The sequence below is a fragment of the Aulonocara stuartgranti genome (assembly GCF_965226115.1).
Source record: "Aulonocara stuartgranti genome assembly, chromosome: 20".
Classification (NCBI taxonomy): domain Eukaryota; kingdom Metazoa; phylum Chordata; class Actinopteri; order Cichliformes; family Cichlidae; genus Aulonocara; species Aulonocara stuartgranti.
The window spans coordinates 38,109,309-38,180,482 of NC_138956.1; the positions used below are offsets into that span (position 1 = coordinate 38,109,309).

General features: G+C 46.0%; 4 protein-coding genes across 8 annotated transcripts in view; 2 read left to right on the forward strand and 2 right to left on the reverse strand.

Moving 5' to 3' along the window:
• The window catches only part of LOC309697837 (cryptochrome-1-like), a 23,667-nt gene extending 4,378 nt beyond the window's left edge, over positions 1–19,289 (reverse strand). The window contains exons 1-9 of the mRNA XM_082520019.1: positions 19,117–19,289; positions 17,056–17,219; positions 9,497–9,605; positions 9,247–9,389; positions 8,911–9,095; positions 5,385–5,473; positions 3,503–3,643; positions 2,373–2,684; positions 1,926–2,077 (exon numbers count right to left, since the gene is read on the reverse strand). Of these exons, the coding sequence (XP_082376145.1) occupies positions 1,926–2,077; positions 2,373–2,684; positions 3,503–3,643; positions 5,385–5,473; positions 8,911–9,095; positions 9,247–9,389; positions 9,497–9,605; positions 17,056–17,219; positions 19,117–19,143 (1,322 nt within the window). The 5' untranslated portion in view covers positions 19,144–19,289. The remainder of the gene's footprint in view (positions 1–1,925; positions 2,078–2,372; positions 2,685–3,502; positions 3,644–5,384; positions 5,474–8,910; positions 9,096–9,246; positions 9,390–9,496; positions 9,606–17,055; positions 17,220–19,116) is intronic.
• Positions 19,290–20,535: 1,246 nt separating this feature from the next.
• On the forward strand, positions 20,536–33,115 carry LOC309697868 (uncharacterized protein). 4 transcript variants are annotated; one of them, XR_014273937.1, is made up of 3 exons: positions 20,536–20,793; positions 31,285–31,516; positions 33,019–33,115. XR_014273937.1 is itself a non-coding variant. In XM_082520085.1 (2 exons), exons 1-2 carry the CDS (start codon positions 20,554–20,556, stop codon positions 31,390–31,392), a joined length of 348 nt encoding a protein of 115 aa, XP_082376211.1. In that variant the 5' UTR covers positions 20,536–20,553; the 3' UTR covers positions 31,393–33,115. The 4 variants fall into 4 exon arrangements, 1 of the variants encoding a protein (XP_082376211.1); XR_014273938.1 differs by lacking the exon at positions 20,536–20,793 and adding an exon at positions 22,656–23,257; XR_014273939.1 differs by lacking the exon at positions 20,536–20,793 and adding an exon at positions 23,754–24,219.
• A 6,774-nt stretch (positions 33,116–39,889) lies between these two features.
• Positions 39,890–44,280, reverse strand: LOC309697861 (ras-related protein Rab-7L1-like). Of its 2 annotated transcripts, XM_082520073.1 has the most exons (6): positions 44,201–44,255; positions 43,946–44,128; positions 42,456–42,527; positions 41,802–41,983; positions 41,548–41,669; positions 39,890–40,152 (listed from the first exon to the last, which is right to left on the reverse strand). In XM_082520073.1, exons 2-6 carry the CDS (start codon positions 44,061–44,063, stop codon positions 40,023–40,025), a joined length of 624 nt encoding a protein of 207 aa, XP_082376199.1. In that variant the 5' UTR covers positions 44,064–44,128; positions 44,201–44,255; the 3' UTR covers positions 39,890–40,022. The 2 variants fall into 2 exon arrangements, with proteins under 2 accessions (XP_082376199.1, XP_082376198.1); XM_082520072.1 differs by having other exon boundaries at positions 43,946–44,280.
• A 4,313-nt stretch (positions 44,281–48,593) lies between these two features.
• On the forward strand, positions 48,594–50,191 carry tmem81 (transmembrane protein 81; the record flags this gene model as incomplete). Its single annotated transcript, XM_082517542.1, has 6 exons — positions 48,594–48,643; positions 48,853–49,124; positions 49,192–49,337; positions 49,524–49,639; positions 49,830–50,023; positions 50,096–50,191. Exons 2-6 carry the CDS (start codon positions 48,873–48,875, stop codon positions 50,189–50,191), a joined length of 804 nt encoding a protein of 267 aa, XP_082373668.1. The 5' UTR covers positions 48,594–48,643; positions 48,853–48,872.
• Between the last annotated feature and the right edge of the window lie 20,983 nt (positions 50,192–71,174).

Genomic DNA, 71,174 nt, shown 5'->3' on the forward strand with positions numbered 1-71,174 from the left:
ACCTGGACCAGAGCCGGCGTACGGTGGAAAAGATCTGCCATCGAGCTTCCTGTCCGTCCATCGCTCAAAGCTCTTCTTCGGTTTCATTCCTCACAGCTGAACAGAAGAGGAAGCTGAAGTTCTCCTGAGAGTTCGCCGTTGATGACAGAAGTCCTCCACCGTACCTCCCAGCTCTGGCCCCACCCTCCCCCAACCTTACCCCACCTCCATCCCCTTCAAACAGCAGTGGACTGAGAAAAGAGCTCAAATCTGCCCCCCCTGCCCCTCTGACTGTGGTGGTTGTCTTTTAAGTGGTCAGTGGGCCCAAAGCCTCTGCTGACTGTCCTCTCCCATCGCCACAGCGCCATACTCTGGGCCGGCACACTAGGGAGCCCCCTCATTTCACCAAAAGGGACCACAACCCTTTTGCCAGGAAGATCCGCGACCTGCCGGCAGCACGCGAGCCGATGGAGGGCGGCGGGTGGCGTGGGCAATAAGGGCTTCCTCTTCCTGTCATGTAATCTTTGATGATGTAATCTTCAATCTGCTGTCCACATTTAGTGTCACGGCTTTGGATTTTCACCTCACGCCTACACTGGCAGATATGCAGACATCTTTAAACATAAAGGGTGGGGCTGACTCTCCCTGCTGCATGTGGTTGGATGTTGGATGGATGTGACTGGGTGGATGATGGTCGGGGAAAAGCCTAAGCCTAGCCATGCGAGGGCTGCTTATCCTCTGCAGTCAGATCTGTATCTCTGATCTCGGCCTGTTTTTTACCCTACGTGATGCACATGTGCACTAGTGATCCACGCCATGTGTCTGAGTGAGCCAGCCGCCGCTCCAGCTCCGCCTGAGCCGCAGGGCTGCATTCACAAAAGCAGAGCGCCACTGAACATTTCACAAAGGGCCTGATGAGGGGCTTTGCCCAGTGCCTGGACAGTGGACCGGCTCGCGTGGCACGGCGCAGGTAACGAGTACCGGCGCCAATCGTGCTTCACTGCGATGGCAGAGCTACAGCTGGTCCAACGCCTCTCCTCACTACCCTCCGTGGAATGCTTCATAACGCTCTACCTAACGAATGCAGGCGAGGCGTTTGCATTTCCCTACCAAGCGGTCAGAATCCCTTTTGACGAAATGAGACGCCACCGAGTCATAAACCTGCTCAGAGGGTGCCGCTGGGGCGCGAGTGCCTCAGGGCTGCACAGGTACATGAAACAAACCGCCATCAACAACGTCCATCCACGGCAGCCCTGGCTGGAAGCGCAGGCTGCACCTGGGTGGAGGGGCGAGAGACCGGCCAATCACCTTAAAAGCAATCAGCTACAATCTACGAAGGGGAGAGGGACCGCTGAACTTTCCCCCCAACCCCCAAAAATCACAAACAGAGTGGAAGGAGGGGGGAGAGAGCAGCAGTAATGAACACGCTGCTGCAGGTACACGTCTACTGATGCATACATGTTCAGAGTCACACACACACACACACACACACACACACACACACACACACACTGTGAGGTCGTTAGCATCCTGGATCCCAGACTAAGTGCTGAGGTGTGAACAGACAGCTACAAACAGCTGATGACACACAGACAAAGACGAGGAGGGAAGGACGCTGGTTTGTTGACTTACCCTAAGATCTGGATGTCCCCTTTATCCCCCCATCTCTCTCTCCCCCTCTGCTGTCTTCAGCTGACCTGTCCCTGAGCTGACTGTGTGTGAGACACTGACGTCATCAGTAACTGGCAGGTTCCATCAGGTGTAACAGGTGTTACTTTTAAAACAGGTAAATCTGTCTGTGCTTCCCCTGTGACTCACTGCTCTCCTCTGATGACCCTCAACGCTCTAATATCTGTGCAGTCCTGAGAGACAGAGGGAGGAAGGGCGCCAACCAGGTGCGGGCTCAGCTGTTGGCACCAAGGGGCGATAGGAGGAAAGGTACCCACCTGATGAAGTCCCCGTTGGGGTCGGTGCGCCGGCCGAAGCCCACGGGGCAGTAGCAGTGGAAGAACTGCTGGAAGAATGAACTGCAGGACAGCCACATCCAGCTGCCCGCATTCACGCTCCAGTCTGCATCCAGCAGCAGCTCCTCAAACACCTGCAGCAGGTAACCACAGCCCATTAAAACAGGAAGTGCAAAAATAAGCCGACACCTGAGTGAGTAACATCACTTTGTTTTAACTCGGTTGTTTTTATTCCTTAAGCATGAACGGAAGTTACTGGCAAACGTGCCAAAATAATAAGGCCGACACGAAGAAGGAAAAACACCTACGACATTAAACCCTGACGCACAAAAATAAAGGCAGTAATGCGGTCAGCTGTTCCCGTCTGATTCATCGGCATGTTTCAGTATCGGCACGTCACCGCACCATGACCGCTTCCCATGTGCTCACCTTCATTCCTTCCTCCCAGCTTATCCACAGGTCTCCTCTGGTGAGGAAGCAGGCCACGGCATGCCGGGCCAAGTGATGAATCCACCCCTCCTGCCTCAGCTGAGTCATGATGGCATCGATCCAGGGAAAGCCCGTCTTCGCCTCAGCCCACTTGGCGAGCGCCTCAGGATTTTTGTCCCAGGGAATGCGGACGCAGATGGGGTTTCCCTCCATCTTGTCGAAGCGTGGGTTGTTGGTGGCGGCGGTGTAGAAGAACTCGCGCCACAGTAGCTGTCCGTAGAGCGAGAGTGGAGGAGAGCTGTTCTTCTTCACCTGCATCAGTAGAAACATCACAAAAGCATCGGGTTAAAAGCGTTCGGGGGGGTTAACTCTTTCAACCTCGGCCATCGGTTTTATAAAAGTGTTTCACTTCAACGACGTTCTGTTGATCACAGCAGTCAGTCACCGTTCGACCGTCTCAGTGGGTTCAGCAGCACCGACCTGAGCCCAGCGGTGATGTCACCGCCCTTTCGGTGGGGCCTTCATGCCAATATTTCATCTCTGATGGTTCAGATCTGACCAATCAGATCACTGCATCTGGCAAGTGCACTCATAGCTCACACCTGCACTGATATGCAATGATCTGGAAATAATAAAATGATATTATTCCTCTTTGGGAATCGCCTTGTTGGGCCAAAAATCCCATTTCATGTCAAACTGCGTTATATTTGGCGTGTCTCATAGATTCACAGATAACGTGTTTGTGTGACAGCCTGCCTTCTTTAGTTTTAGCTTCTGATTCAAATGTGTTGTAGTGTTAGGTTGTGTCTGCACACAACAGGCACAACCTAACACTACAACACTGGTTCAGAATGATTCAGAGGTCAGAGTTTAACATTACAAAGACCTCTGGACAACTGTTGCTCAAGAGCACTTCAAAGATTACAGGAACGTTTGTGAAGAAATGAGGGGTGGCTCAAGACTTTTGCACAGCATTGTCTCGTCTATGGAGTTCATTCGTACAGAAACAGAGTAGCAGATGGGCTCTGCTTCATACACGTCCATAAATGAGATCATCGCTGCGGTGCAGTCGCACCGATGCTTCGGGGCAGCACAAATATGCAACAGCAACGTGTGGGTCTGACGCAGACCTTGCGGTACAGGTCGGTGAGCTTGAAGTAGAAGAGGCGGCAGGAGAGGCAGCCGAAGCGCAGGTATGGGCTGAGGCCTGTTGGGCTGGCCAGCAGTGAGTTGGCGTTCATCCTCGGACGCTCGAAATTCGCCACCCACGCCTGGAGAGAGAGAGAGGGAGAGAGAAAGGAGGGGAAGTAAGACGGCCACGTTAAAGTATTCACCAAATCACAGGCGGCTGGTTTGGAAAGAAGCAGGGAGTGTTTCACATGTCTGTGAACCTGAACAAAAGACGTTTTCGGACAGACAAGAACATGACAAGAAAAGAAAGCGAACAGTGTTTGTTAGAGCAGGGCGATATGGCCAAAAATATTTATCACGATATATATTTGAAAATTTGCGATAACACGCAAGAGACAAAATACAACTCCACAACTTTACTAGCGCAAAAACCCATCCATTTATTTTCACTTAAACAAGCAGCTGTTTTTTATGTGCATTAAAGCTATATAAAAATTGAACAGTGCAAATGCAAATTCCTTGCTGAAGGTTTAACCAAAAGCCATTTCCAGTAGAAATGGGCTGACATATCCTGAGCATAACCATGTATAATATCCACCAAAGTTAAAAAGAGGTGCTTTGCAATATTAAACTGCAGTGTGCCAAATAAAAACGTCAAATACGTATTTTTTTGGACCATAAACTGCACGGGATTATAAGGCACATTAAGCGAAACAAAGCAGTCAGATAAATCAAATTTTATTAAACTCATTCTTCTTGCTTCCTCCACTTCTGTACCATTGATTCATTAATGTTGAATTCTCTGGCAGCTGCTCTATTCCCATGTTGCTGCAGTATATTAATGGCTAACCTCGTATTGTGGATGGATTATCTCAGTTGTTCTCCTGACTGAAGTTTGGTCTGTTTACAGCATCCTGCCATAGGATTGCATTTGTCTCTAACCATGATGAACCCTGAAGTTAACTTTTATCGAGTGGAAAAGTGTTAGTGTTCGTCCTCCAGCTTCACTGTTTATGTTATGCTAACATAGCTGTGTCGTTAGCGATCAGGTAGCACATCATTATATACCAGCTAGTCCAACTTCAGTAACCCTACAAACGTCACTGCTGTTTAGTTTCCTGTCTTATTATATGTTGGAAGTGACAGCAGAGCTGTACGTTTGAATTTGTTCAGAAATCTCTCAGTCAGAACATGCTATATCATGTTTAGGTAACTAGCAAAACTAGCGAGCTAACTTCCGCTAACTTCCTGCTAGCTTCTAACTCCGTTAAGTGTAATAAATCCTGTTTTCATGGATGCCTGGATGTTAAACTTAACTGTTACACCTGGTAAAGCAGCAACGCTGATCATTTTATTAAAGATGAAAGAATTTAGACAGTTTTTTAACTCTGATGCCGCAGTGTTCATTTGACTTTAGGACCTGAAGAGACGGAGTTTAGGACCCAGATTACTCCCAGATTTACGAGCACCTTAGTCCGACAAATACGGCAATAACGACGACCGCTTGCATGTTCCTTTCTCCCTTCTCATTCTCTGTCGCCGCCATGCTTTTTCGGCCATGTGCATATGAAAACAAAGGCCCTGCGCATGTGCATTTTACCCACATTCTATCGCCATATTTCATTTTCTTATCGTTGCCTAACATTGTACCGGTATTACCGTGAACGGTATAATATGGCCCAGCCCTACTAATGTGTTTACTGAAACAGATGAGTGCGCGTTTCTTCTGTTGTGATGCTGAAGATCTTTAATCTGCCCCATCAAAGATAACAGCCAATGAAAATAGGAGCTGCGTCACTCAGAAGTCCTCAGCGCTTCTGCTGAACGTCATCCCCTCAGAGCTTTCTATGACCACAGCCCACCATCAGCTGCAGTACCCACCTTTCTCTCCAGGTGGCGCTCTATCCTGGTAAGAGCCTCGGTCTCTCCTCCTGGCCACACGGCTGACGGCAGCCCCTCCGTGTCAAAGCCTGAAAGAGACGGTTCACCTTCATCATTGTCCTTAGCAGGTCAACCTTCCATAAACACACACAGCCAATCAGAACTCGGCACCCCACCCACCTGTCTCCCATCCCAGACCTGCTGGATTACCTGAACCTGCTCGCTGTGCCTTTAAGTCACACCTGCACAGGTGAAATTTAAACCCAAGGTACTCAGAGACACAAAGAAATAAGCTTCGACTGGTTGTTGGTAATGGTGTTGTGGTTCTTTTTTGTTTCTTTTGTTTTGGTTTGTTTGTTTTTCCATAACTTGTGTATCTGCAAATATACACATTCTGTATTTTTCATATGAAAGAAACTATACTGTGGTGGGGCTTGCTAATTTCTTGTTTTTGATTTATGTATGTTTTGTTTTGTTTTGCTTTACTTCATATGTTTCATATGTTGTTTGTTTAATTTAAGACAAAAAAAATAAATGAATGAGAGGTAAAACTTGAGGGGGTAGGGACAAATAAGTGAATACTTCAGCCTACTCCTTTTCAAACAAATAATGGAATGATATTTTGTAATGATTGTGAAGCCACATGTTTGAAATGCTTGAAATAAAAATGAACTGAACTGAACTGACTAGTTCAGGAACAAAAGAGCGATGCTCCGTCATTCCACGACCGCGTGGGTAAACGACCCGTCACAACCCTGTGGGTAAATGACCTCGCCATGACCCCGTGGTTAAACGACCCTGTGGGTAAACGACACCGTGGTTAAACGACCCCTTGATTAAACTAACCCGTCACGACCCCATGGGTAAACGACCCCGTCATTTCACTTCTGTAACCTCTTGAGAACGAGCTCAGAGTAAACGTCTGATTGGTTTGAAAATAAAGACTGAAGATGATTTATTTTCATGTTTTATCACCAGAATAAAAAGTTCAATATTTCATTTCTGGACTTTATTGACGTTATTGATCAGATCTGCTCAGATGCGGCCCGTCAGTGAACCTGCTGTAGGATGAAGCAGAAACCGAACCCACCGTGTCCCCACCTGCCAAACCCGAGGACGACTCGGACTGAGAGAGCGGCGTGGGCCTGACGCTACGACTCGTGACAGATTCAACTCTGAGTGAGGAGAAGTCATCAACGAGCACCAGAAGTTACTTAATTGGGATCAGATTAGAGTTATATTGGGCAGGTGTGCATCACTCTACACGTGACCTGAGCGGCAGCTGTGAGTGGCAGATGGAGGCGGAGCTTTGTGGAGCAGCAGGTTTCTTTGAATGGGGAGCAGACTGAGGATCAGCACGTTCATTCAGGAGCACAGAGCTCCTTAAATGTCTCAGGGTCAGGTGCTCCACAGCAGGTGCTCCACAGCAGGTGCTCCACAGCAGGTGCTTGCATGAATGGACAGAGACAGATGGCTTCACCCGACTCAGAGCTTTAAATTAGAGAGCAGGTGACAGGTTTGGGGTTTAATTATGGGAGGAGTTCTTCTTTCGGCATCAATCAGCTGACTGCAGTTTCTCCTTAAAGCTGAATGAGTCCAGAATCAGATCCACCAGGCTGGAAGCTCTTTTCCTGCGTTTAAAACAGCTCCAGCAGAGGGCGCTGCAACAAGTGTTTCATGTCTGTTTGTGGAGCTGCAGAGGCCTTCGCTCAGGCTCGGTGCCCGGGTCACACACAGGAACAAATAAAATATGACAATGAAGTCGAGGGACTCAGCAGAGAGGACAACTAAGCCAAAGCCCTGTTTGGGGTGGGCTGGTCCCTGTCGTCTGAGAAACAAATCAGTGTTTCAAAGTGAAAAAAGTTTCAGCCAAATATCTTTTATATTATTTCACTCCAGACACTCATCCAAAGCTGATGACACACATCAGCTTTGGATGAACGTGCAACACTCAAGAGCTTCAAGCGTCACAGCTTCACTCAGGAGCCACGTTTAAGGTCTCCTGGCCCTTACTTTGATTTTAAAACTCTCTGGGACAAAACCTGCAGGTGTGAAAGCAGCAGCTGACTGACGGACGCTGTGCAGGAACGCCATCAAACTGCACCGAAGCTGTGATGCACACAGCTGCCACAGGGGGCGCTGCAGGCCTGCTCAGCTACACTCAGTGTGAGAGAGAGTGCGTGTGTCTGTGAGAGTGTGTCTCTGTCTGTGAGAGTGTGTGAGTCTGTGTGTGTGTGTGATTTGATCATTGGTCGATTTTTATGGGCTCAAATTGTAGTCATAAATATTTTGTACTTGTAAATCAGGTTTGTATGCGTAAAAAGAATTTGTGTGTGTGTAAGCAATACGCGTGAAACTCTATTTTTCTTCCTTTCATCTGATTGGTCAATGTCATGTCAATCACAAATTTAACAGTCCAATCAGAGAACAGATGGGTTTGGCTGTTGGAGGGGTTCTTTTTTTGAACTGCAGGTCCTTGAAGGGTGATACAGTTTGAAGCTGGAGGATCTCTGTATAAATATCCGATAGCAGTCAGGTCCCCTAACTTTCCGCAGCTGTTAAAAGATAAAGTTGTGCTATATCAGTGGTTAGAAACACCATCATTACTTTAGGATTAGTTTAACACAAAGTCAGGGCTGACCCGGGACCATGGCTGTGAGTCACAATGCGCAGCATGAAGGTCCTTTCACATCGGACGTAACATGTGCTGCTAATGCTAACTGCTAACTAAAAGCAAAGGATCCAGAATTTGTTGCGCTGGCTGCTGAGCTCTGTGGGGTTTTACCTGTACTAGATGCACCTGCTCCTTGTCGTTTCTATCTCTGACTTTACGTCCTCTACAAGTGTTTCAGTTTTTTTATCTTCAAATGTTCAATAAAAACATGTATGCTAATTCAAAACAAAGAAAGCTTTGTAACTATCCCCACTAGTGAAGACTGTCATTTCCACAGCACTGCCTGCCCCCCAGAGCTCTGCAGCACTGTTGAAAAGGCTCTGGAGGTCCTTTTATTAAGCACGTAAACCTGTGACACAAAAATCACCAAACTCGGACCGCCACAGACAGAAAAAGCTGGGCTGGCATGTAAAAGGGCATTTACTCCCTTCAAGGACCTGAAGCTCCATAAAGCACCCCTCCAATAGCCAAACCCATCTGTTCTCTGATTGGATTGTTAAATTTGTGATTGACATGACATTGACCAACCGGATGAAAGGAAGAAAAGTAGGGTCAAAATTCATACTTGTAACCTGAAACTTCAGTGCAGAATTTCACACGTATTTTTTGGCCACACACAGATCTTTTTTACGCACACACAAATTCTTTTTACACATATAAATCCTGATTTACAAGTACAAAATATTTATGACCACAATTTGAGCCCATAGATCTTCGCCTGTTTGTTGTTGGATTTTGGTTTTAGGGCGTGGATGAATAAGTACACGGAGATTCTGATTGGTGCTTCAACTACGAGAAACGCTGTCGGCCATCTTTGTGGTTGTTTTCTCGTGAGTGTGTTTGATTTCTCACCAAGCTCCTCCAGCGAGGGGACGCCGTACTTGTCCCCGTGGTCCTCAAGGACGGGCGTGACGCAGTGCCCCATCAGTGTGTCCGTCAGCATCTCCACAGGCATCTCCGGAGGATCCAGCCGGCTGATCAGAGTCTGGAAACGCTTGTAAGTGAGCGGAGGCTGCCCGCCGTTCAGCTCGATGATCCTGCGGAGAAGCAAAGAGGAATCTCATGACACATGACCGTGATCATGTGACCTCAGGCTCCATGACGGTTTGAAACAACCCTCCCTGAATGTCCTTACAGCGTCGCTGTGTTCTCAAGGATCCGCGCTGTTGTTAAATAAAGCTCACTCACTTGTCAAGGTCATACAGGGTGTGCGATATTTTGACGATGACCTCCACGCCCGCCTCCATGGCCAGCTTCTTGATGGCGGCGTCTCTCTCCTTCCCAAAAGGCTCTGAGTCGTATTCAAAGGTCAGCCGGGAGATCTTCCACTCCTGAGAAACACAGAGAGAGGATTCCCAACAGGCTGCAGGAGCAGCAGAGCAGAGCGCCCTGGTCACATGTCTGCCCTAACCCCGGAGTAGGATTTCCTGCATCTCACCTTAAAGAGCCGCGGGAACACGTTGGCTGGTTGGCCCCTGATGACGAAAAGGCGAGAGTTGAGCTTGCGAAGGCTGGCGTCCAGATCCTCCAAACACTGGAGAAGAAACCTGAGGAGAGACAGGAGGACAGAAACGAGATGCATGACAAAGCGAAAATCATTGACCCTCATCTAGGACGGGAACCCAGGGATTCCCAACACCTGCGCCCCTGCCCCGCTGGGCCGCGAAGCTGGAAATGCCCTCTCAGAGTTATCCACTACAAAAACACTTTAGTAATAATTACAGCTCACAGGAAGATGCTGGATCCTACAGGTGAAACTCGCGCTTTTAAAACCCGACCCAGATAAAAATCATTTCGCTGTAATGAGACAGGCTATGATCCACAAATCCTCTCAGCTGCCCCCTCTAGGGGGCGCCACAGCGAAACCCTGAGAAGTTTCTTGGTTTTTGGAAAAGAAAGCATGCATTCATGTGTGTAGTGTCTGAAGCTGATGAGCTCTGAGGGCGTGCTGGGGTTCTGATCAGGTGTGACTGCAGGTCCAACAGACCAGACAGAGTCTGATCGTTACAGCTCCGTCCCCCCGTCTGACCCCATCGTTAAACCGCCAAAGCTCTGCCTGCTCCCAATCTGTGTGCGGCGGCACGTGAGCGCCTGCACACACTCAGCCAGGAGGTTTTATAATCACCGTCTGCTCTTTTTATAGCTCGGTTCAGTCTGCAGCCACTCGGGCCTCCGAGCAACATGATGCCTGATTTCAGGAGAATAAACCTGCCCGACGTTGACTTTACAACGAGCGCAGAAACGGCTCGACCAAGGCCGCAAAACCAGCGCAGTCATCAGATTCAGTCAGTCAAACGCAAAAGTCCCCCGGACCTGATGTCCAAGAACGACTGTGAGCGAGCTAAAGACGACGGTGCTCACACAGCACAGCGCTGTGGTTTCTCTGCAGTCGGCGCTCATGTGTGCAGGGACTCAGAGGCTCAGTGCAGCCCTCAGTGTGGCCTCCGTTATTCTGTGCCTGAATCCATGGAAGTGAAACACGTTCTGATCACTGAGGTTTCTGCGTTTTCAGATGGTGAGAATAAAGAGGACAATGACCAAAACAGTGAAGAGGCTACGAGCCCGAGTCCTGACCCTGAGCCACGCGTCTGCAGTCACAAAGACAAATGGCAGAACGGCGCCCCCTGGAGGAGGAACACTGACAGTAAAAGACTGTTCTGAGGAAATCCTCATTTCCATCTGACTGGATGAAAACCAGCCAGACGCTCGGCTCCTTCGTGCCATCAGCTGTTATGTGTGCACACGTGAGCACCCTCATGAGCGTACACGTGCAGAGAGTGAACCTGTATGACCACGTGCACTCAAGCAGGCTGGTATCTTTGATGGGGAAGCTCGCACTGCTGCTCACGTACATGCTGGTGAAAACACAGGGAGGCGCTGTGTGTGTGTCACTGTATGTATGTGTGTGTGTGTGTACAGCCATCCTTATATAACTGTTCTGGCCTACATCTGTCAGAGCAGACACACTCAGCTTCGACCGCTCCACAACACAATCCCTTAGCCCAGTAACCTCATTCCTGTCGCACACACACACACACACACGCGTGCACACAGAGACACACACACCTGTAATGAGTCACAGGCTGAATCGAGAGCAAATAGAAACACTGTCCTGACTGGATGAATTTGGTGCTTTGACACTTTCACGCAAAACCTTCAGGATAATTATCATGAAATAAATCCAGACGTTGTGTTTTCCCCGATTCCTTCAGCACGAGTCACTCTGCAGGCTCACACTTTAACACTTCAGAAGATCTGATCAGCTGGAGGCCTGAACGGCTCACAAACTGTAGAAACCTCATCAGGTGTTGGAGCTTTGTGCGTAACATCATTGTTGTCCAGGAGGTGTGAGTTTTAGAGCATTTGTTTCTCTGTCAGCAGTAACAGCAACACAGACACTACAGGAAGTCAGGTGACAGAGTGAACTCTGACATGATCACTCTCATCCTCCATAGTCCGCTCAACGCCACAAACACGTTTAAGAGCACAAAGACCCTCCCACTGTGTTTGGGTGGGCTCATGTGCTGTAGTGCGTTGGCTGTATCTCTCCAGCTCTGGTTGGAGTTCCCAGGCTTGGTTCAGTAAGGATGAATTGTTTCAGAAATCTCTCAGTCAGAACATGCTATATCATGTTTAGGTGGAAGCTAGCGAGCTAACTTCCTGCTAACTTCTAACTCTGTTAAAAGTAATAAATTCTGTTTTCATGGATGTTAAACTTAATTGTTACACCTGGTAAATGGCCTGTATTTGTATAGCGCTTTTACCCCAAAGCGCTTTACACACCCAGTCACCCTCACATTCACTCTCACATTCACACACTGGTGGAGGCAGCTACGGTTGTAGCCACAGCTGCCCTGGGGCAGACTGACAGAAGCGAGGCTGCCATACAGTTTGTGACGCCGCAGTGTTGGTTTGACTTTGGGACCTGAAACAGACGGAGTTTAGGACCCAGATTACTCCGCGAGGCTCCAGACTACGGCAGCTGTAATGCTCCGACAAGCAATCAAGCGGTGCAGCTTCGTAGCTTAGCAACGTCATACTAAAACATTTTTGACAGCTCTGCGTGTCGTGTGCTACAAAATCGGTTCGTGGTCAGTAAGCACAACCAGAATTCACACATAAGGCTCACTGTTGATTTGTGAGAAAATTAAAGGATTTTAAGTGCGCCTTATAGTGTGTAAAGTACGTTCTACAGAAGATATGATATGGATTTTAGGCCATATCGCCCAGCTCTACGAGCACCATCACAGACCTGAAACAGATCAGGACTCATTCTGGAAAGCTTCGCAGCCCATAAGCAGCAAGTCCAGTTTGACAGTATGGCAGCTGTGTTTGACGAGTAGAGCTCGCTGGCTCTTCATCAGGGAGAGGGAGACTCAGGCCTGATGGAGTAGCCGCCAGCCTCACTCAGAGGGAATGCTCGGCATGCCCGACGCTTACGTAGTTTAACAGACTGTTATTTAGTTTGATGCTCCTTTATCTTTTCCTGCTCCTCCAGCATCGATCAGCTGTGTGTACGATTGAATAAGAGCCACGTGGGAAAGCCTCCCCTCATGTAGGTCACCATCACATAACCGCTCATAAGTTTACCGCACTGGCACACTAACCTACATGTCTGCACAGACTCTCACATTTCCCTGAAAATGGCAAAATATCTGGTCCCACATTAACAGGCCACTGCTCAGCCTCTGCACTCACACGGCGCTGGTGCACGCTGACTGCTCCGCCTCTTCGGTCCTTCGCCAACCAAGCAGAACCAGAACCGAGCGGGAAACTTGAGCACGTTCGAGGACTTTGAAAACAAGTGTCTGAGCCTCTTACTGTGAGGATGATGGTAATGTCAGAAAAATCTCCATGATCATCAGAAAAATAAAAGCCTGTAACAGAAGCGTATCGATAAAAATGAGTCCATATACAAAATGTGACACTTTCTTTACTGTTTATAGATTTAATCTTAGGAAGACCCCCCCCCAAAACGTCGACTTACATCCTGGACTTTTAGGGATGGCGTGACTTTTTACACACATTGAGATATAAAGGGAGCTTTAACATGAGCCAGTTGTGACTGATTAATAAATACAAAGAGGACTGTAGTTAAATGAAAGCTGCAGAACGGGTCGTGGATGTGCCGGTGGGTTTCTGGCTGAGCACAGCAGGGGAGGCAAAGCTGAACACAGTCCAGAGAACCAATGCCAACAAATAAAGAGTGAAATGTGGAGCAGAGCAGCAGCAGAGCAGCAGCAGAGCAGAAGTGAGCTGAAGAGGAGGAGAGGAGCCACGGAGGAGCAGTGTGAATGAGACGCTGCAGGCTGGTGAGTGTGAAATCTCTCAGCAGCTCAAGTGCATAATTCAAGCTATGGTGGCTGCTACAGGACAAACATGTTTTAGTCTGACACGTTAAACTTGGCCCTTTAATGACCACCGGCGTGCTTCTGAATCTGGATCCACCCCCAAGTGTTTTTCCCGGCTGTGTGGGCTGGCAGTCTGCTGTTTACCTCAGCTGTCAATGCACGTGAGCAGCGTCCATCTTTCTTTACACAGTCAGAAGCTCACTTCTGACCAATGACAGCGATACTGAGGTGTGCTTTTGAGGACTCGCTGAATCAGTAAGCACTATTGTTAGCCCGCGCTAGCCTCTGTTCGCCCGCGCTAGCCTCTGTTAACCAGCATTAGCCTCTGTTTGCCCGCGCTTGTCTCTGTTAACCAGCATTAGCCTCTGTTTGCCCGCGCTTGCCTCTGTTCGCCCGCGAACAATCAAACTGTTTATTGGGGGAAAGAGTGACTTCTATGATACTACAGCCGAATATTAGCTGTTATAATGTTAAATCGTAACCAGCAGTGGTTGTTCAGCTGGCTCTCTGGAGACGTTTTATCCAGATGTCTGTGCAGGCTCGTCATCCAGGTCATGGGGGTCTAAGGAGCTGCAAGAGAAAGTGACTGGACTTAGAGTTTCTTGAAGACGTTTAATCCAACAATAAAATATATGATCCTTTAGTCTGAAGATGGCACACAAAGCCTACAACCTCTTCTCCATCACCTCTGCTGGATGGTCAACGTTATTAGTGAGAAGGGAGATGTCCTTCAAATATGGTGGGGGAACATGGCGGCTTCCACACACTGCCAAGTATTTTGCCTATATTAAGTATACGTTGAATGAATGAGTTTGTTGGGAGAATAATTACACACTAATCTATGTATAATTATGAGCACAGGATCCTTCTTCTCTTAAATATGTGATTGACACATGTTTGTTATAATCTGTGTTTATTGGTGGAAAATATAAAAACCTTTATGATCTGTAAAGAAGTCGTTTGTAAAACTGATTTAAGTGTTTATTCTGTCAAATCTTAGGACGTTTCAGCTTAGTCTGGTTTGTTTAAGTGAAGCTTGCAGCACAGATTAGATCTGGGTTAACAGTAACCTACATCTCAGGCAGCTCTCTGGTTTCAGCGTATGTTATCCAACGTGATCGTCTCTGACCTCTATACGAAGTCCTGCAGCACACAGAGGATGTGGGTCGGGAACACAGAAAGCTTCAGAGGGTTCTGTTCCATCAAGTTTACTTTCAAACATGCTCATTCAGGAGACGGAGCCATTTAATCCCGGTGTGACTCGAGGTTTCAGGTAAAGATAACGAAGCTAATGGGATGATGGGCTGCCATCACAGAGCTGCAGGTGTCACAGCAGCTGAACAGACATCTGCTGGCTCTCATTCATCTTCTCCCAAAGCAGGACATTAAAGCTCAGAGCAGCTCATAATAGAAGGCTTCAGCGACGGCGCACTTCTAAGCCACGGTCTGCAGATTTAGTTTAAGACGCGAAAACAAAACCTCAACAAAATAAGCTTCTCCCTTCAGAGTCCACATCCCCTCAGCTGCAGCACAACCCTGCGAGTCCTTCTGCTTCTCCTCCCCTTACGACTGACTCAGAAAAACCTTAAATGTGTTTGTTGGTCACATGAACAGAAATGGCAGGAAAACGCAGATTTTAGCTGTAGCAACACAAACTCACTGCTATTCCCTCTGCTGCCCCACCGGGAATCCTTTGGAAATTCTCCAGGTTTTCATCCCAGGTCCCTGCATCATGTCTCAGATTCAAGGCAGACTTTGATGCCACGCGATCATAAAGTGAATATTCAACACAGGAAAGTACGACAGCTTTAAGAACTGGTGTCTGAAAATAAGAATAAAACCTGTCTCACTGGCATCAAACACACTATCAGGGCAACCGTGGCTCAGGGCGTTGGGAAGCTCAGCTGTAACCGGAAGGTTGCCGGTTCGATCCCCCTGCAACACACTTCACCTACTGGTGTTGGCCAGAGGGGCTGATGGCGCGATATGGCAGCCTCGCTTCTGTCAGTCTGCCCCAGGGCAGCTGTGGCTACAACTGTAGCTGCCTCCACCAGTGTGTGAGAGTGAATGAACAGTGGAATTGTAAAGCGCTTTGGGTGCCTTGAAAAGTGCTATATAAATGCAATCCATTACTACAGGGAGTGCAGAACTATTAGGCAAATGAGTATTTTGTCCACATCATCCTCTTCATGCATGTTGTCTTACTCCAAGCTGTATAGGCTCGAAAGCCTACTACCAATTAAGCATATTAGGTGATGTGCATCTCTGTAATGAGAAGGGGTGTGGTCTAATGACATCAACACCCTATATCAGGTGTGCATAATTATTAGGCAACGTCAGAATGTCAGAAATGTATATTTGTGAATGTGGAGATGTTATATTGGTTTCACTGGTAAAAATAAATAATTGAAATGGGTATATATTTGTTTTTTGTTAAGTTGCCTAATAATTATGCACAGTAATAGTCACCTGCACACACAGATATCCCCCTAAAATAGCTAAAACTAAAAACAAACTAAAAACTACTTCCAAAAACATTCAGCTTTGATATTAATGAGTTTTTTGGGTTCATTGAGAACATGGTTGTTGTTCAATAATAACATTATTCCTCAGAAATACAACTTGCCTAATAATTCTGCACTCCCTGTATTAGCAGTTTCTGCGTGGACTCTAAACTCCATCTTTTATTAATATTTATTCATTTTCATTAGTTTGAATGAAAAATGTCCGTCTGGGAATTTCTGGAAAGTTTCTGGAAATCCATGAGAAACAGTCACAGAGCGTCACCCATGTGCACTTCCTGTCTCGATGCCGAAACTGCTGACCAGTTTACACTTTTAGCATTGCAGTCAGCTGGATACGAGCGGGTCACTGCCTTCAGGGTGGATCGTGCTGCGCGGCGACCAAGAATAGCAGTTCAACCCCGCCGGTCTGCACGTGAAGCCAAGCGGCGAGCAGCTTGGTCTGACCACACGCAGCCTGGACAGCGATCCTCTAACCTACTTCTGCTGTAACCTGCTCATCGCGCCGGCTGACCTCCTTTCCTGGGATTATGCAGAAGTGAGCGACTGTGAAAGCAGCTGAGCGGGCGTCTCCGGGTGAAACCCGGCGCAGAGAGACCACCGACCCATGGAAAAAAACGTCTGCCGTTAAATAAAACTCATGTGACTGACATCAGAGAAACGCTGACATCATGCTGCGCCTTAAGGAACTGCAGCTTCGCCCAGCACCGATCTGCTCATTTCCTCCTGCTGGACTCATAACGACAGGACCACCAGATCGTCATGGAAACATGTCAAGTTTGTCAAACGCACGCGGAACAACGAGCAGCATGATTCCAACACCTCTGCTGTTATCAGGAAGGATAAAGAGGTGATTTCTGTCCTTACTGAAGAAACAGCGAGATGATGCTCCGCAGAGAAGCATGAAGTGCTCCTAAACAACACGCCGCTCTCTCGCCGCGTGTTTCTCAGTAAAGACATGAATGATGGAAAAACAGAAACTATTTAAAAACATCCATTTTAAACTCAGTTTCAGCATCAGATCATTTGAAGTCCAGTTAACTTTAATGGTTAAAATCGCGTCCTGATAGGACTCAATAACAGATTAATAACTGATAATCTGATTGTAACTTAAATCCTCTTACCTCCACCTGTTGACCCCGACGTTGGACGAGCCCGCGAACCACGGGTCCAGGAAGTAAACGCACCGCACCGTGGACGCCCCTTGGACCGCCTCCCGCAGAGCTGGGTTGTCGTGGAGACGGAGGCCCTTCCGGAACCAGTGGATGGAATTTAGGGCCATTTTATTCTGAAAGGAAAGAGGAAACAGGAAGAAGCTTCGGTGAGTCTACTGAACCGAGCGGTGGGAGGCGCGTCTCGGCGAGCAGTGGCGTGGGATGGGCCCACAATAGAAGCAGGCTTTTACTTTCTGCTGTGGGTAGAAACAGTCACAACAAGCTCAAAGCACAAGGTTAAAAAATCTTCAAACCTTTTCCTGTTTCCTCACTTCCTGTCGTACCTCATAATCTGATATTGAGCTCGGTGAGTGCAGCTCACTCATCACAGAGTTCTACAACCAATCAGACTAAAGAGCTGAAGGGCGGGCAGCACCGACCCCCTCCATCGCACCTGTCCCACAGGTGCTCGCAGGATCTGTCAGCTGCGAGAGAAACGGTGAGCAGAGTGTTTACCTGCTGAGAACTTAACCCGATTACTGACACTGAAACATCAAAGCAGCAGGTGAGCTTTACCTGCAGCGCGGACAACTTTTACTGCCTTTTGTTTCGTCTGAGCTCGTCTTCAAAGGTGAACTCGCCGTGCTCAACAAAAACTCAGCGCCTCGAAGATTCACGACAGACTCAGAGCGCACACAGAGCTGTGAGACATGGACGCACGGTTAGCGTGTGGTGTTTGTCTCCACACCTGGACGTTTGCTGCACACCTAACACTGCACACCTGTTTATCACACACACGCCATTATTTAGAATGTGATGTAAACAGTGTCATCAGCGTGGAGGAGATATTTCAACCAATCACCAGCTGGAGGCTCGCTTCAGAGGTTGAGTCGTAGTGTGGTGGGCTCATTTTCACTGAGGACACAGTTTTACAAAGATGCGTTTCTTTGTTTTTTAAATATTTTGAGTGTTTTTTTGTTTTTTTTTTACTGTTCTGCATGAAAAACATACAGACGACACCAAACACCAGAAAACAAGAGCAGCCAATCATCGCTCAGTGAGTCCAGACTGCTTCCACGCAGGCTGATTTGAAATAAACGTACAAAGACAAAACTTATTGAGGTCAGATGACAAGCCAAGCTGTCCCCTCCCCCAGCTTTAAGCAGCATCATCACACTTTCAATATCAAGAATATTAACAATGATGACGACACTCCCAGGGTGCACCTGGGTGAGGGAGTGCCGCTGGGCTGCAGGTCGGAGCTCCTGCTGCTCCTCCTCCAGATGTCCCAAACACACTAGATTATAATCTGAGCCTGGTCTGTAAACTTTCCAGCTGTGCTGCGGGTCTGCACTATGTGCGGCTTCAAGGATCATCTCTGGGGCGAACCTCCTCCTGTGCAACCCGCAGCGCCGCTCCGACTTCTTCCTAACAACAACACAAACTTCCCACTGACCCACTTTCCCCCCGACTCAATCAAACCATCAGCACACCGACCCCCGATCAGCACACCGACCCCCGATCAGCCAGCACAGGAAGCTGCTGGTTCAGAGATCAGCTGTGGGATCAATCCTGGGATCCAGGTTGTGACGACTGCGGTCAAAGCTCCGCTCTTGTGATTAGTCGGCGGATCTCAGACGTTTCTGACCTTCAGGATGTCCAGCGGCTCCAGCCTGAACTTCTCATCCTCACACTCAGCCCACGCGATGAAGATGAAAACATAAACGCTGAAGCTTTCGGCACGCCAACAGGCTGAGATGCGTTCACGGACCCTCCAAATGGAAATTAGGTCACGGAGTTTTTTTGTGAATGGGCTCTCCGCCTCAGCGCAGCTCCGGCTGAATAAAACCGGTGCGAATCCAAACCACATCCACCTGTCCCTCACACACCGGGGAGACCCCCCACACACCTGCCCGGGACGGCACACCCGATACGGCCCCAGAAACGGGGTCACTGGAGCGGAGCTTATGTAACCGGTGGCGCTGTATACGCCGACCTCCGTCTCCCCCCAACCCGCACCCACCCGCTCACCTTGTGCTGGCTCCCCGGAGGTGACATCTATGTGAGGCCCAGGGACGGGAGCATGTCTTCGGGCAGAGCGGGGAGCTGTGCCGGGGTATAAGTGTTTGCGCGCTGGGTCCCTCTGACTGTCTGCACCTCGAGCCGCTGCTGCGCTACTTTGTTTCATAACACTTTGGCTCAGTGCGCATGCTCCGCCCTCTTACCCACAGCTCAGGCTGCGTTCATGGAACGATGGAAAAAAAGTGCACCGAGAAAATAAATGATTAAAGTCATAAAATAAATGAGGGGTGGTCATCAGGAGGAGCTGAAGAGACGCTGCAGAAGCTGCCCAGACTCAAAGACTCCAAGTCAGGAGGGTGGATTTCTACAAAGGAGTGTCTTGTTGTCTTGTGATGGACAGGTGCGAGGTTATCGACGGTTCCAGCCTCGTACAATAACGATGCTGTATTACACACCACATCAGTTAGTTTCACACGAGGCGTTTATGGAGGACACAGCAGCTCGTCCTGAAACCACAGCTGTCATCTCCACATTTCCACTAATAAGCCGTCGTCCTATTCTTTCCTACGGCACTGGAATGCAACACAAGCACTGTTGAACGCGCATGCTGACGTGCTCCAAATCCGGGCTTCCTCAGTGGCTGGTTAGCAGTGACGTGCTCCACGCCGAGTCACGTTTATTAGGCGTGGAGATCCGGAAGTCCATTTAAGCTGGGCAGACGCTTGCTGTGTCCCAATTCAGGGTCTGCACGCTTGAAGTACGCGCACTACGCGTACTACGTACGGTGCGTACTATAAGTACGCGAAGTGCGGAAATGAGAGGCTTGTGAAATGGGACGGTATACGCTTCGTCGCGCTGTTCAGGTTGCCTAGCAACCATGATACTAACCGCGAGACACGTTACATACAGCTTTGTGTGACAGAAATGAAGGAGAAAAATGTTTTGTTGGTCATTAATTTTTGTCATGACATCACTTTGATTAGTTGAGTATCTGAGGCTGAGACCACAGGACTGTAAACATGATTGTTGGGCTTCATTTCTGTGCTGAACACTCATTTTAAGATTAGCTAGTAAATAACAATCAGCTAATGTTGTTCATGAGACTAAAGTCATCTCACTGTGGTGATGTAAATATAATATGGCCAATATTATAGTATTGTCAGATTATTATGATGTATGTATATACATACACATACATATATACACATATATACATACATATATATATGCATACACACACATACATATATATATATACATATATATATATATATATATATATATATATATATATATATATATATATATATATATATATATATATATATAGGGTGCAAGATGCTAGCAGGCAAGGCATACATGGAACGCCATAACCAAGTGGCCGGCATAGTGTACAGGAACATCTGTGCCGAGTATAACCTAGAAGTCCCGAGGTCAAAATGGGAGATGCCCCCAAGGGTGGTGGAGAATGACCGAGCTAAGATCCTGTGGGACTTCCAGATACAGACGGACAAGATGGTGGTGGCTAACCAACCGGACATAGTGGTGGTAGACAAACAGAAGAAGACGGCCGTAGTGATCGATGTAGCGGTTCCCAATGACAGCAATATCAGGAAGAAGGAACACGAGAAGCTGGAGAAATACCAAGGGCTCAGAGAAGAGCTCGAGAGGATGTGGAGGGTGAAGGTAACGGTGGTCCCCGTGGTAATCGGAGCACTAGGTGCGGTGACTCCCAAGCTAGGCGAGTGGCTCCAGCAGATCCCGGGAACAACATCGGAGATCTCTGTCCAGAAGAGCGCAGGACCCTCAAGCTCCCAGGCCTCTGGTAGAGGACCCGAACTTGAAGGATAAACCGCCCGCAGGGGCGTGCTGGGTGTTAATTATATATATATATATATATATATATATATATATATATATATATATATATATATATATATATATATATATATATATCTGCTGGAGCCACTCGCCTAGCTTGGGAGTCACCGCACCTAGTGCTCCGATTCAATTCATTAACTACCATATATATATATATATATATATATATATATATATATATATATATATATATATATATATATATATATATATATATGTACATATATATATATATATATATATATAAAATCACTGACTTTCAGCTTGTTGTGTTTGTGGATATATGACTGACTTTAATTATTAAACATTCGCACATAAATAAGTGACGTCATATTCAGTACTTTTGACAGTTCACTCTTCGGCCGCTCCATCTTATTAGGGAACTTCCACATACATAAATGTCAATTTCAAAACTCAACCCCATCATTTAATTTGTCTTTGATTGAAATTGAATATTACTTAAACTCTATTAAATTAACTTCCAATAAAAAAGGTTTATCATTGATTGAAATTCATTCAGAAATGTTTAATGAATGAGCTGTCACAATTTTCAAGTACAAAGTTGTTATGAAGTCTGTCACATCCCCCCCCCCCCCCTTTTTTTTCTTTTCTATCCTTTATTTATTTATCCTTCTTATTTCATTGTGCTGTATATTGTTACTCTTATTTGCCTTGTATGTCTACTGTACAAACTGAACTGGAATGACTGACTGTTTGCTTTATAATTTCAATAAAGTTTTGAAAAAACAAAAAAACCCTCTTCGGCCGCTCCCTTCTGCCGTATTTTGCGGCAAAATTATCCGCACCCACCGCCGCGCTATGAATTGTGGGATATATGGGACCACGAAGCGTGCACCGGACCATGATTGATATTTGGGGAAATCGACGGCGCATTTGGAGTACACTTCAAATTGGGACAGCCGTCGTCGCGTGGCGGTGACGTAACCGCACTCAAAATGCATACTTCAAGCGTGCAGACCCTGAATTGGGACACAGCCACTGTGCGATTTTTTCAGTCGCGTTAATCAGCTCCTCCTCAAACTGTACGATGACTCGCAGGGGTTAGACCAGGGGTCGGCAACCTGCGGTTCTTTAGTCCTTATGCTGCGGTTCCGGGTGGTTTGGGAAAATAAATTAGAAGTATTTAGCTGAAGTGTCTTTTATTTGTGTTTAGTTCTTTTTTAACTTGTAGTTCTAAATTGGAAGATTATTGTGATTTTGAAATATAAAAATAAAATTATATCTTATTATTTTTTCATCGCTCAAAATAAGCGTCACGCTTGCGGTAGCCGGTGTTGTGCCAAAAACTGATTTCCAATGTTTCTGTGTGTTTTTTATGTGTAATATCTTTACGTATGTTCGTAAATAGACTTCGGTGAACAGGGTTTACAAAGAGGTTATATATAGAATTAAAAAATTATCCGTTTTTCAAGTATCTTTACAACTCTGTGTTGTTGTACTTACATTATAACCAATCCGGTCCTTTATCCCCACTTCAAATATTTTTACTGAACTATTGTAATATTTGCTGCCATTTCTTCTGTCCTCTTGGCCAACTTACTCTTACAAAAGACATTTTTAATGTTAATGAGATTTTTTAACTGCATAAATAAAGGTTATATAAAAGTCACTGCCAAAAACTGATTGCGACTACCTTGTTACACAAATGTTGTTTGTGGCTCAAGATGACTTTATGTCATCCGTGAGGGATGCATTTGACATATGTTTCACATATTATAGCCCAACAAGTTACTTATAGCAGTTTAAATACGAGCAATCAGTTTTTGGCAAATACCGGAAATCAGTTTTTGGCAGACAATCACTTTTTGGCACAACACCGGTATACCCGCAGAAACGCCGCGCATTTATCGAGACTTTCAACCCCAGGTAGGCCAGTTATGGATCTTCGGATCCACATTATGTCGGCAGCTGTTCTCCACCGTGAACTATGTTAAAAACAAACACCGCTCACGCCTCACAGATGACAGCTTACAGTCCTGCATAAAGATGAAAGCCCCGACCTGCAGACGCTGTGCGCAGAGGTTCGGGACCATAAGTCTTATTGTAAACATATCACAGCAGACCCGACGATGTTTCCATGAACGCGCTTTTCAGCATCTCTTTGATGACCACTTTTCACACACGGTTGCTGTAAGCACACAGCCGGCTGTAGCTTTGCAGCTCACAGCCCGACAACACAACAGCAGAGAGAGCACAGACTTTAAGGCCGCAAGGCGTGATTGCGCTCCACCTCCTTCAACCTGGACAGGTAGGCAGCCCTTCACAGGAATAAGCCACTGGTTAGGTTAACTGGCATGTTTTGAGCCAAATGAGTTGATATCCCTGGTGTAATTTGAAAACGTACACCTGTTTGCAGGTAAGGCTAACGAGAGAGCACAGCAGGATTCAGATATTCAGAATAAAAGCTCGACAGCTGAGGGAGTTTTTGAGTCTTGTGTTTTCTCAGTCCTCTCAGAGGCCGCCTGAAGAACTTTGCTCAGCCAGCACTTTGGAACCTGCAGGGGCCCTCGCACTCGCAGAGCTTCGTACGAACTGGAAAACCAACCTCACTGGGCTGGTCAGGAGTTCTTCCTTCCTGCTGTTTCCTGTGCTGCGTGTAGGAGATCGTCTGATATTTCAGCATCTTTACCTTAAAATGCAAAGCTTCCTGAGAAGACCTCCAGTCTCCTGGTGCTGTATAAATAAAACTGGGCCAATGTCTGTGGGATGGGCGCCCTCACTGAGAAGCAGCAAAGCGGGGACTCCAGTATGTTCAGATCTGAGGCCAGGTCGTGACGACAGACCGGAGGAAAAGCGTGCTGAAAATAAGACGAGGAACAGACGCTGCTTTGGGAGTTCCTGTGGCCTGAAGCCAGGCCCTGATCGTGACTCAGGCTCGCCATTCCTCCCTCTCTGGGATGTAACTATGACAAGAGCGAGGGGGCTCAGCGAGCCCGCCCACACGGGCCGATGTGAACCTCCCACGCTGCTGCCTCCGAGCATCACAGCGAGCCAGGCCGCACGTCATCGTCTGATCTGTTGGGGGGGGAAACAAAGCTCCAAATAGAGGTGGAAATCAGCGAGTGCTCGCCATCTTTGATAAAAGCATGATGAAAGCAAAATCAGCATCTATTAACTGACTGAGACTTTCCATGTCCTCAGCTCGTCTCTCAGAGGCACTCAAAGATTCCCTGTGGCATCCGTGTCGCATGGAAATGACAGAGGGCAGACGTGAGTTTACTGACCCCAAAAAAGCCCAGGACTACATTCTGTCTTTACCTTGAGTTATTTACAGTCAGGGCTTGGATTTAAACACTACCCTTTTTTTTTCTCTTTCTTTTCGCCCTAGCGTTAATTAACACGCTATACTTTGCACCTCTTAACTGTTTAGTTTCAATATTATAGGGCTTCACAGCTTTATTTGATTTATTCAGTTGTGCTACTTTTGAGAATACAACACAATCTGCTTGGTAGAGAAGCTCACTAAGACTGTTAAATTCCTCTTTTAGTAATTCAGTTGTCATGAAGCCCTTTTCAGTTTGTCAGGGGACAGTGCTAACCAACCTGCATAGAGGTCTGTTCAGTTAGCTAAGTCCCAGAATGACTGTTTTCCTCATATTACGACGACTTAATATGCTGCTGCTGCTGGCGACGGGTCCTGTTTATGACTGTTCGACTGGTTAGAGTCACGGACCATCAAGTTTATGTTTTGCTTTCTGGGGCTCAGGCCCGGCCCTAACCAATCTGGCGCCCTAGGCAAGATTTTAGGTGGCGCCCCCCTACATCGGCAGTGTAGTGTATGTACTCACAAGAAACCGAATAGCTTTGTCTTTGACCTTCTTTTTTTTTTACTTAAAGAAAGCAAATTCACAATCAGAATAATTAACAAGATAAAAAAAGATATGAATAAATAAATGAATACAAAAAATAAAAAATGAATATATGAAATACAATAAATTTTACATACATAAACACAATAAAACGTGTCAACAAGTTGGATAAAATAAATTAAAAATACAATATAAATAAGGCAACAGGAAGACCGCTTGATGCTGCTGCATCATGGCTGGGTTGTGCTGCTGAAGTGGAGGCAGCAGCGGTAGATGTGGTAGATGGCCCAGGGGTGGGATTTAGAAACTTCAACAGTGCATCTGAAGAGAGGAGTATGTGACACCACTGAGTATTAAAGTCTAATAATAAAAACATGATTCCAGGAATAAAATGAAATGATATAATATAAATGAAAAACCAAAGAGATATATATATGATGTTAACTGATATGCAAATTAGATTAGATTCAATTTATTGTCATCATTACAGTGAAATGCTGAATAGCAGAATGCAAAGTAACAGTATAATATCATATGAGAATGTTATGTTATGATTATCTTTGACCGAATCACAGCAGTGCTCATATTAAAAAACAGCATTCCCTCTCATGTGATATTGCTTAATTAACATTAATGATGTGCACTTTAACAACTAGGCTTACAACTATAATATATACAGGGGTGGAAAAGTGACTATTACCTGCAGGGTAAACGTTAGCTAACCAGAAGGCAATAACAATGTAAACAAAAAACACCTGCTTAAAAGATGAATACAAATGAGGAATGGTGGGAAAGGTGGGAGTACTGTAATTACCTAACGTTACATTATTATTTTCCATAACAATTTAGCCCCCTCCACAATATTAACTGACGTTAAAACAGTTAACTAGCTATTTATTGATTAGCAATTAGCGAATCATGTAACATTAGCTTAATGCTAAAAATTTAGGTTACTATCACATTCAGACAAATAATTTCATGTAGGCTAACGTTACCTACCTCTGTCTTTTTCTCGTTTCTCCTCCTCTTCTTTTCTCTTTTTTCTTCCCTGGGCACCTGACAGTTTTGGCCGTTTTGACATCTTGTGTTGATTTTTTGATGTGGTGACGTCCAAAAGGAACCATGATACGGGAAGGGAGGGGGCGCACCGTGCGGGGAGGGGGGGGGGGGCGTAATGTTGTAACAAATAATGTTTCTATTAAATAAACTTTACTTTGCATTTTAATTAACGTGGGATTATTTTTTGTATTTAGAATTAATAGTACCAACTTTTTTTTTTTTTTCAACATTTATGGCACTGGCGTGGCGCCCCCTGATGGACGGCGCCCTTAGCATTTGCCTATACGGCCTATGCCACGGGCCGGCCCTGCTGGGGCTCATAGCCCACCTGAGGGTGACTAGTGTTCTCGGTTGCCCCAGACGTATCTGTTTAAATGTTTATCAGTTGTTATTTTTATTTACTTCCAAACCCCCCCATTTTTCTTACAGCCAGCCTTCCAAATATTGTCCACTCGGTACTGAACTCCTGGTTCTAATAATAAGTTACCCCACTGCTATGCGTCTGATACGTATTGCATGATGGCGAATAAGCAACAAAGGGCCCTTACTTTGATGACCTGGAATGTAAAGGGCCTTAACCATCCAATCAAAAAAAAGAAGATCATGACATTTATCAAATCAAAAAAAGTTGACGTTGTCTTTCTTCAAGAGACTCACTTGTCTCCCCAAGAGTCAGATAAACTTTGCCGTGATTGGGTGGGTCAGGTATTCTTTTCGTGTGGCAGCAGTCAGAGTAGGGGTGTCACAATTTTAATTCATAAGCAGTTACAGTTTAAATGCTCCCGGATGGTTAAGGATGAAGATGGGCGGACATTGATACTCTTGGCTGAGATTCAAGGCCATAGGATGAATTTAAGCAATGTCTATGCACCAAACATCGACGACCCCACCTTCTTTGGAAACTTGGAATGCAAAATTAGTGATATGGGCGACTACCCAATCCTGATAGCAGGGGACTTCAATTTGGTCATGGATGATATACTGGATCGAAGCACTCCCTCACAGCGACACTCTAGATCAGCTTCGGTCGCTATAAAAATGTGTAGGACCTTGGGTTTGGTGGACGTATGGAGAGTATTCAACCCATCCACCAGAGATTACACCTTTTATTCTGCCCCCCACAACACTCTGTCAAGAATAGATTATTTTCTTGTGTCAAATTCTATCATGCCCTCAGCAATGTCCTGCTCTATTGGTAGTATACGCGTTTCTGACCACGCCTCGGTGCTCCTGCATCTGAGCTCATTTGGTACCCCCCCAAGTCTCCCAGATGGAGGCTAAACTCAACCCTTTTACATGATCCCAACTTTTTCCACTCCTTAAGAGAGCAGATCAATTCTTATATAGAAATTAACCTCTCTACAGCTCCCAGTGCGGGTGTAGCATGGGAAGCTTTGAAAGCCTTTATTAGAGGGTTCATCATCCAGCATGCCTCATATAAGAAAAGAACTGCTCTGTCCAAGCAGATAGACCTGGAGAGGAAGATTGCCATAGCTGAAGCCGCTTTTAAGGCAGACATGAGCTCGGCAAATCTGACCCACCTAACTAGACTTAAATATGAGTTTAACTCAATTTTGACTCAGAAAATGGAGTTTTCTCTATTTCGGGCAGAAATGCTTCGAAGATGGAGATAAACCTGGCAAACTGCTTGCAAGATATATTAAACAAAAAGAAGCTCAGACTATCATAGCAGCAATTAGAGCACAGGATGGCACTATGGTGTCAAAACCCTCTGAAGTGAATGAAGCCTTCAGAGATTTCTATATGCAACTCTACTCCTCAGAAATACAAGCAGACTCTCAAGAAATTAACAGTTTTCTCTCCCCCCTCAACCTCCCAACTCTCTCTAGGACACAGGTGGACTCCCTGGACGCCCCAATTTCAAAGGAAGAGATCTTAAGGGTAATCAAAGATCTCCCAATTGACAAGGCCCCTGGGTTGGATGGGTTTACAGCAGAGTTTTACAGGAACTTTGCAGAGGAGCTTTCCCCTTTACTCCTGCAAATGTTTGAGGAGGCCCTGGATAAGGGCAGCCTGCCACCAACACTGTCAGAGGCACTTATTTCCCTTGTCTTAAAGAAAAACAAAGACCCGCTTGACTGTAAGAGTTACAGGCCAATAAGCTTGATCAATTGCGATTGCAAAATTTTAGCCAAGTTACTAGCAACCAGATTAGATAAGGTCATGACTTACTTAATACACCCCGACCAAGTTGGTTTTATTCGGACTCGCTGCTCTGCCGATAATATTAGACGCCTAATTGATATTATGTGGGCAACCCAGAATAAATCCCCTACGGGGGACTTTTCTCCAGCTATAGCCCTCTCCCTGGATGCAGAGAAAGCATTCGACAGGGTAGAGTGGCGTTTTCTATTTTGTGTAATGGAAGCATTTGGCTTTGGCCCAAAATTCATAAGGTGGGTCAAACTTCTCTACAACAATCCAAGAGCATCAATACTAACGAACCGTATTATATCACAGTCCTTCGACCGCCACAGAGGTAGAAGACAGGACTGCCCACTGAGTCCTCTGCTTTTTGCTTTAGCTTTAGAGCCTCTGGCAGCGACAATACGTAGAGACCCTGATTTTCCAGGTATCCAGGTCCACAATAATAATCACAAGTTGATGCTCTATGCTGATGACGGCCTGGTCCTAATATCACAGCCTGAACGATCTCTACCTGCTCTCTTAAGAATTATTAACCGGTTCTCTAATATATCAGGATATAGAGTAAATTGGTCAAAGTCTGAAGCGCTCCCTCTGACAGCCTTCTGCCCCAAAACCCTGTTCCAGCCAGGGGATTTCAGCTGGCCTCAGACTGGTATTAAATACTTGGGCATTACATTCCTCCGTTTGTTATACAACATAGTTCAGGCTAATTTTGAACCTCTATTGGACAAGTTCAGAACCGACATAATTAGATGGTCCCCTTTGTTTCTCACCCTTTGGGGTAAAGTTAACATCATCAAAATGAATTGTGCTCCAAAATTTAATTACCTACTACAAACACTCCCGCTAAAAATCCCATCAAAATATTTCCATCAATTTGACAGATTATGCAACCAATTCATATGGAACAACAGACGCCCTAGAATAAAGCTTAAAAAGCTACAGCAGCCAGTGGAGTCGGGTGGCCTGGGGGTCCCAAATCTACTATTTTACCATTATGCTTTCAGTCTGAGACACATGGTTCACTGGCCCTCCCTCCAGAACGAGCCCCCCCATGGCTTAGTCTGGAGAGTACTTTGTGCTCACCACTCCCTCCGATGCACATTTTAACCACCAAGCTCCCACCAGATATACAAACCCACCCCATTCTTTCTTTCCTGCAGACGGTCTGGAAGAAGGTGGCCTTGCTACTAAATTTTAACTCCCACCTTCATACTGAGGCTTTCATATGGCTCAATCCCAAACTCTGCATTAATAAGTTTCCGTTTTTCTGGAGACTGTGGGTCCAGAGAGGGATACTTGTTCTCGGAGACCTGTATCAGGGGAGGATTCTCAAGTCCTTCAACGACCTTAAAGCACAGTTTCAGTTGCCATAAAGTCAGTTTTGGAGGTACTTGCAGCTCCGGCACTTATTGCTCAAAACCTTTGGTTCCTCCTCCACACCACCTCCAAATATTGAATATCTCAGCTACATCAAAAAAATCTTTGGGGGGGGGGGGGGGGGGGTCGTGAAGTCTCTAAATATTACTCAATGCTTGTTACGGGCACGAGTAAAGGACTACCTGCCCTCCGGTTAGCTTGGGAATCTGACCTTGGTGTGGCTTTTACAGATCAGGAATGGACTGCAATGTTGCAGAATAGTAAAAAGGTGTCCAGGGAACTTAGAAGGACACTAATCCAATTTAAATTACTACACCGAATTTACTGGTCGCCACACAGACTGTATAGGGCGAACCTCATTCAGTCCCCTGAATGCTGGAGATGTCAGACTGGGGTAGGCACATTGACCCATATGATTTGGAGCTGTCCTAAAACCCAAATCTTTTGGACTGAGATACATGACTTTATCAAATCAACCATACGATGGGATATTCCTTTTTCACCAAGACTATTTGTTTTGGGAGACCCATCACTCCTTAACTATGCTCCACCTAAGGCTGCATTGATGCTGGGGCGTAAACTCATTATCTCCCAGTGGAAGGCCCCTTCCACCCCACCTGTCTCTGTATGGCATATTCAACTAGGGAGACTTGCTGCACTAGAACAACTCTCATACAGGCTCCTGAATAAAGTGGAGAGTTTCCATCTGAAGTGGGATCCATATCTGTCCAGAATAAAACGAACAGACTAGACCTTAGAGTGGGACAGACATTGGAATTCTGACGAAGCACTCTCAGGGATGTCAGAGTGTGGCATGCAGTAAGACCCACATAGTCAAAGGCTGGCTGTTTTTGTTTTGTTCCTTTCGTGGTTTTTTTTTTTTTTTTTTTTTTTTTCATGCTTTTGTTTATCTCTTGCTTTGTTTGCCCCCCTCATTTTGGTTTGGTATTCTCTACTGTTCTGCTGCTATGCTGATGTTTTTTTATGTGATGTAATCTGTCTCCGCAGTGGACTGTAGTGTTCTAAAAGTACAATAAAATATTAATCACAAAAAAAAAATGTAATCTACATGATACAGTGCCCGTGCAATAAAATATACACAGGAGAAACATCGCGCCCGCTGAAAGATCGAATTAATGAACACAAAAGTTCGATCAAGAGGAGTGATCGAACCAGCCCTGTTGCAAGACGCTCCAATGATAAACATCCATATTCCCCATTATTTTTTCTAGGCATTGAAGCCATTAAACTAAACCAAAGAGGTGGTCATATTAATTTTATCCAGACAAAAAGAGAAGCATTTTGCATGCTCCACTTTAAGAGTCTGCACCCCAGAGGTATGAATGAGGACTTTTCTATCAATGAGTTTTTGTGAACTGAACCTTTTTTATTTTTTATGTTTTTATTCTAATTTTATCAGTTAAATTGTTCTCACACGGGTAATGTTTATTTAATTAATTGTATTTATTTTTTCAGCCAAAGAAGGAGTAGCATCTACATCTCATCTTAAGTCTACATTTTAGAGACATAAATTAGGACCTTTTAACAAATATGTTCCCATGTGATGATGTCCTCTTGTTTTTAATTCAACTGCTGGCCCAACCTCCTTTTATTATTAAATACTGCCCTTTGTCCCCCCCCTTTTCTTTTGTACAGTCATAGTATTATTATGTATTTTGCGCATGTGTTTTTTTGAGATAGGTGGGGGTCATGTCTCCTCCCCTTGCCCTCATCATTAATGATCTAGTCCAGTATTTACTATTAACCAATTAACCAATACCTACCTGTTATATGTCAGCTGATCTATCTATGAAGTTTTGATTGGTTAATTTGAATTTTTTTCTGTTTCCTGTAACAGGTGACAGAAGACAAGTCAAGAAAAGGACAAGCCCTCAGGGACCATTTAGGCTTGCAACTTATTGCCTTGTTTGGAAGGTGTGATAGAAAAAGGAACTTCTTTGTCTAATTTTAGGGGTTTAAGATTGACCATTTACTGTAACTGACAGAGGTGGGACCAAGTCATTGTTTTGCAAGTCTCAAGTAAGTCTCAAGTAATGTCAGGCAAGTCAGAGTCGAGTCTCAAGTCACTGGTGTAAAAGTCCGAGTAAAGTCACAAGTCTGAAACTTTGAATTTCAAGTCCTTTCGAGTCTTTAAAAAAAAAACGAAAAAATAATGTTGCAGTTATGCTAAATGTAAATATTAGACCATGTAATTTTTTAATCTGTGTTTTTCTCAACACATGACAAAATAGTGAACTTAGAAAATATACACAAATTGTGAAATTGCACCTCTTTAAAATGCAGCTCAATTAAACCTAGCTCCAAGAATAATTTTCACCGACAGTTCTGAGATAAGCTGCATGTTATTCTTGGATGCGGTTGTAGGACCGGCTTTGAAATCGCATGACAAAAATATCATACATAAATAAATGATATTTTTTTTAAAAATATCATTTAAAAAAAACAACTGCATCACCAACGTAGCCTGGACAACATTTGCTAGTTAGATGAAGTCAGCTATCTCATCTTAGCATATTTATATGCATATTTATAATCATACGGTTCTTGGAGTGAGTGCACACACTCATGAAGTTTAGTAACTTCCGGTCACTGCAACAAGCCCAGGTACAGTTTACCGACGGATGGGTGCAGGACCTTGAAATGCACCGTGTAGAACGAAAGACCATCGTACGTATCATAAGTTTACCAGTCTCACAAATCGTCGTGATAAATACACATTCCTTAACCGTTTATTAATAGGACCTTTGAGCTCAACGGTAATTAATTAGTAGTGGAAATAATTTCTGGTAGCATCACAGAAATGTAGCAGTGACAATAATACTGTATGCTGTAATCGTACTGGGCAATTAGTGATACAAAAAACCTGTTTTATCCTGTGAATAAAAGTATATGTTTTTGTCAATGTACCATAATAACAGAAGCGAAACGCAATATTGTGTCAGGACAATTCACTATTTATGCACAATAAACAAAGGAGCATAGCGCGACCATTTCTGTTCAGCGCCAGACTTGCTTGTAACCTATATCACCAATTATGTTATGAAAATGACGCATTAACTACAACAGCAGACTGACCTTCGTGTAAATGCTTGGAGCAGACTAACCTGTGAGCTGGAGTGTTCTGGGACGTTATATTTGGTCTTTGAATGGCTGCAATCCAGGCCACCCGTCGCGTCTTTGTCACTTCGGAAACATGGCTCGAACAATTTCTCTTCAACGTCGTAATCCGATAACAACCGATCTCTTTACCCGTCGGCTTCCCGTGGCTGTCATGCGACCGGCTATTGCAGTTAATAATACAACAGCTTCTTGACATTTTTGTGTTTCTTTTTATCGCTGTTTAACTGATTTTAATTGAAAGCCTGCGTGCGCTAGTACCGCTTGCCACGAGTTCCCAGAATCCTTTGCGGTTCTACCCGTGAATGACGTCACATTTTCAATCTCTATATAATATGCATGTTAAATTTTATATTTGGGGTAAAATATCAAGTCTTTTCAAGTAAACCGGTTCAAGTCCAATTCAAGTCCCAGGTCATTGGTGTAAAAGTCCAAGTCAAGTCACAAGTCTTAGAACATTTTTTCAAGTCAAGTCTAAAGTCATAAAATTAATGACTCGAGTCTGACTCGAGTCCAAGTCATGTGACTCGAGTCCACACCTCTGGTAACTGATGCATATCATGTTCATTTGTGACGCATGAAGGGGCGTAACCCTGATGAATGAAACCATTCTGAATTGAGCTGTTCGGGGAAGATCGATGCTGGTGTTGCAGTATACATCTTCCCACGCGTGTACTCAATAAACCATTGTTTGACTGAACTTTTCCGAACCCGTAACAGCCACAAACTGAAACGCGTTGGTCAATTATTAAAGTTGTTCATCTTCCCTTAAGTGTTGCTGGAGTTCTTGCATTGTGAATTCTTTCATCCTCTCCATGCACCTTGGAAGTAGCTGAAGTTGTGCCAGAAATCGTTGCTGCTAATGCATAAAGCCCCAGATGTGTGCACTGCAGCCTCTATAACCCTCTAATAAACTGTACTTCAGCTGCAGTCTGCTGCCTGTGTGGGCTTGTTTACATACACCTTGTTATGTGACGATGAGCAGGATGACACCTGTGCATTCAGTGCATTGGGCCGGGTCACTGCACAATATAGGCCATAATTATCAGCTCCAGTATTTGGGGCTCTCAGAAGCCTCCTGCAGCCCGGCCACCTGAATATGTGGGGCGAGGCGACCTGTCCATGAAGCCATGATGAATCCTCTGCGACCATGTAAAATGGGCGAAAGCATCTTTAGCAGGGCCCCCTCAGTGAGAGGAGGAGAAAAGCGCTCTCAACACTGTGTCCATTAACGGCTAAAGAGCTCCTCTGAGGAGCCTGGTACTGCCCCCCCCCCCTGCTGTGAGCTGTGGGGTGGCCATGACAGGCTGACACACAGACAGGAGCTCCATCTGTCCAACATTCGGCCTCCTCTCTGAGGGTTTCCAGCTCTGAGCTCAGAGCTCACTGGTGAATATTAACGCCTCCAGTGACGGGGAAACATTTAAAGTGTGTTTAATCAGTTACAGAAACCTCACACTGACTGCAGACCGTCACGTTGCCTCCTGATTTATGACAAACCAAAGCTGCAGCAGTTTGATTGTTTTTAGAAAGAGGACCGCAGAGAGGGTGGAACAGTAAGCTAAAGGAGCCAAAGGAGAAGATCAGAAGGAAGGATAATAATCACACGCTAATAAGAGCAGGAGGAAGACGAAAGGAGGGAAGAAAACCACACAACAAACCTTCAAAATAAAACAGGAAGTAAACCATAGACTGTGTAAACATAAATGAATCTTCTGGGTCTGAACAATGAAATTTTTTTTCTTTTTTTTTTGCCTGTCCCGTTTGGCTCTTTTGCATCAGAATTGTTGTCTAAAGGCAAAGAAAGATGCCCAACGGATTTACTTTACCAAATGGACCATCCCAGCCTTGCCGTAATGGTCCATTTGATTCACCTTTTATTGTTTATTTTATTTTCACTTACTGAATACGGGACAGACTTGACTGGGGGAAAGAAGGGGAGAAAGAAAGAGGGAAAGAGAAACAGCTGAGAAGAGGGACGGGGGAGAAGGGCAAAAGACAAAAACCAACAGAACGGGCAGAGAAAAAGAAAAAGAAAATGCATCTATCGATCACCTGGATCACCTGCTGAGAAAGAAAAAAGAAAACAAGCAGAAGAGAACAAGAGTAATAGAATAAACAACATCACAATGATATAGGGCTTTGGAGCGTGATGTCACGGGGGTGGGCGTGGAAAGGATTTTGGCCCGATCCGCCATTTTGGGGGTCTAAGTAAGGAGCCAAAGCATAGCCATGGTTCGTACTTGCTGTGTGGTCGGCTGCAATGTTTGATCTTACGACCGGCACGGGAATAAGTTTGGATTGTCTTTTTATGCTTTCCCAACCTGGAAGCAACATGAAGGAGCTCATGTATCGGATATTACCAAACGAAGGCGTCTAGCCTGGATAGCAGCCGTGAGACGAGCTGATATCAAGTTCTGTTACGTCTCCAGATATCAGCTGGTGTGCTCAAGACATTTTCATTCCGGTAAGTTCTAAATATGTTCACATCACACTTTATAGCTGAATAATATCATCGTTGGTGGTCTCGGAAGTTATAGAAATTGCGATCAAACATCAAATGGAGTGACTTTGCAGACATATGTGCTATGTAAAGATTCGCAGGAGGAGACAGGGAGGACACAAATTGGCATTAATAATTTGCCCGATTATCAATGTGTTAATTTGCATCTACTTTACAATTATGGGCATATAATATGGTAACGATATTTTAGCAGTTTACTGATAAATGTATAACATTAATTATGGTGGGGGGTGGAAAATGGCTATTTCACTCGGTGCACTCCAGCTGACTTACTTTGACGACGTACTCAGAGTTTGGCGGCTTGAAAATAGCCAAATCTTGCACCCAGCCATTTGTAAATTGGATGTGCGCCTCCAGTGACTTGTAATTACGAAACTGGTTCGCTGTGTAAGCGCTTACTCCACAAACAAGATAGGTGAAGATATCGGGGTAGGACAGTGGCGGTAAGTCGTCTGGGTCTTTACTCCACTGCCGTATGTCGTATGGGTCCAGATTTGCGATGCACTCTATTTTTTTTCAAATACCGCTGCTTCGCCTCTGGACGCAATCGGTCTCTATACCGTCCGTTTTCTTTTGAGCTGCTTTTAAACATGTTTCTTGTCGTCGTCGCCGTTCCAACAGTGAGTTTGTTTGGATCGTAGACCCCGAAAATGGCGCCGCGCTCCCACAATGCATTGCGGCGTGACGTCAACTCCAAAGCCCTATATGGGAATATGACCGTAAATACTAAATATTAAACATTATTGTGCAGCACATAAGATCAACAGAACACAGTGTGCTTTGAGGTAGGAGCCAAAAAGGGTGTAGTTTGTGGGTGTGATCACCCGTGTGTACACCTGTGAGCATGGACGCGCTTGTTTTTAAAAGGTTCCTTCATGTAATGATCTGCTAGAGGGTGTGGGGGGGCCACAGCCCCGTCCTCCAGGGCATGAAGCAGGTATGGAGGAGATCAAAACTCCAGACATCCAGAGGCCCCCAGAACACAAGAGACCAAGGAAGACCAACAGAGGGGCAGCCGCGCCACTGTCCCAGAAAGAGCTGAGGAGAGTCCCAGATGAGGGCTCACTCAGCAGCCGCGGAGCAGAAGCCAGGGGGAGTTGCAGTGACGTGCCCGTGAGCTCCGCCGGCAGCCAGCCGTGCCTGAGTGACCGAGCCCCAGGCCGAGAGGCCGGGGGCACCCCACCTCCGAAGTGGCCCGAGCGAGCCCCAGGCTCCAGGCCCCGATAAGCGGCCGCCAAGGAGTGAGCCGGTGTGTACCTGGACGCCCATCCCCGGACACAAAGAACCACCAACGCACCGATGTCTGAGGGAGTCCGCCACTGGTAGGGGAAGTGGTGGTGGGGGGAGATAGGCCTCCAAACCTTGGAGGGCCTGAGGTGTCCCCAGAGAGGTGGCGTCTGATACCCAACCTGACATATAGACACAGACATACAGGCACACACAGACACAAACATCCATTCCTACCCTCATGCTCTCATATGCACTTACTCCACACTCAACCAACGTGGAGACAGACATAAAGAGACGCTGTACACACGATCACACTCCCCAAGCGTACTCTACAAACCAGGTCTAGGTACCCTTGCCCCTGGAGGGGGAACTGCACCCAGACCCAGGTGGTGTTACCCTTTTCCCTGCGGTGGGGGGAGGCAGACCGCCCCGACTCCGCAGCAGCAGGGAGGCTCCACACTCCAGACCGCAGTCGGACGGCCAACTCCTCCTCCTAGCCCCCCCGCTCCAGCAGGTCGCAGAGAATGGGGGTGAGAGAAGACTCCAAACCTCCCTCCACCCGCTCATTGTAGTGTTGATGCATGTGTGTTCTAAGGTGCATTTAAAACCCAGGAGGGCATGGAGCTACCTGCCAGACAGCAGCAGGTAAGCGCATGGTCCCTCCTGCTAGCCCTCAATGTCTACGTGTATTTAAAATTGAGAGGTGGGCAACGATGCCAGGGGTGAGGTGTACACCCTGATGGTAATTTGGACTCCGTGTATCATGCCCACCCCCAAGATTCTATATGTATGTGTAATGAGAGTGTGAGTAATGTGAATGTCTAAGTTGTGGGATAAAATTGAGGCAGAGGCAGAGGGGGGGGGGTAGCCTCCCCTGGTGACACACCCCTACTCCAAGGCCCTGCATGTGTGGGTGGTTGTGGTGGAGCGGGAAGAGGGAGGCAGCTGGAGATGGGGTGGGAAGGAAGGGAGGGGCAAGTGACCCCTCCCCCGCTGACCCCAGTAGGCACCCCCATACTCCGCGACCCGGAGTATGGGGGTGCCGAACAATGAAATCTTAAAGCTGCAGGATGCTAATAGCTGTGGTTCCACCTTTATGGCTTCTGCGTCGCTTTCCACTGCTGTTCAGATTTAGATGCTAAAAACTACCTGAAACCCAGTTCAGGAGCTAAAAACGACCCGCACGACCAAGCAGCAGGTATATCGTCACCTTGATGTCCACCTTTGTTGTATCGCACATGCGAGACGTGTTGCTATGACAACAGCCACACACGTTAGGTAGTACCAGATTGTAATGGAAAACCAGTCGATCCAAGCATACAGGAAAAGGAGCAGATCATTGTTGGACTCTTCAGCTAAACCCAAAGACAGGTCAAAAACATGGAAAGAAAAACTTTATACTTCGATAGAATTAAACCATCTCAAAGATTCTGACTCTGGAATTAAATGGTTTTCTCACCGCTATGACGTCCTCACGCCTAACGTGAGAATTCATTTGAGTTGAAAGCCCACTCAGCCAGTGTGATAAGAGAAGACAGCCTTTAGCCTGTATTAGTCCCACAGCTGGAAGTTATAGAAGCTTCCAGGGTTTCTGTTTTCTGCATGTAAAAGATGCATGATGGATCCAACCATGTTTCAACACTTTTCAGCAGTTTCCTTTTATTTCTGGTTGTCGTCTAAACATGCCTGCGATGCAGCTTTTCAGCGGCAACAACAATAACTCTGGACCCAGTCCACTCCTTTTATGCAGGGGAGGCGTGATGAGCTGATTGAGCTCAGGTGTATCAGCTGCAGCCGCCCCACGCCCCGTCACACTGGATGTTTTCTGAGCTCTGTTTAAAAGTGAACCAAAGAGTGCTGGCGATGGAGTCAGTTAGGTCGTCCTGCAGCTGATGGGACATTTTTTGCAGTAGCTTAAAGTTGAAATACTTTAACCTGCATGAATTCAGATGTTATCAATGTTCATCGGGGAAATTTACATTGACTTTATGCATAAATTCAGATGGACTAAAACAGCGTGAGGTGGTGAGGGTCTCTTTGAAGCTGAAGTAGTTTATTGATCACGTGGCTGTGGTTTCCTGATATTACTCACTGCAATTGTTTGGGGGATTAAAGTAATTTTACCAAAGCTTAATATGACCATTTTATGAACCTGCTCCAAATCCAAGCTAAGAATTTCTCAGGTTTCTCTGGCTCTCACTGAAACAAATGACACCCTGGGAGGATAAGCCTGATTATCTTTACTTTACTTAGTTGGGTAATCATAAGATGGTATTTGACTTTTTAGCATGTTTATTAATCAGATCTAGAAAAACAGTCCGAAGGCCTTCTTTGAAAAATGTTTCTGTGCTACAACTGGATACAAATGCAGATGACATCAGGTCAGGCAAAAGGAAATACACAAAGCATGCTGGTTATCCTGGAAACCCCCAGAAAGTCCAAATAAGCTCAAAGGAATCAACCTGAGGCACTGAGAAACAGAAGGGAAACACAGGAGGAGGGAAACAGACAGAGGCAGGAAGTAAACAAACTGAAACGCAGAGGGAAGGTAACTGCCAGAGTAAAACAGGTAATGAAACAAGGAGACAACCTGAAAAATAAAAGAAGCTAAAAACTGTCAGCAAGAGTAAAAGTGTAAAAATTCAAAGCAGAATTTCTCGCAGCAGGTCGGAGCTCCTGTGCATGTCCCACTGATGCTGTGCAGCACCCACTCACACACGCCTCGCCGCCAGCACGGGGACGCCACGTGTCGGGACGACTCAGCGTGATGGGAGATGATGGACGGCTGCACCGAGCACGCTCTGCACCTCGTTCTCTCACGATACACTCACCTTCCATGTGCTCCTTCTGGTCCCCACGCCTACGCTGAACGCCACCTTTCCGTGTTCAGCCTCTGCTTCGCATTGCTTACCTGGGTGGCACACCTGCTGATTCCCAAACACGAATTTAACCTTTTCAGTTTAAAAGGTTTGAACCAGACCTTTTCTTTTGTTAGCTCGTGTGCCTCTGCTGGAGGCTGGAGGTGTGTGTCATTCATTATTTAGTATGTCATCATCATTTCACGTCTTTTCTTCGACTTCTTTTACTCTCCAGAGGTTTAGTCAAAGATCAGGTTTGGGTCCCCACCCAGGACTCTCAAACTCATGTGGATCAGGACTGACGAAGCTGAAATGAATAAAGTTAATTGACGAAGGTGTTTAATATGAATGTATGTGAGTGTTTCTGGAGCTTCAATCTCTTAGTTTCCTTCTCTGGGCACCTTGGATGTAGGTGAAGTTGTGGCAGAAGCCTCGACTGTGTTTCTGCTGTGTGAGGCTGGTTTGTTCTCATCAGGGTGCAGCGTACAAACCGCTAAACACGCTAAGGTCATGTGCTGTGTGTTTGAAAAGCTTTTCCTGTTCACCATTGTCTCCAGCACCTTTCCTGTGCTCCCCACTCGGCGTCACGTCATCGGACCTTTAACGTGTCTCACCTGTTTCTGATCACAGCAGTGAAACATATACCCGTGTTTGTCCTTAGTGTTGCTTCTCGCTTTAGGCGAGGCCCGGATCTTTATTTGAACTTGGTTTAATTTACACCTTTAACTCAAAATGAAACTATTAAAGGTGGGAGAGCCAGAATCAGCTCCGAGACAGTTCACAGTCCTACACTTCACGTGCACATGAAGAGTACTTCCTGCTGTGCTCCGAGTGATGCTCGTGGTTTCAGCAGCAGCCTCGTTCTCCTCCTGAGCTTCTGTTGAACTCTGAGTCCGGGTGAGGATAAACTCGGACTTCAGGTCTGTGAATCGGGTCCATGGTGGACTGAACCGACAGAATCTCCTGCACCAGCATCCTGAAACGCCACAGATTTCACAGCTTTAATGATGTGTTTTCCTGATTGATCAGATTGAATTTTCTGTTTAATACTCTTTTTCTCTCTTGCTTTAGATCTTAGATCTTTGTGTCAAAGGAAAGACGGCCTGGATACCTCGATAATGTTCAAAAACATCTCAGCTGTTTCCAGCCAAAACCACCAAAACCTGCGAGACGATGACCTGGTCAGAAACTCTTTGAGCTGCTCGCTCTGAGCTTCAGTAATTTCAATGATCGGAGAAAACAAGCTGTTGCAGGACGTCCCTCCAACATTCAGAGCATCATCTTTAAAGAATAAAGCCGTCGTTCCATTTAAACCAGGGAAGCAAATATGAAGTTGTTAGCTATTTAAAAGCTAGCAGACAGCTAGCAGTTACAGCTGGCTGTGTCAGTGAAAGAGGCCACGCCCCTAATAATACAAACTGGTGAGTTATAGAAACGCCCCCTCCCCCACAGGTGTTATTGAGGAGGAGGACCTCAGAGGAGCTACAGACATGGCTACGTTCACACTGCAGGCGAAAGCGCATCAAATCCGATTTTTTTGACCCTACGCGACCCATATCTGATCATGGTGTGACAAATCCGATATTTCCAAATCCGACCTGGGTCACTTTCGTATGTGGTCCTGAATCCGATACATATCTGATGTTTTAGAGAGCGACTGCTGTTTGATGGTCACGTCGCATTAAATCCGTCTTTTACGTCACTGACACAAGACAGACGCCAATTATCAGCGCCGGAGAAGACATCGTGAACGCTTCCTGTCCATCCAGTGAAACTGCTGGGAAGACAACGTTGGAGAAACGTGAACATTTTATTTGTACTGTATAATCTGCAGATTCTGACAGAAATCTGCAGCTATCCTTTGAAGCAGCAGTAAGGATCATTATTAGGTTATCTACATTATTATGTAAATAACAAAATAACTTAAAGCAAAAATTGGGAAACATGAGGTCCGAAGTCTTTATATTAAGACCATCAGTCAAACATACTGTTGCTCGGGGTCTAAACAGAGCGCGTTGTGTGTGACGTCTTCTTTTGCGCATGCGGCCGCTTTGAGCGTTCACACTAGAGCGCGTTTGCTGTCGCATTTTATTTGTAGTGTGAACGAGCAGACAAAAAAATCTGATTTGATCAAAAAATCTGAATTGAGCATCAAGACCTGCAGAGTGAACGTAGCCTGACTCTTCAGGTTGATTCCAGCTTCAGCAGGTGCTAACATAAGCTAATTTCCTTCTTGCATGTTACATTTTATTGAATAAAACTGCACATAACACAAAACTGAGATGTGGGATTCTACTGGATTGGTCCAGGTTTAACTCTAAATTCCTAAAAATGAATTCTCTGAGCTCTGCCTCTGATGTTCTCTTCCTACCTCGTGGCTTCTCCAACGTTCTTGTTGTCTTTGACTGAAGTCTCCATCCATGTAATGAAGCCGTGGGCTTTGCTGAACTTGTCGATGGTGTCTGCAGAGACAGCCCTGTGAGCGAGGTCGCACTGCAAACAGACCGAAGCAGAAAGACTGAGTTTATAGTCAGGTGACTCACTGCATGTTAGCAGCCTGTGCTCATTAGCCTGAACCTCAAAGCTTCCTGGTGGATCCTTCATTAGCTGGATGCACTCAATCACCTTGTTAGCAACTAGGATGCAGGGGATGGAGTCTCCGTTGGGCAGCATGGCCTTATTGTCCAGGTCCTCTTTCCAGTGGCGACAGCTGGAGAAACTGGAGGAACTGGTGACATCAAACATCACCACACAGCCCAGCGCCCCTTTATAGTAGATCCTGGTCATGGATATGAAACGCTCTTGGCCTGAAGAGACAAGGCAAAGGTCAGTGTGTCACCAATGCATCCATCCATCCATGACCCAGTCAATAATGCAGAGGCGTTAGATATTTTGAATTTAATTTTTATTTTATTTTGAACTATTTTTAATTGCTTTCAGTTTTCTTCCTGTCTGAAAATGTTCAGTTTAGTTTTTTTGTTTCATTATTTGTTTGAGTGTATTGTTGTTAAACAGATTGAAGATGTTCAGTTCAAACACAGCCCTTTATGTCAGGTAGACAAAGCAGTTTCTAAACAGGTGCACCAAAGCCTCCAGAAGCTTGTAGAGCACACTGACTCAAACTTCAAACGTTTGCTGTTGTTCTACCTGCACACCGTGTCATGTCTGCTGGTTTTAATCTTTTTCTCAAGTCAAGTTTTTGTTTTACGTCATTTAACCAGTCTTAGCATCAGCTGACCCACTAAGGCTAAAAAAGCTGAAGCCAAACTTTCTTTGTACCTGCGATGTCCCAGAGTTGCAGTCGGACTTTCTCTTTATCCGACCAGTGCAGCAGCTTAACGGAGAAATCCACTGCAAAAGGAAACAGTCTGTTTTAGAGACGCAGCAAGAGAGAAATGAAACGCCACTGAAGGCACATCTACACAGGAAAATATGAAAATAAACTCAAAGTTTCACTTTGCTTCTTCTGAAGTGAAACCTCTGTGAAATTATTCATTAAGCGCAAAGAAGTGAGAGCTGGTTTCGTCCAGCTGAACCTGCACTCATTCTCAGTTGCTTCCAGGTATGTATAAACATTGAAATTAACAACGTGTCTCATCCTGTAATTATTCATTCAGTATTTTGTACACCTGGGGTCTGAATCAAGTGACTAATCCCCAGTTTCTAATCGTGCAAACAGATTGAAGGCTGTGAAATAATCAGTGATCTCCTCTTCATTTGATTCAACTCGTGCAGAGAGACTGTGAACCTCATTATTTCCTGGAGCTTTGGTTTAAAAGGAGGAGCGCTCCTGATGTGATGGGTTCAAATGCAGCTGTAGAGACCGGCGGACTGAAGTCGCCAGTCAAAGCAAACCAAAGGACAAAGTCTGAAAATCAACTCCAGCTATTTGTGTAAGAAACAAAGTTTTAGATCATAAAGTTAAAAACAGCCGAGGTCCTGAGATGAAAAATACATTTTGACCTGACGGTGGTGCTAGAGGACAAGTTACAGAGCTCCTTCAACAAAGAGAGAGCAGATTTCTCCTGTTTTGGCTTCCTGTTAAATCCAGAATTCAAAATCCTGCTCCTCACATACAAGGTCTTAAATAATCAGGCCCCATCTTATCTTAATGACCTTGTAGTACCATATCACCCTATTAGAGCACTTCGCTCTCGCTCTGCAGGCCTACTTGTTGTTCCTAGAGTATTTAAAAGTAGAATGGGAGGCAGAGCCTTCAGTTTTCAGGCCCCTCTTCTGTGGAACCAGCTTCCAGTTTGGGAGACATATATAAGTTGAAATGAATTAAATTAAAAACCCACTTTGTGTGTGTATAATAAATATAAGGTCCCTTGAGGAACGGTTTAAAGGGAACTCCCACAGTAAGCAAATTTCCTTGAATAACACGACTTCTCTGAAAAATTTCTAATTCAGGAAGAGGTGAAGGGAACGAGACAATCGTGGTGGGACAGATAAACGTTAAGATCTTTTAAGTCATGATCTGGTGTAACATGAGCCCAAAGCAGGAGCTGCGCGACAGTCTGATGGTTTTTGTTTTCTCAGTCAGGACCAAAGTGGTGGATCCACTTTTATATTCCATCTGTCTTCAGATTTTACATGAACATCAGTCTGCTCCTCTACGATATAAAAACCAGTTTCAGGTTAGTGCCTGCTATTTCTAACATGACTTCTGAAGTTTTCTGATGACCATGCAAAGTCTCAGGGCACCCAAACACACCACGCAGACCCTGCCAATGTTTCAAAGACTCAAAAGAGTAAAGCAGCCCTACCTCCCACCGTCATCTTGTAGGTCTTGTTGAACTGTCCGCTGACGTAGCGATGAACAAAGGAAGACTTGCCGACGTTTCCATCACCGACAATGAGAATTTTCAGAAGGTGCTCCGTCATCGCTGTCCTCCGTCACGCAACAGCAGGTGACAGACCTCAGCACGGAGAGCTCAAAGTTCACACCTCTGCTCAGGAAACACCGTTTATGAGCCAGACACACATTTTACTCACCTCTAACTAAACAACACCACACATACATGTTCTGTGTCTTTAAATTACACCACATTCAAATCTGCCCAGCCTCAAACCCAGAGAGGGGCCAGGCTTACACCTCGAAGCTAACTGTCCAACACTCTGCTGTTTCCTGACAGGAAGTTGCTGCAGGCCATAAATATGAATCAGACACATAAACCACGCCTTTGTGGACGGCGGGCTGTTAGTGACTTCTGTTGGTTTCTGTTGGTTTCATGGCAGTCTGTGATTACCTGGCCGCAGGTAATCACAGCTGTGTTAAGAGTGGGTCTCCTAATCGGAAGGTTGGTGGTTCAATCCCCGGCTGCTCCAGTCTGCATGCCAAATATCCCTGAGCAGGATACCAACCCAAGCTGCTCTCTGATGCGTCTCAGAGCCAAACCACCAACCTTCCGATTAGACCCCGGTTCCTACAACATGTGTCAAGAAGTATTGATCAATGGTTTGATAATAAATCAAATCCGTTTGATAGATTCCTGTTTTTGATTAGATTAGTGCTGGAGTGCCTCAGGGTTCTGTGCTGGGACCAGTACTGATTGCTGTTCTTGTGACACAGCATTTTTATCCATCATTGTCTTTTTTAAACAGTAAGAATACTTGAGCCTGTTTGCTTTTTAAATCTGTAACTAATTTTACTTCAGGAAAAGTTGTGATTAGTTTGGGGGGCTAAACAAAGATGATTTGTTTTTTCAATCACATTAACTTTTGTTTATGTCTAAGTTGTAAGAAATGATTGGGTTTATATTTTAGCACGACGCCAGTGTCCGGCAGCCTCGCCTCTGTCAGTGCTCCCCAGGGCAGCTGTGGCTACAAGGTAGCTGCCATCACCAGTGTGTGAATGTGTGTGTGAATGGGTGCATGCAGTGTAAAGCACTTTGGGGTCCATAGGGACTACGTAAAGCGATATACAAATACAGACCATTTACCATTTACTTCATATTATTAGAAAACACTGCATTTTCTTCCATATTCAAACTGAATGCACTCGGTTACGTTTTTCCTCTGTTGTTGATGCTGTCCCAGCTTTACACAGGACACATAGAGCAACAGTAGACGTAGAACCTGCCCATCGTCTCATCAGCATGTTTCATGCTTCAGCCTGTTTTCAGCAGAAAGTCAAACCTCTCTCATTGGCTGCTTTCTTTTTCACAGGATCCAGCATCGGTGAGGATCTAGCTGACCTGCTGGCAGGAACAATGAAACATTACTGCCAAGGAAAACTACACAGGCTGCGGCATTTCAAAATACAGATGTACTAAAGAGCAGAGCATTGACTGAGAAATGTTACTAACATCAGAGGAATCAGGCTGTGCATCGTAACCAAAGCTGCAGAGTAAACCTGAACCATCAGGACACTTTCATGGAGGCTTCACTGTCCCCACCATCATCTTGGTCATGCAGGGAGAGTTTATCTGCTTTTACTTTGTGGTTCTTCCTTCTCCACCCTCGTCCTGCTGCATCTCCTCTTCATCTTCATCTTCCTGTCTCTGGGCCTTGTGGAGTTGAGTTTGACAGTTATTGGTGGGTGCAGTCGCCATGAAGCAGACTCATCTCTGTGACTCCGTCAGTGTGTTTCCAGCCTTTGTCTTTATCCCAGCAGCAGAAGCAACACAGGGACTTTTTAAGGTTTTGTGTTTAAAACGCTCAGATTGTCTGTGGTGTGGGAGGGTTTCTGTGTTTTTAGCTACAGATGTTTTCATCTGTAACGGATGCTGTATGTGACCTGTTCAGGGTTAGGGTTTGTAGAGTTTCAGGTGTAATTCTTTGAAGGCTCTGATCCTCCCAGCAGGTGTTTGGCTGAATGATGTTTCAGGTGTTCAAACCAGCAGCTCCCACAAAACAGCCGAGCTGCGGATCGACACGGAGGAATCCACGGTGGATCCTGAACGTGACGGATACAAACGGACTGGTCCTTGATTTAGTAATGGAGGCAGGTGAGTGTGGTGACATGCAGGTAAACAGAGGGATGGCGCTCCCCAAAATGGAGTAGAATAGAATAGAATATCTCTTTATTGTCATTGGACACGTACAACAAAATGATGGGTGCTCCACGGCAACTGTGCAGGAATTAAATATAAATAATGAGACGGCAGAATAAAGGACAGACAGGAGAAATACATCTAAAACAACAGAAAGGCACTCGTGGGAGAACAAAGTGAAGGAGGTGTACAAAGGTCTGAGTCTGTGTGTGAGTGACCTGACTGACCTGAGGGCAGCGGGTCAGACAGGTGGTGGACAGGGTGCCTGGCTTACCTGAGACAGGAGGATCTGGCAATGGCCTCTAGGGGTGTCAGAGGGCAGCCGGTGATGTTTTGGCGGGTCAGTGACCCTCTGTGCAGGCTTCCTGTTGCCAGTATTAGCCTCTGAGTACCAAACACCAGGCAGGAGGAGAGCACGCTCAGTTTGTGTTGTTGTGTGAAAGCAGTGCTACACACAGAAACTTAACACAACATGTATCAGGTGTGCTCACACGATCTGCTCACACCATCAGCTGGGATCCAGCAGGTTTCCATCCATGTGACAAACTCTGATTTCTGAAGTAAGCCAACACCAGCTGATTAACTGTGTGTTCTTGACTCTGCAGGAGATCTCTGAGTCCTCACAGTAGAACGACTCTCCACTAGGGATGGGTACCGGTGTCCGGTGCCATGATGGCACCGGTTCTGACATAAACGGTAGTAACCAGACTGAAAAGCAGCGCACATTTCGGTGCTTTTTTTCCCTGAGATGTCAGACACTTTGGATACTAGCCAATCATTTTACGTTTCCGAGGATAGTAGGCGGGTCCAGGTACGTCCGTTCTTTTAGAGCAGAGCTACAGATTAAAAACGCCCAAGGCGAAGCGGTCAAAGTCTGGCTGTACTTCACAGCAAAAGATGCAAACTCAGCAGCAACAAGTGCTTTAAGCTGATACTGTGATACTGTCAAAGGAAGTAACACCTCGAATCCAATGAAACACCTGGCGACGCATAGCGTTTTGTTAAAAGCCGAGAAATGCGCCGTATTTGATAGCTTGCTGCGAGACCTCACACTGAGCACGTCTACTGCGGGTGGGTTGCCTGTTATCGGACCCGGAGTTAGAACATCCCCCAAGAACCCGAAGAGGAGAGTCCTGGCCCCTAGCCCTGCCAGTGTAGCAGAAATGATGAGGATGATGATGCAGCAGCAGCCGTTCTTCTCTGCGTGAGTAGCTTAATGTTGTTCGTGTGTAATTTACGTTGAGTAGGCTAACCACGTTATTACATTAATGCATGTAAGGTGAACTAGCAAACATCATCATAGCTACATGCGGCTGTCTTCTTGTTTGATGGCAGATACTCCCTTCACCCTGGCCAAAAAGGCTAAAATGACCAAAGAAAAAGAGGGAAACAACAAACACACAGACACACACACACACACAGACACACACACACAGACACACACACACAGACACACACACACACAGACACACACACACAGACACACACACAGACACAGACACACACACACAGACACACACACACACACAGACACACACACAGACACACACACAGACACAGACACACACACAGACACACACACACAGACACACACACAGACACACACACACACAGACACACACACACACACACACACACACACACACACACACACACACATCAAAGGCTCTGATAACTCTGCGTTCGACTGTCACACTGTGACTGCAGCAGCTGTGCTTATGTTGCACATGTTGGGACCAGAAAAATCACGGTGTGTTCAAGGGGCATTGGAAATAACGCTATAAGGCGAAAAAGGAACAGTAACCATGTCTATAAGGGTTACATATAGATGCACAAACAGGCGATTTTCAGATATTTTGGTTTCCAAGGTTACAAAGCTCACACCTACACGTCTGATTTACAGGTACAAAGTATTCCTGAGAAGGTCTCCACCCTGGAGCTGTGGTCGTCACGACAACTTTACATTTGAATGTAAGCGCTGTTGGTGACACACTGAGCTTCACCCAGCAGGTGAGTTCACCTGTTTATCCAGTCTAAAGCTTTCTGTCTGCTGCTGATAGAGCTGCGACACCGTCCGGCAGACGTGTCACGGTTCCACTTTCCTGAGATTCAAAACCAAAATCAGCAAACTGAGACTAAAATCAGGGAATAATCAGAGTCATGAAATATTCATGAAAGAGAGAAAATAATGATGAGCAGTGAAATTAGACGAGGAAAGCGGATCTTAGCCACGAGCTGAAGGAAGCTAAAAGTCACAAAATCGTTGTTTGATAGTTACAGGCAGCCCGGCAGCGAGCTCCCACGTTTCTTATCTCAGTGAAACGGAGTCACTGTAAACGGGTGCTTCTTTTTCTTCTACCAGGACCTCTGACAGAACGGAGACCTTCAGGCTATCCTCCTGACAGCATCACCTCCAACCACCACGACGCTTCTGCTGAGCTTTAACGTCACTCCCATCATCTGCTGGAGGTAAAGGTGCCATCCAGGGAGAACTTCCTGTCCTAAACCCTTAACCGACCAATCAGCACGCGTTAGTATGATGGCATGGTTTCTGGCACGTGACCCACGCTGGGTTCTCTGAGCCACTGAACAAATCGTGACCAAACTTCCTGTCAGGATTCAAAGTAAAAGTTGTGTCTTCATCATAAAATGAAAACAAACAGTCTTCTTCTCTGCAGATTCCCCATCGAACCTCAGAATGCAGAGCGTCGGGCTTCAGCGCCGCCTCCTCGTCTCTGTCTGCCTCTTCCTCCGCCTTCTGACCTCAGCTGAGTCGCAGCAGGTGGAGCAGCTAGTGGAGGAGGTGCAGAATGTCCCAGTGGAGGTCATCACTGAGAGCTCCCCCTGCAGCGCCACCTGTGGGCTGGGCCGCCGGACTCAGACTCTGTGCCTCCTAAATGACAGCAGGGCAGCGATGGAGGAGAAGCTGCCGAGCGGCGGTGAAGCAGAGGTACAGACGCAACACTGCTGAACACAGGAAGAGGAGGACGTGGTGACCATCTGTGTTTGACCTGCAGGTGACGGAGAAGTGCCGCGTCCGGGCGGTGCAGTGCATGGACACGTGGCAGTGCGGACTCCAAACCATGACAGTCACATCCGGACAGAGGGTGGAGGTTGACTGTGTGGGAGACGTGATGGAGGCCACGGGGAGGTTCTCCTGGAGGTGAGGAAGAGGTCTCAGTTTTAAACCAACCTTTGGGACGGCTGGACCAGACGGGACGTTTGGACAATGAGACGACAGGACTAACCTGCCCGAAGGCGGGCCCTCATCGTGTCCTTCAGTTTTAGATTCCATGTTTATTTTATTCTGATCTTCAGTCGGACTCTGTCGGCTTCTTTTACGGCTCAGGGTGTCGTGGCGTTACGCCCGAGGGATCATCAGCACTGACGACGCTCTGCTCGCCCGCTGGGACGCTCCTGAGCTGGACCGAGTGGTTCTGGACCCCGTCAGAGAGGAGGATGCAGGTGAGCGCACCTCTGCACGTGCTCAGTCAGACCCACATTGTAGAAGTGACGTGATTCTGCTGGGATACACCGTCTTTATTTGTGGGTCACTAACCTGTAAAAGCTCTTCTTCTGTGGTGACGCTGACACGAAAGGAAAATATTTGTGAGAGTGAAACTCGAATCAGACTGACTCCTCCCATCGTCCTCAGGGACGTACCGCTGTGACGTGCAGGACGCCGCCTACCGCAGGGTCAAACGGGCTTACTGGGGCATCCGGGTTCTGCCCGTCGGCGTCCTCAGCCTGGACTACGACAGCTCGCTGGCCCTTTGGGATGAAGGCGAGAAGAACCAGACCGAAGAGGAGGAGGAGCAGAGGAAGATCTTTCCCTTTGCTCTCCTTGCGGTACGTTTGGTTTGGAACACGTTCATTTAATGCTTCTTTGTATTCAAAGTTTGGCTGCTGCTTTGGTCACAGATGGGCGTCAGCGTAGCGGTCGCTGGCGTCTTCGCTGCTCTGCTGAGAGGCTACGAGGCGATGAAGAGGATAAGGAGGAGGAGAAGAGGGATTTAAAGGCGTCTGGTTCCTTCTGAATCTGCCAACCTGCTTCAAATAATTGAAAATCGTTTTTCAGGAGTTTGTTATTAAAATGAATGACAAATAAAACCCAAACCTGCAGATACACGTCACCAACAGGTTTCAGTTTGGTACGCGCTTCATTCTGCCGGGTGCAGTGCGGCCGTGTTCCTGTAGATGGCAGTGTGGGCTCAGCCCTGATGAAGCTCTGCAGCTCATAAATCAGCTGCTGCATACAAAGCTTTTTATCCACATTTTAAAATATTCTTTAAGAGTTGTGAAAAAACTAGTGTTCCTTTTTTCCAGCATTCCAGGTCACAGCTGGAACATCTGTGCGCTGAGGTGCATCCATGTGTGTTACAGGTGTGTTTGAGTCTCAGGCTGCAGGGCAGCTCCAGCCAGGCAGGGAAAGCATTAAAGACTGCCCTCCGTAATAACCAGCATGGTGTTGTTGGCAGTGCTTTGGTGCTTCCGTGGAAAGGCGTCTCCTCAGCAGTGATTCTGCTTCACAATAAGAAGCTTGTTTTAGCACAGGTCAGGTGAACGAGGCCACGATGCTGTCGAGCTGAGTGAGCGAGCGGGCAAAACAAACAAAGTGATGATGATGAGCTCGCTGTAACGAATTCATGTCCTGGTGGAAGCAGCCCTGCGACGAAGCACGGAGGGGGGTCAGGTAGGCCTACGTCAGGACCATTTACTGTCCTCAGCAGGGAAACAGTCAAATGTAATGCACATGTGGTTCATGACTAATGCACCCATCTTATTGTTGTGACTCAGACGTTACATGGTCTTCACTGCACCCTCTAACTGGTCAGACTGGTAGTTGGTGTAAAAATGCAATGAAACTGGTTTTAAACGATGCCCCAGTAATAACTCGTCTTCCCAGGATCGCTGTCCCGTTTTTTAAAATGATAAGCCACCCTGGGGTTTGTGATGAGGACCCAGAGCAGTAACATCTCTCTCTCTGCGGGGCTCTCATTTATGAAATGGAGCGTCTCACTCTGAAAAATGTCGTCTGTAGCAACGTCCAATCAGTGTTTGAGCATGAAAACCCAGCCAACGGCGCTCTGATCAACACATCTCCAATCAAAACAAACTGATCGCACCTTTTGATTCCCCTCTATAGCGTTTCCAGCCATAGACCAAAAACATGACCACCAATGAGCAACATGTTGACTTAAAGGGGAGGAGCTAAAACAGCTTGTTTCAAGCAGAGGTGAAGTGAGGGGCTCGTACCTGCAGCCGAGCGGCTGATTTACCAAAGAAGAATAAAAAGAATGAAAAATGTGAAAAGGTTACAAAGGAAGGAAAGCACAGCTGCTGCAGAGAAATCAGACATGTGAGAAGAAAAGTCGCTGCACATCAGATTATTCTTCCACGTTACTAAAAGTGAGACTGAAACCTGGGAAGAAGCCAGCCAGAGGTAACGGACTGATCAATATCAGCCCTCTGTCATTAAGACAGGACAATCTGATGGATTACAATCATTATTTCATTAAATGAATCATCAAGAGACACCTTTAGTGTTCATTCTCTCAGCTGCAGCCTCAGTGCTGTTGAACAGTTTGAGAGGAAATAAAGTAAAATCAAATAACATTGGGTTGTAGTGTTTTAGGGTTGTATCGAAATACTTAAGGAACAATAATCCTGTTGTAAAATTTAAATATATATAAACAATATATTTAAAAAATGAAACAACAAAGCTGACTGACTACCATACAAAGACAGTAAGCAGCACTGGCAAACTGCCGGCCCTCTGCAGATCTTTACTCACATAACCTGCTGTTAGATGTTAGCTTTGCTGCATTGCATGCAGATGCATCCCTGTAAGGAGTAAAGCACCGTCGCAGTGCAGAAGTCCCAGGATGAACATCTCACTCTTCATCACTAAGTGAAGAAAATGAAACCCGAGGTTTCTCCTCAGCACTGCTTGTTTTTGTCTACTTATGACATTTTACTTGGTGGTTGTTTGCTGCTTCTGCTAACTGTACAATAAATCGCTCCTTGGGGATAACAAAGACGTCCTCGAGCCCCTCTGAAAGCACACACCCGCTAATCAATCCGCTGGTAGCAGGGGTCAAATGAGAGTCGACAATCTTTTCAAGTATAAATCAATGAGTCAATTCATCAATGTTTGAATAAAATCTCTAAATAATTCATTAAATCTGAGAAAGTTATAAAACATAAACATTGCACAAGGTCACCTGGTTCTGCTGTGTACTCTGAGGTTTAATGTTTGAAATATTTAAAGTGTGGATTAATGTTTCCTCTTCTGTAGGGAACAACGTGCCTCATGTTCCACTGATTATCTGTAGACGTGTAGTATTCAGTTATTGATTAGCACACGTGCAGGTCAGGGGTCAGCTGTGTTTATGACCGCCTCTCTCGAGGACACTCATTTCTGCCCCAACTCTTGCTCCATACATTATCTCTGACTGCCCCCGAAGTCATTCTGTCCTCTCTGTCAGAGGCAGCCGTCAACATAAAGAGCTCTGCTCATGCGGGATTTGCAGACGGGTTTGGGTCTCCTCAGTGTCACCGCCGATCCGGGTTCGCTGATGGTTTGCTGACTGGGCGACGTTAGATGGATGAGCTGTTGGGTCTGTTCAGCCACTGCAGACCCGGCAGCTACACTGTCTGTGGATTAAGGAGTCCGCCGTGACCCTGCAGCTGTAAACTGCTGAGCTGGGAGCACCGCCTCCTCTGTGCTGTCTGTACCACGATAAACCTCTGTGAATCCTAAAGTCCCCTGACGGCGAGTCATCGCAGTGAGGAACCATCCTCTGCTGTCCCAGGGGATGATGGACGGGAAGCGTTTCCACCACTTCAGAGCGGTCTGATGGACGGATCGTGAGCCTCTGCAGACACTTCTCCTCGAAAACCAATTAAAGCTAAATGTAAGCAGCCCTCTGTCACACTATAATCTGAAGATTAGAGCAGGAAAGGCGACTGATGGGGCGATCTCCAAACACAGCATGAACGTGTTACTCTGCAATTTAATCCTGAGTGAAGGCGTAATTACAGCTGTCAGCAGCCATTCTGTGTCAACCACTGTTTAATGGCCTGAGATGACTCTGAAGAAGCTCAGCAGCACACGCTGGCTTTAACGAACTTTGTAGAAATCCTGAAACCTTCTGCTGAAGTCCCACACAGCCCAGTCTGAGCTCTGCAGGCAGTGACGCTGACGTTGGACTATGTCAGCTAATCAGAAATCAGCAGTGTTGGCCAAGTTACTTTGAACAAGTAATTAATTATAGATACTAGTTACTTCTTCAAAAAAGTAACTGAGTTACAAGATTCAAAAAGTAATTAATTACTTGAAAAGTAACTATTGCGTTACTTTAAAAAACATTTTAACCCTCTGGGGTCCAGGGTGTAATCGGCCATTTTTAACTACTTCTGATGATTTCTCCACATTTCACCTTTAAAAACGATTTACTTTGTCTTGTTTGGTCTCATCAGCACAACCTCACGTGTCTGAATCTGCAGTCATGCTTTCATTTTGACTACTGTAGTAACACAACTGATCTCTGATGAATTAACCATTTCAAACTGTTTACACAACAATCAGCTGTTCTTCAATAAGATGCCACAAATTATTTGTGCCACTGCAAATATTTCTGTCCACTATAAAGGAAACATCACAGCCTGATACCTGCAGGTCTGACAGCAGCAGGTGTGTCACTCCTGTTTCTACCTGGAGACAGCAGTCGCCTCATTGTTCTGACACACAACACAACACTATCCACAACACTACACACTAACTACACAACACATTAACTACACACTCCAAACACGCTGAACGTCACAAATCTCTCACATCTCAAAACTCCACAGCTCCTGAAACTTCCACTGTTTTAGGAGCTGTGTTGTTGTTTTTGCTCATAAGCAGAGAGCGTCGCTGCTGTCCTTAGACAGACATGACGAAACTATTGAGGAAGAACACGCGTATATCTTGTTTATTATCACTCTGGTTTTACTGGCCTATCAGTTTATAAACTGGTATATGTCACCTTGTTGCTTTGTCTGTAAGTGGTCATGTGATTGACCACGACTACTTTACTCTTCCTCAGTCAAACAGCAGCACTCGTGCGATTGTTTTGCCCCCTGAGCTCCAGCTGTTGTGCCAGACAGGGATCGTGATCACCGTCCGCGGGAGCACAGCTGCTTAAAGCTGTAGCGCCCAGATTACTTACAGCTACTTCCTGCAGCTGATATAAGCGGCTGTAAACTGAACACAGCTTCAACGTCTGATTGTTGAAAAATAGTAACGGACCTTGTTAGTAACGGTAACGGCGTTGTAACGACAGAAATAGTAATACGTTAGATTACTCGTTACTGAAAAAAGTAAGGCTGTTAGTAACGCCGTTATTCCCATCACTGGAAATCAGGCCATTTATCCAGTCTCCATATAGCCACGCCCACATGTCTTCATAAAAGTAGGCGTGTTTACTTGGAGGAGAAAGGAGCGATGCTGTTGAGGACCTCTGTGTCCTCCTCGTCGTACACCTCGGGACGGACGGCGGTCAGGAACAGGAACATGGAGCAGGAGGAGCTCAGACGGACTCTCTGCAGCTCAGTCCAAGAACAAAGAGTTTCCATGTTCATGTTTGCTGGTATGAGTCTGTTCATGGAGTGCGGTTGCAAAGCCACGTGCAGGCTGAAGGAGTGGAAATAGCGCCCCCTATGTGACATTTACCAGCAGACTGTGGGCTGGCAGGGGCAGGCTGTTCATGTTTTACCTCTGTTCTCCTGCGCAGGGTTCTCCACAGACCAAGCTGTCTCACGCTGAGCTCAGATCAGGGTCTGGAGGAGTTCTGAGTTGGTCTTAAAATGAACCTGAAATCTTGGTAAATAACCATCCCAAGAACCAGACGTTTTCTCTGTGTCAGATTAATCTGAAGCATGTATCGATCACATCACGATCAGGAGTCTTTCTCTGAACAGATCCGTCCTGTTTCCTCTCATATTTCTGTCAAGTTGCTTCTTTCAGCTCTCAGTGACAGACTGGAGACGCAAAGTCGCTGCAGAGGGACACATCAAAGCAGCCCGAGGCTCAGACGGCAGCTCATCACATGGCAGACTTCAAACACCAGAGCGAGGGAGGACCCTGATGAAGAGGACACGTTCTTCATCATTTCTCACTCCTCGAGTCTCTCCCAGCTCACTCACAGCAGATAGAAATCAGCAGCCCAGAGCTCAGAGTCGAGCCACACAGGTCCAAGAGCACCGCACAGAGGAAACACGGACACACAGATATGTTCGATTTTTGTTTTTGTGGAACATTTTTAAGATGGAATTTTATTTGCATAATCACAACAACATTGACCTCAAGGCACTTTTATATTATTGTGTGGTAAAGATGCAACAATAATACAGAGAAAACAGAGACAAACCCAACAATCATATGACCCCCTATGAGCAGCACTTTGGCGACAGTGGGAAGGAAAAACTCCCTTTTAACAGGAAGAAACCTCCAGCAGAACCAGGCTCAGGGAGGGGCGGGGCCATCTGCTGTGATTGGTTGGGGTGAGAGAAGGGAGACAGGATAAAGACATGCTGTGGAAGAGAGACAGAGGTTAATAACAGATATGATTCAGTGCAGAGAGGTCTGTTAACACACAGGAAGTGAGGAAGAAACACCCAGTGCATCATGGGAATCCCCCGGCAGCCTACCTCTATTGCAGCATAACTAAGGGAGGATTCAGGGTCACCTGGTCCAGCCCTAACTATATGCTTTAGCAAAAAGGAAAGTTTTAAGCCTAATCTTGAAAGTAGAGATAGTGTCTGTCTCCTGAATCCAAACTGGAAGCTGGTTCCACAGAAGAGGGGCCTGAAAACTGAAGGCTCTGCCTCCCATTCTACTTTTAAATACTCTAGGAACAACAAGTAGGCCTGCAGAGCGAGAGCGAAGTGCTCTAATAGGGTGATATGGTACTACAAGGTCATTAAGATAAGATGGGGCCTGATTATTTAAGACCTTGTATGTGAGGAGCAGGATTTTGAATTCTGGATTTAACAGGAAGCCAAAACCGGAGAAATCTGCTCTCTCTTTCTAGTCCCTGTCAGGACTCTTGCTGCAGCATTTTGGATTAGCTGAAGGCTTTTCCAAAAAAAAATAAATGTTGGAGTCTGGTGCCTCCATACTTCTTTTAGCTACAGTCTGTGGTTCCACCTCTGGTATTTGTCACGGTTGATGATGGCCGACCGTGGGGATGTGAGGAAGGAGGACCCAGGCGCGGAGCTCTGAATGCAAGCAATGCGTTTATTTACAGTGAATGGAAAATAACAATAAATCCTTAGTGCGTTCCCGACTCCTGTGACATGTCCTCTTCCCGGTGTTAGTGTTCTTTGTCCCCGCTCCTCAGTGTCTGAGCACCTCATGCTCGCTGCCCTCGCGTCTCCACACTTCTCCCGGGGAAATAACAAAGAGGCAGCCGTCAGACTCACCACAACGCAGCAGACTAAACTTACTAACTGGCCAAGAGACTAACGTGAAGCCACGCAGTGATCCAGCATCGGAGAGAGCTCCACCACAGTCTTAAGTAGCTCCTCTGAGGAGGCTTGATCAGCTGTGTGATGGTCTTCAGGTGTGGCCAACCACATGGCAGGGCCACACCCACCAGGTCTGAAGGTGCCTGTAAACAGGTGCTCCCAGATACACCTGCATCCACACACACATACCTGCAAGCAGGGAGAACGAGGGACAGCAACACCAAAAACATATATAATATAAAACAAGTCCATAACTGCTCAGGGACCCTGGGTCGCTCAGATCCAGGTCCCTGACTGTATTAGCACTGAAGAAGAAAAAGAAGCATAAAAAAGAAGCACAATAACAGAGAAATCCAAAAGCACAGCATGCAGATCGTGAATGTTTGCGTCTCCTCTCCATCCGTTCCTTTCTCCCGAGGAACAGACAGATGTACAGATGTGGTTGAAATGACACGTTTTAGGTTTTGTGGGTGTTCTTGGGCCATCGTCTCATCCCAGACTCTGACAGTGATGAGTTAATAAACACTGCAATGGCAGCTGGCTGTGTGATTTGATTTTCTCTACACCTGCACAGGAGACAGAGCAGAGGCAAAAACGGGCCGTGAAGTCGACCAATCACAGAGCAGAGCTGAGAGGCCTTTGTTCGAAGAAACAATGGCGACATTTTGAAGTGCAGGGATACAGAAACCACTCGAGCTCAGCGCCCTCGGAGGACGTGTTTAACATTCAAACGCCGCAGAGTTCGAGGCCCTTCAGTGAGATCGTGATTATTAAATACCCGACACTCAGCTCGAGCGTCCCTGGAAGCCTGAAGCTCTGAGAGGCACACGGCCGCTCCGTCCATTACGCAGCAAATACTCGCTTTATTCCTGGTTTTACTGATTACACTACACATGCTGGTGTCCGGACCGTCTGTAAGCAGGATTCCTCTCTAGCCTTGCCCGTGGTCTGGTTCTTCAGGTGATCCAGTCTTCCAGCTCCTCACAGCTTTCTGACATAAAACTCTGAAAAGACTCTGGAAGGTTATTTTCATGTCAACAAATCCAAATGTAAACACATCCATCAGCTGTCTTCTGAAGATATTTGGTTAATTTGTGTATTGTTAGGACGAGCAGTCGACTGTCGGGGAAACTTGTCATGTAAAGTTTGTTTAGCTAATCTGTGCAGGTGAATTTGTCCTGACTAAAGGCATCAGGAGAAAAGCACCGGGCTGCTCAGTCACTACTGTCACGAGTGTTATACTGTCAGAGCAGCAGGCTGGACTTCAGGTGCAGAGTCCAGCCTGTGTTCTGTCTCCTGTCACATCTGTAAGGACAGTAACACACTTCAGTAAGTCCTCATTAATCATTATAACGGATTAAAACAAAGCCCAACATTTGTGTACTGAAACGAGCTAAATGTTAACTCAAGCTGCCAACTTAAGTTAACATTTATGTTTCATTTTTCCAGAAGAAGAGCTTCAGAGTGTGAGCACAGAGAAGGACCAGCTTTATTTCAGATTTGAGATAAACTTTCAGTTTGTGGTGGTTCTGTTGTCTTTGTGATTACAGGAGCTGCCCTCAGATTCAGACCTCAGCACCACCCAGTGACAGCAGACAGATCATCCAACATGTTCACATGTTAACTGCAACATGAACTGATGAAAGCAGTGCAAAGGTTAAAGTGCCACACGTGCTGCAGTGAAAGCTGCAGCTGTTTATTGATAAAGTTAAAGACAAAAAACAAAAGGATGAATCACTCCTGTAACTGTGTCCCTGTATATCAGCATTAACAGGACCTCAGCTTGGTGTTTCACAAAGCTGCTGATCTCAGACCAGGGCCCTGTTTCAGGAAGCCGGTTTAGTGGAAAAACTGAGTAAGTATACCCTGAGTTAACGAAAACTCTGGGTTTTCGGTTTCACAAAGCGAGTTCAGCTGCAGCCTGAGTGAGTCACTATGACGACACACGCCGTGAAGCTAACCTGCCCCCTAGCAGGTTTACTTCAACTAACCCTGACTGTCTCCGCCCCTTTGTCGGAAACCTGACAGTAGGAAGTGTCAGACATGGCGTGCCCCTTCCTTGAAGAGCCAGTAGATGTTGAAGCCCAAATTCTCCGCAGAGCTCTCCACCGGGAGAGAGTGATCAGAGCGCGTTTGGACATTTTATCATTTTCTGATGATTTTCTGTGTGAACGTTACCGTTTCTCAGCACAATCTATAATTTATTTGAATAACATCCTCAGGCCTAATATTACGCATGTGACACATCGCGGACATGCTCTCAGTTCATTACATATTATTTGTATTGCACTTCGGTTTCTTGCAAACGGGAGCTTTCTGTATAATATTGGTGACGCTGAGCACGTTTCCAAGGCTACCGTCTGTCGGGCAGTCAGGAATGTTACAGTTGCACTGAAACGTCTCCTGTACTCGTTTGTGGTGTTCCCCGGTCACAGACCCACAAGATTTATCAAAGAGGGATGCCACAAAATTGCAGGTATCAGGATGACCAAAACTTAATTTATGATGTGGTGATACTTGAACTACTACTTAAATTTTACATTTATTTCCAGGGTTCCCAGGCGTGATTGGCTGTACAGATGGCACTCACATTCCAATCATTGCTCCTTCAGTAAATGAAGGAGACTATGTGAACAGGAAGTCTTTCCACAGCATTAATGTACAGGTACATAGTTCCCTGTAGCATTTCAAACTAACAAATTATTTCATCATAGTAATGGATGCTAATTTGTGTTCTCTGCACTGTGAAGATCATATGTGATGCTGCCAACATTATCACAAATGTGGAAGCCAAGTGGCCAGGCTCTGTCCATGACTCACAAATATTCCGTGAATGTACACTGAGCACAAAATTTGGACATGGTGAGTTGAGAATACTTTAAAATATATAAAGACCAATTGCTTCAGGGACATTTGAACTGAAGTGTACCCTTCTGTCTTAGGAGAGTTCACTGGCTACTTGCTTGGTGATAGGGGGTATCCATGTTTACCCTATTTGCTCACCCCTTACCCTGACCCGGGCCCACAGCAGCGATATAATCTGGCTAATTGCAGGACAAGAGCCAGAATTGAAATGACTATCGGAATGCTTAAGGCCCGGTTCCAGTGCCTGCAAAGACTCAGGGTCACCCCAGAAAGGGCATGTGACATTATTGTGGCATGTGTGATTCTTCACAACATTGCCACAATTAGAGGAGAACACTGTCCTTCTGAACCAAACATCAGCAGTGATCCAAACCATGAACATCCTGACCCTCCCACGGACATACAAGATGGAAGAGCAGTCAGAGACACCATATGTCACAATCATTTCTTTTGACCCATCACCTCAACATGTTGAAAGAAGAATAAACAGATTTTTTGTTCAACTGGCTTTATTGGTCGCCTGTGTTTCCTGTACACAAAGTATTAAAAGATGTAAACCTCATAAAGTGTCTCTGTTGCTTCCTCCTCTGTAACAGCTGTCAATGTTTCTTCATTATTTTCCTGTAGTAAAGAAATAAACAACATTGCTGTTCTACTGTAAACTCATATAATCTGTGGAGTATTACTCACAACTGCATGTTGGTCTGGCTCAACAGGAGGCTGCACCAGATGCAGTACACCATCACCATCAACTGATAGAATATGAGGTTTATACAGGTCACTTATAACTTACAAGGGACCAAATGGCAATTAACAAACATACCAATCAGCTTACACTTCATTGTCATTATGCTCTCAAAGACAACCAAGACTGAGGGAAGGCAAGATCAGTAGGAAAATAACTTCACTACAAAATAATCCATTATGGTAAAGAGTTTATCAAATGAATGAGCAGCACTGCAAAGGTGACTGTGAAGAAAGGATGTATGCACATCATGTATTGTTTTGGATTTACCCCCTATGTAGGCACTTGTGTCTTGCGGGGTTATTGACTCAGAGGATGTCCCCGCAGAGATGCCTTCGGCCACAGGGCGCCCACTGTTTTGGCTGAGGGCCAACTGCTCAGCCACTGTGAGTGGTGGTGGTGGAGGACCCCCACCTGTTTTTCGGGCCTCCGCTTTTTTTCTGTTGGCTATAACGGGCCACATTTGAGCATACAGAGTAAGCAAATATGTACTTGTAATGTGCTCAGATAATTTCAATAAGTGCTTACAGAAAGAAAATTAATGTAGCCTCTAACTGCAATTGATTTACATCGAACAGACCAAGCACTATGGCTCATAATACAATTACACCTTACCTGTTTGGACTATATTTTTATATTTCATCTTTACTTGCTGCCAGGAACGTTGGGGGCCTGTTGGGTTGCACCTGCGCTCACATCACATCACAAAATAAAATGTATGAAATAACAAATAAAATAACATATGATAAAATAACGTGTTAAATGGGTGGAAATCCCTCGATCAATGTTTAAATTAACACTCACGCATTGACTCTGTCGGCTTTGTTTTGCCATGCATGCTCCCTTTCTTTTGCAGCTGTGGCTGTGTTACTTTTTTCCGCGGAATTTGCGTGTTATCGGCATATGCTGCCATCAGAATTTCGGCCTCAAGCGCTGTGAAATACATTGACCGCGCCTTCTTTCCCTCCGTCTCCATGGTGACTCGCTTAATCTGTGCTCCACTAATCAGGGCTTTATGTATCCTCGTGCGCGCGCTTCACTTGGGGTTAAAGCAACTCCGCGTTGACTGAACTAATTGTTATCAGCCTTTCTGAAACCGAATATTCCGAGTTGGACAGTTCGGGGTTACTCAACCGTGAGTGTCGTTTTTCACTCTGAGTTTTCCAAACCGGCTTCCTGAAACAGGGCCCAGCACAGCTTCCGTTTTAAACACTTCATGTACTCAGCTGCATGAAGAGCACGTTTGAGTTTCTCTGACACAATTAAATAAAACCTGATGAAGGTCAAAGGTCGTCACTTGTATGTTGAACTACAAACAGTTTTTTGCAGATAGTGTTTTTTACCATAAAGTGATGCAGAGTTATTCATACCAGAGTAACCAGAGAGGATCACATATTTTTAAATATATAACTTTCTACAGGACTGAATATAATATCTTTATGTAAAAGTCCGGAGCCTCTGGGGAGTATCCGAGTATTTATAACATTACTCAAACCAAAGGTCTCCATCACAGTGTTGATGAAATGCTGGGTTTATCCATCTCCTGGGGCGGGCCTATGGAGGAGTGCTGAAGATTTCCCTGTGAGGGAGCTGCTGGTGAAGATGATGAGTCCTGCTTGATCAATGCCATGAGCTTCAGTCTTCCTGGTGTTTCTTAAATGATGCCTCTCTCAGTGGGTCAACAGAACATCTGGCACAGGACAGCTGTGATGGAAGAAAGGCAAGAAGTTTCTCCAAACCTCTGGACCCAGAAACCCAGCTTGGTGCTGATGGTCTCCCTCACTAGTTTCTCTCCAGGGTGAATGTAGCTGTTGATGATGTGGACTCTATTATTAATGAAAAGAACAAACTACACTTGTATGAAACCTGCTGCTGTTGTTTTTAGTCCCCTGGCTGTAGAGTGCCAGTCTTCTGTTAAATCTCAAAGGACAGCATTATTCTGATGTTAACAGTAACTCTGGGCCTCTGTGGAGTGAGCAGCTGAGCTCATCTCTGTCTACCAACGGGTAACAAAAACTGAGGAGTGCTGAATCATTCACAAATATTAGAGTAGCAGCAACAGCAACACAGTGCGTATGCCAAGAGCTAATCTAGCAAACGAATTACCCACAGAGTGACTTTAGAGGAGCGATGAGCAAACACATGCTAACTGCTTTCTCCTCTTCCTCACGGCCTCTCTTCCTGTCCACCTGAGTTATTCGTCCAGTGTCTTTGAACAGGTGCGACAGGAGCGAGGCTACATGCTCTTTGAACAACAGTGTTTCTGGGTGTGAGCTCAGAATGAGACGTGAGTCCTGACGTGTGCTGAGATGGTTTCACGCTTACAGCTGTGTGTGAATAAAATGGGAAATCAGTACTAGACACAAACGTGTGAAATAAAAAATGTGTAAACACTGATCAGCTCAGAGTCCAGCGCTCACAGAGACGGGAGGGAGGAGGGGGGAGGCGAGTCCTCACCTCTGATTTCAGTCAGTCACTTGATTTCTATGGACCAAACGCTGAGAGCACAGAGCTGCTGTCAGCAGACGAAACAGGAACGACCGTCTGAAACCATCAGCCATGATAAATAACAAGAAAATGAATCAATTACAGGAAGGAAGTAGCTCCATCCTCTCACTGCTTATTAGCTCGCAGTGCCGCTCTGCACGCCAGCATGTCAGCAACTGCACACTGATGTTTCGTGTGTGTGTGTGTGAGTGTGTGAGTGTGTGTGAGTGTGTGTGTGTGAGTGTGTGTGAGTGTGTGTGAGTGTGTGTGTGTCCTTTCACGGGGAACAAAGCAGACCTGCTGTGTTTACTGTGACGAGCAGAGGAAATGAATGCTGGACACATCAGGCTGATAAAGGCAGACACAGTCTAATCTCTGATTCTCCGTGAACACACGGCTCTGTCTCCTCAGAGTCTGTTGCTCCTGTTGGCAGCTGAAATCTGGCCTGTGAAGCATCATCACAGACAATCAGGGAGTGGGGAGCGCAGCCTCTTTAATCTGCTGTGGGGTAAAGCCACACAGCCAAGCAGCCCTTTTATTTTGAGTCATGAATGTTAAGCAGACAACATAAATGGAGCCAAAAAAAAGCAGAAAACTTGAAGTGAAAGGCGGTTTGAGGTTTGTCATCCTGCCTGCAGTGATACCTGTGATTTCAGCTTGTTCTCATTTCCATCCAGTTGATGCTGTTTGTGTCAAAGCTGTTGGCTTTAAATCTCCAAACAGAACGTCACCTCGTGTTAACAGCTTTATCTTCTCAGCGTGTGAGCTAAACAATGTGATTAAATAAACTCTTATGTAATAACCTTGAACACAACTCAGAAACGAGCAGAGAATAACAGAGCAGAGCCACCAGGTAACTTTACACTACAAAGAACTTCAGATATATGCAAAAATTTCACCTGCAGAAGCTCAAAGGCTGAGACCAATGACTGTAACTGTATGGTGACCAATAAGAGGGCCAGGAGAGGGGCGAAGGGTTTCCCTTTGCCAGCAACAGAGGAGGCAGAGACCCGTCCACACAAGACCAGAAGCAGAGATGGCCCCTCTCTGGGCTCGGTCTCTGGCTCTGGGTGCTGGGGCAGTGCAAGACTCTCAGCCTCATGCTCAGGGTCTCAGGCTTGGACTGTGCCTCCTGCAAGGGCTCAAGATCCAGTTCAGCCTGCAGGCCAACGTCATCTTTTGCCTCAGGAAATGGAACATCAAGGTGAAAAGCTCAGGACTGTGTGTCCTCTCAGGGTAATCAGGTGAAGGGGAACAGCTGGGGACGAGACACAGGTGGACAGAAGCAAAACTAGAAGCAAGACACAGAAGACAACTACCAAATTACTGACACATCATGGTAGAAACACGCACACATACATGACACACGTATTTGCAGAGTGGTTACATCCAGAATAAACTTTGAACTGGGTGAGTCACATGACCGGTGATGAAGAGTAACAGATAACTGAAAGTCTTCACGTGTCCTCAAACGTTTCTCAGAGTTCGACGTATTGAGCGCGTTAGAAGAAGTCTCATGTTTTCATCGCAGACGTTGACGCTCCGAGCAGCCAACCGCTCGTGTTGGCATGAACATCGGTTGCTAAGGTTACCAAGCATTCAGCAATTAGCAAGGTCTCAGCCGTTTCTGTGACAACCGCTTCCAGCATGCATCCATCCACCAGAGCCGACTGAGACTAAACAAAGAGTTCACCTCAGCACGGAGCTGGGAGCGTCCCGGAGTTCACAGAGCTCTTTGTGCCATTATGACATAAGTCACGTGGAACCATCAGAAAGTCCGTCCGACTTAAAGCACTCACTGTTCCCAGATCTTCATCTTCCTCTCCTAGCTTTGGCCTCATGGCTCCAGAGAGCCGACATCACATCCAGAGTGAAGCTCAGGAATATTCTGTGTCCTTACTCGCGAAAAGTCACTGCGTGTTTGTCTCTGCATGCTCAGCAGGCGAATATGAGATCAGAGAAACACAACAGCTTAGCATAGGCACACAGTGTGCCTATGCTAAGCTGTCCTCACGTTTAAATCCAACGTTCAGCACAAAGTGAACTCGACTAAGGTTTCTACACTCATGGATTAAACACTGATACGGGGATGCAACATGACAGACACTGGGAAGTGAACGAGGAAGAGGAGGCAAAACACGCAACCAAAGCAGGTCAGACTGGCCTTCATCCCCACACTCATCATCACTTCCCTGTACGAAAAAGACCTGCTGCACTGATAACAGTGCACACACACACACACACACATGCACGCACGCACACACAGATTTCAGGATCGTGGTTAAAACGGTGTCTTCGATATTTTAGCTTTTTATGGCGCTCAGATCATATGACCGCGTCCGTGTGGCGTTATTGAAGCTGCAGTTCCGTGATTATGAGGTAGCGTGCAGCGCTGCAGCAGGTTCAGGCGGCTCTAAATGGACCGCGGCGCTGCATCCTCGGGCGCTGAGTGAGACACTGAGCTGGACTCTTTACAACCTCATCAAACCCCAATCAGGCCTCTGATGATCGATCTGCAGTCGTCTCCATTTAATCCAACACACACACACACACACACACGCACACACACGCACACACACGCACGCACACGCACGCACACGCACGCACACACACGCACACACACGCACGCACACGCGCGCACACACACGCACACACACGCACACACACAGCAGTAGTTCAGCCCACAAAAAGCCTCTTTACGGATTTCATGTGCTTCTGTCCATGACAGTACACCATGCTCTCCTTCACTCACAGCCTGATCTCCTCTGTCAAAGGAGGGAATGACGCACTCACAAAGCAAAACTGGAGTGTGGCCTGTTTCCTCACTGCTTCCACACTAAAGCCTTTCTGTTCCCTCTCAGCTGGACGAGGTGGCGCCTGAGGGAGGAGCTCGGGGTCGATGACGGCCATCTGTCCTTAAAGCTTCACAGCCTAGTTCACGTTGGCTTCTTGTCTCCGATTCTTACATGAACCATGGAGTTTACGTTACACCCAACTAAAGGTGGACAGAAAAGACAAAGATGCAAACGAACAAAGATTAAAGCCACGCACAGAGCAGGTGTGAGGAGGCGCGACATCACCGATCTGCCCTCATAAAAACATGCATCTCTAACACCTGATGATTAGGTCAGCAAACATCGACACTACATTGATTACGGGCTCGCGCACACCGCGCACCCATGCCCAGTATCCTGCTAGCCAATGTTCAATCCATCGAGAACAAGCTTGATGACCTCAGAGCCAGAATCAAGTTCCAGAGAGACATTCGGGACTGCAACCTCCTCTGCTTCACCGAGACTTGGCTGAACCCAGCGATACCAGACCACGCCGTGCAGCCGACGGGGTTCTTTTCGGTTTACCGCATGGACAGGACAATGGAGTCGGGGAAGAAAAGAGGTGGTGGAGTATGTTTGATGGTGAACAACAGATGGTGCGACAGCACAAACATCTCCCCACTCACACGCTCTTGCTCGCCCAATCTGGAGCTTTTGATCGTTAAATGTCGCCCTTTCTATCTCCCTCGGGAATTCACTGCGGTCGTGGCCTGCACTGTTTATGTGAGCTACATGAGGCTCTCACACATCAACAAACACTTCACCAAGATGCCGCACTCATTGTTGTGGGAGATTTTAACAGAGTGAATCTCAAACGGACATTTCACAACCTTCACCAGCACATCAACTGCCCCACCCGGGGCACGAGGACATTAGACCACTGCTACACCCCGATCAAGAACTGTTACAAGGCTCAGCCCCTGCCGGCATTTGGAAAATCGGACCATTCCGCCATCTTCCTCATACCTGCTTACAAACAAAGGCTAAAGCAGCAACCACCAATCAGGAGGGAGGTCGCTTGCTGGACGGACCAATCGGTGGCCGCGCTGCAGGACGCACTGGATGACGCAGACTGTGACATGTTTCGGCGCAGCTCTGATGACATCAACATGTTTGCGGAAGCGGTTGTGGGATTTATCGGGAAACTAGCGGACGACACAGCAGAAAGAACTATCATCCGAACGTTTCCCAACCAGAAGCCGTGGGTGGATAAAAACATCCGCGACGCTCTGAGATCACGCACCGCTGCCTACAATGAAGGGCTTGTCTCCGGTAATATGGACCTATACAAGGCTGCGTCCTACAACGTGCGCAGCGCGGTCCGAAAGGCAAAGCGGAGCTACGGGGAAAAACTAGAGTCACAGCTACGACAGTGCGACTCTAGGAGCCTGTGGAAAGGACTGCGGACTATAACGGACTATAAACGACCAGCTTCTTCAATGATGAATGCAGATGCTTCACTGGCTGATGAGCTGAACACGTTTTATGCTCGCTTCGACGCCGCAGCAATTAAAACAACAAACGGCTGCGCGCGCTCGGAGTGCACCAGTGAAGAAAATGCATTCGTCATCACAGAGCATGCCGTGAGGAACACCTTCAGGAGGGTGAACACCAGGAAGGCAGCAGGACCAGATGCAATCCCTGGCCGGGTCCTTAGAGCCTGCGCTGATCAACTAGCACCGGTGTTCACGGAGATCTTCAACCTCTCCCTGGCCCAAGCTGTGGTTCCCACGTGCTTCAAACAGTCCATCATTGTTCCTGTTCCAAAGAAACAACAGCCCGCTTGCCACAATGACTACCGTCCAGTAGCACTGACTTCAGTTGTTATGAAGTGTTTTGAAAGACTGATGAGAGATCACATCACTTCTACACTTCCTCCCACCATCGACTCACTTCAGTTTGCTTACCGGACTAATCGTTCCACAGACGATGCCATATCTCACCTGCTCCACACATCCCTGAGTCACCTGGACACTGGCAGAGGGAATTATGTTAGGATGCTGTTCGTGGACTACAGTTCAGCATTCAACACAATAATTCCCTCTAAGCTTTTCACCAAGTTGACGGATCTTGGACTCAGCTCATCACTGTGTCAGTGGATCCTCAACTTCCTCACAGACAGACCCCAATCAGTGAGGGTGGGAAAACAAGTCTCCCCCTCCATCTCACTCAGCACTGGAGTGCCTCAGGGCTGTGTTTTAAGCCCCCTGCTGTACTCACTGTACACTTATGACTGTGTAGCCACATCCGACACCACCTCCATTGTCAAGTTTGCTGACGACACTGCTGTTGTGGGCCTGATCTCCGACAACATCGAGACGGCCTACCTGGAGGAGATTAGGAACCTGGAGACCTGGTGCCAGGAGAATAACCTCCTCCTAAACATCAGCAAGACTAAGGAGCTGATCGTGGACTTCACTACAAAGCAGGCGAGGAATTACAAACCCCTCATCATCAGTGGCACGCCAGTGGAGAGAGTGGACAGTTTCCGATACCTGGGTGTCCACATCACTCAGGACCTGTCATGGTCCTGTCACATCAACACCCTGGTTAAGAAAGCCCGTCAGCGTCTCTTCTTCCTCAGAAGACTTAGAGACTTCCATCTGCCACTGAAGGTGCTCAAGAACTTCTACTCCTGCACCATCGAGAGCGTCCTGACGTCAAACATCTGCACCTGGTTTGGGAACAGCACCAAGCAGGATAGACGAGATCTGCAAAGACTGGTGCGCTCGGCAGAACGCATCATTCAATCAGAGCTCCCTGACCTGCTGTCCATCTACACCAAGCGGTGCAAGTCCAAAGCTAGGAAGATTATGATGGACCTCTCCCATCCCAACAATGGACTCTTCTCACTGTTGAGGTCTGGGAAGCGCTTCCGCTCCCTTAAGGCCAAAACAGAGAGAATGAGGAGGAGCTTCTTCCCCCAGGCTATTCGGGGCCTGAACCAGGTGTAGGACTGGACTCTCCCAAACACGTCACTATAAGACTGGACTCTCACACACGTCACCACACGCACCACCACACATTTCCTATAATCCTATAATTCCTATAATTTATAATCTTTATAATCTTTATAATCTCTTCTGCTATTTAATATATAAATATTTATATATTTGCACATTCTTTACTGTAAATTCCTAAGTTAATTTGTAAATTCTGTAGTAACCTGTAAATTGTAAATATTGTAAAACTTTTCTTCTGTCATTTAATGGTCGGGCATTGTACAGCTACAAGCATTTCACCTCCATGTCATACTGTGTATGGTTGTGTGTGTGTGACAAATAAATTTTGAATTTGATTATAGTTTTCAAACTTGACTGAAATAAAGAGCAGCCTGTAAGTCGCTCTGACAGTAAACGTTCAGCAGTGTTTAAGGAGCTTCCAGTAAAATATCTGATCTTTGTGTTTTAGCGGCACTAATAAACACAAAACAGAGACAACACAGCACATTTCCAGGGGTTAGGGTTAATTTGTAAGGTTAGGGAAGACAAAACTAAAGACCTGAACTGGGAAAGCTAAATGACAAACCTGAGATGAAACAAAAAGGGAAGAGAGGCAGAGAGACGAGCAGGACACCGAGGAACACAGACTGACGCGGAGTTACGCAGACGAACCGGCAACAGGCAGGAGAACACACAGGGCTTAAATACACACACCAGTAATCAGGGGATGAGAGACAGGAGGGCAACACAGCTGGGAGGAATCTGAGCTGACGGGACAGGGGAAACGTAAACTGAACACACTCACATCAGACAGAGACCTTCACAATAAAACAGGAAACTCAGACACATGGAACCAGACAAGACATTGAACTAAACAGACAGATTCACAAACAGATGGGGAGACACCAAAGACAGACAGATACAGACGCAGACTCAGAGGCAGATCGAAAATAACACAGAACTTAAACAATCATCTAGAAAATGATAACAAACTAAAAGCGCTGGGTCACCGACCCAGGACCATGACTACAACTACCAAAACACTTCATTCAGGTCTCAAATAAACTCATTCCTCCAGAACACTAGCAAAGGTTGACAGCCGACAAACACACTTTGTCACCCACAAAACAATGACCTAAAAAACACTAACAACATGTAGCATTACACAGTGTTTCCTTGTGTAAAACAAGGACACATCTCTGTTTATAATTTCAATATATGTTACTGGAATGAATCAGACATCATGCAGAATTCATTAATATTTGTTTCTGTATTTTTATTTTTTTGCACTAAGTAATCCCAAAATACAAGTATTTATATACACACCATCCACTGATACACATACAATAGTAATGCTAATCTACTCGGTCTTCTCCATTTGGCCACAGGTTCTCATCCACATCACATCTTATGTCATCTAGGGCAACACACCTAGGAAAGAATCTTCTGGCTGCCAGAATTGAAGGAGTTGAACAATTGAAGGAGTAACACCTGTGTAGATGTTCATCTACAATGAGAATCAGCTGTGGCTGGTTAAACTGCATTTTTAGATTTAAAATATGTTTCAATAAAATATTGCTGTTGCATTTTGCTGTCTTTTCAAGTTTTGCATTGTGTTATTGTTTTGGCCATAAGTTTAACAGTTTTGAAAACAGTATGTAAGCACATGCAAAACGTCCTGTACGTACAAAGGTTTTTGGCAGTTGTTGTGTCTGAGTGAGAAGATGATTCATGAAATTTGAGAGATGTAGTCATTGAATGCATTTTGTGCCAAAACAATGATAACTGGTCCTCAGTTTAGCCCACATAGACTTCTGTTGTGCTCACTGTGTGAGGAGTTTTGCAAACGTGACCTAAGTATTGAGAAATGTGTCCTAGCGTCTGTAAAAAACTGTAATGACCTCATCCTACCATATCAGCACACCCCACCTCAAGGACATGTCCTGGTCAAACATGACTCCATGAGGCCGAGGTTATGCCATCCAGAGGAAGAATCTGCTTAGATTAAGATTTTCAGGGCGAGTATAAGCTCAGTTTTCAAATACAAAAGGAAATCAGAGGGTTATGTTTTTATTTTATTATTATTAATATTATTTTGGCTTCTTTGGTGATGTAATCATAACTAATAACTTTATCACTTATTGTCAGGAGTGTGGGCACGCATCAGGCGATCAAGTGCTTTCCTGCCTTCATTTTTACATCTACAATTCAAATCCAGCAGCTGAACTTGAAACTTTCCCAAAGCCACGGCGCCCGTGTGCTGAGCGCGCCTGCTGTGGACTAATATAGATCGCAGGAAGCGACTGTTTTAACAGGAAGGTTTGAAGTGGACACTTTAAATGTTGAAACTGCTGAGAGCGAGGGAAAGGCCTCGCAGTGAGCGGCAGAGGGACCTTGAGTTGAAATGGTTTTGCCAGCTGCTGTTTCTGAGGGTCAAATACGAGCTCAAAGATCAGACTCATCTTCCTGCTTTCAAAGCTGCTTTTATCGTCTTTATTTACCCTCAAATCTCAGCTTTGACCTGCAACAAAAACGTCACCTGGTTGGCAGACACCATCGTGTGTTAGTGACGAGCCACTGTGGATGTGTGTGGCTGCGCAGGTCAGGCCTGT

Coding starts and splice junctions, on each gene's coding strand:
- LOC309697868 (XM_082520085.1), top strand. CDS start 20,554: ATGCCCCCAAGGGTGGTGGAGAATGACCGAGCTAAGATCCTGTGGGAC. Junction 20,794..31,284: donor AGAGGATGTGGAGGGTGAAG/GTAACGGTGGTC, acceptor TTCCTGTAACAG/GTGACAGAAGACAAGTCAAG.
- LOC309697861 (XM_082520072.1), bottom strand. CDS start 44,063: ATGACGGAGCACCTTCTGAAAATTCTCATTGTCGGTGATGGAAACGTC. Junction 41,984..42,455: donor GCAACTCTGGGACATCGCAG/GTACAAAGAAAG, acceptor TTGTCTCTTCAG/GCCAAGAGCGTTTCATATCC. Junction 40,153..41,547: donor AACGTTGGAGAAGCCACGAG/GTAGGAAGAGAA, acceptor GTGGCGTTTCAG/GATGCTGGTGCAGGAGATTC.